The 60,948-nt window shown below is 45.0% G+C and overlaps 2 protein-coding genes and 1 pseudogene across 7 annotated transcripts; 1 reads left to right on the top strand and 2 right to left on the bottom strand.

Moving 5' to 3' along the window:
* Positions 1 to 419: 419 nt before the first annotated feature.
* On the bottom strand, positions 420 to 2,818 carry LOC123954367 (annotated as a pseudogene).
* Positions 2,416 to 45,817, top strand: RNF10 (ring finger protein 10). Of its 4 annotated transcripts, none has more exons than XM_046024762.1 (17): positions 2,416 to 3,037; positions 16,437 to 16,633; positions 23,972 to 24,171; positions 25,657 to 25,747; positions 28,670 to 28,854; positions 28,935 to 29,071; positions 33,282 to 33,442; positions 35,088 to 35,213; positions 35,448 to 35,709; positions 35,923 to 36,056; positions 37,427 to 37,544; positions 37,778 to 37,879; positions 39,331 to 39,486; positions 41,498 to 41,598; positions 44,601 to 44,658; positions 44,755 to 44,913; positions 45,532 to 45,817. In XM_046024762.1, exons 1-17 carry the CDS (start codon positions 2,881 to 2,883, stop codon positions 45,603 to 45,605), a joined length of 2,418 nt encoding a protein of 805 aa, XP_045880718.1. In that variant the 5' UTR covers positions 2,416 to 2,880; the 3' UTR covers positions 45,606 to 45,817. The 4 variants fall into 4 exon arrangements, with proteins under 4 accessions (XP_045880718.1, XP_045880717.1, XP_045880716.1 ...); XM_046024761.1 differs by having other exon boundaries at positions 45,529 to 45,817; XM_046024760.1 differs by having other exon boundaries at positions 35,433 to 35,709.
* A 1,580-nt stretch (positions 45,818 to 47,397) lies between these two features.
* POP5 (POP5 homolog, ribonuclease P/MRP subunit) lies at positions 47,398 to 50,539 on the bottom strand. Of its 3 annotated transcripts, XM_046024766.1 has the most exons (6): positions 50,473 to 50,539; positions 50,241 to 50,383; positions 49,998 to 50,117; positions 48,489 to 48,638; positions 48,225 to 48,308; positions 47,398 to 48,123 (listed from the first exon to the last, which is right to left on the bottom strand). In XM_046024766.1, exons 1-6 carry the CDS (start codon positions 50,490 to 50,492, stop codon positions 48,011 to 48,013), a joined length of 630 nt encoding a protein of 209 aa, XP_045880722.1. In that variant the 5' UTR covers positions 50,493 to 50,539; the 3' UTR covers positions 47,398 to 48,010. The 3 variants fall into 3 exon arrangements, with proteins under 3 accessions (XP_045880722.1, XP_045880721.1, XP_045880719.1); XM_046024763.1 differs by lacking the exon at positions 49,998 to 50,117 and having other exon boundaries at positions 47,404 to 48,123; positions 50,473 to 50,538; XM_046024765.1 differs by lacking the exons at positions 48,225 to 48,308; positions 49,998 to 50,117 and having other exon boundaries at positions 47,401 to 48,123; positions 50,473 to 50,538.
* Positions 50,540 to 60,948: the final 10,409 nt, after the last annotated feature.

The raw sequence follows: 60,948 nt of genomic DNA, 5'->3' as shown, positions 1-60,948 counted from the left end.
CGTATCTAATTTTCCTTATTCCAGTTAAGACTGTTAATTTCAAGAAACTGACTTATATATACATTACTTATTAATGTTTTGTATTGCATGCGATGATGGATAAGGAGCTGAAAAGGACTCAATTAGGGGAATTCTAGGATTTTGTCTATTTATTTATTCATATATAACTGCTGAAATTCCACTCATCCTTCTTCTATGCTCAGTTCAAGTGACACCTCTCTGGGAAGCCCTCCTCTAGCCTCCCACCCCCAACTGTTTGTATACCTCTCCTTGGAGCTTTTGCTATAGTCAGCATTTTGTGTCAATTTTATTATAGCTCTTGTTATCATCTTCCCTTGTAGTTTCTCTTCCCTACTCTCTCCCTCCCTCCCTCCTTTCCTTTCTTTTGGGTGCATGATATGTTATCTAGTCAGTTTTGTTTACAAGTGAAACTCTGGGAATTCAAAATTAACATCCTTGCTAGTGAGCTTGTTATACACAGCAGGAAGTTTTACCCTTGCGTTCCACATTGTTCCGCTATGTTTTATCCAAATGAACTTTTGTGAGCTGGCTGCCATCCAGTTTCACATGGATTCTCTTGCCCATAATTTTACTTGGGAAGACTAAGCCCTTCAGGATTGTTTATTTACTTATTTATTTAAAAAGATTTTTAAATTTATTTGACAGACAGAGATCACAAGTAGGCAGAGAGGCAGGCAGAGAGAGAGGGGGAAAGCAGGCTCCCAGCCGAGCAGAGAGCCCGACGTGGGGCTCGATCCCAGGACTCTGGGATCATGACCCAAGCTGAAGGCAGAGGCCCCAACGCACTGAGCCACCCAGGCGCCCCAGCCCTCCAGGATTGTATCATGCACAGCTGTGAGACTTGAACACTTGCCTTTTTTTTTTTTTTTTTTACAGCTTTTTTGAGTTGGCTCAGGCAACTCTGGGCAATAAAGACTTCGCACTTCCCTAAACTTTTTCTCCAGTTTATGAAATATCTGGACTTGGGTTTTCTGGAAAGATTTCAATTGAGGAATGGAAACAAAAATTATAGTAGGTTTCTGATCACCAACTTAAGTTTCCTTGTCTGTTGTTATATTCAACTCCCTTAGCTGGGCCTTGAGTTTTGAGTTCATTTGCAGCTGAAGGAGAGCTTAGGAGATGCTAGACTCTTCTGTAGCCGTTGGGCTTCGTGATATTTTGGCTCAAACGGAACATGGCCTTCTCTCTTTGGTGAGCACTGGCCTAACCACTCTAGTTTCTTATTTGCTTAATTCACTTACGAAACAATGAGTTTATTAAAGGCCTCAATCTGAATATATTTTTGGGTTTCCTTGTGCTCAGCGCAGTGGCTGGCATATAATAGGTTTCTAAGGAGCTGCGGTTAGTCTGAAAAATTACTTGTTCTTCTCTTTAACAGTGTGTGTATGTGATCCTACAAATCTCAAACTGCTATGGTTGAAAGCAGTTTTGATAATTTTAGAAATTTAGAAATTAATTATTTTCTAAAGTACAGATGGCTGTGATAAGATTTTCTAAGTTTCAGTGTCCATATTTGTAAAATGGAGAACTGCTTATCTCATAGGTGGTTGAGATTACCACTTATTCTCTATGTGATGGTGGGTAACTGATCTAAGCTTTTGGAACCAGTTTCCTTGTCCTTAAATTTGAGTTAATGTGAGGATTAAGTGTGGTAATCCATATAACCCACACTGCAATGCCTGCTAATGATAAGCACTCAATGATAATCCTATTAACGATGAAATGAAATATTAACAATGACATATATTTTTTTTTCTTGAGAGAGAGAGAGAGAGCACGTGCAAGTGGGGAGGGGAGGAGCAGAGTGACAGGGAGACAGAGAATCTTAAGCAGGCTCTGCAAGCCTCGAGCCTGAGGTGGGGCTCCACCACACAACCCTGAAATCATGATGTGCGGCGAAACCGAGTCAGTTGCTAAACCCACGGAGCTACCCAGGTGCCCTGACAATGGCTTATATTAATCAATGACTTATTAACAATGAAATGAAGTGCTGTATGACGAAGTGCTGTAAAGTTATATTAAATGTAGGGTTTTGTCATTATTTTTACCCTTATTGGGAGATAAAATAAGAGCCATAAATAACTTGATATTGATACTAGAATAAGAACTATTAATTAACCGAATAAAAAAATTCCACAGGCATTCCAATGTTTGGATTCGTTATTAGTACTGGTGCATATTATATTATTATGACTGGTGCATATTGTATTATTATGCACATTAGCATACTCGTAATAAAACCTAAACTACAAGTTCCATCATCCTTTCAAAGGCTGGGCCGGGGGGCGGGGAACTGGGCCCAGAATAACTGGGCCCGGATGTAGATAGAAAACTACGTTTCCCAGAGGGCGTCACGCCCACATCGCCACTATATATATAGTTCATCCGGGTTCTTCGAGATGCTGTTTGGCGACTCGTCGCCATTCCCGGAGCACCTCGGCCTCGGCCTAGAGGCTAGCGTCGGTCGCTGTGTCGGAGACACACGTCCCCGACACCAAGACAGCCAGCCCTCTCCCCTGCCCCGCGGCGGGAGAGCGTGTCCGGCCGGCCGGCGGGGCTCGAGCACCTTCCCTCGCCTCCCCTTCCCCCGCAGCCTCCGCCCCGCCAGGCCCGGCCCGGACCTCCGAGCCCCGGCCTCCTCCTTCTTCTCTGTCACCACTGCCGCCGCTGGGCTCGACAGCCCCGCCCGCCGCTTCTCTTCACAGTTTGAGAAGCCGAGGAAGGAAACAGGGAAAAATGTCGCCATGAAGGCCGAGAACCGCTGCCGCCGCCGACCCCCGCCGGCCCTGAACGCCATGAGCCTGGGTCCCCGCCGCGCCCGCTCCGCTCCGACCGCCGCCGCCGCCGAGGCCCCCGTTGATGCCGCAGAGCTCCCCCAACGCCGCCGCCACCGCTTCCGACATGGACAAGAACAGCGGCTCCAGCAGCTCCTCCGCCTCTTCGGGCAGCAGCAAAGGGCAACAGCCGCCCCGCTCCGCCTCGGCGGGGCCGGCCGGCGAGTCTAAACCCAAGAGCGGTAAGGGCGGTGGGAGGGAGGGGGGGCGACTGCCCCTGCGGCTTGGGAGGATCCTCGCTCTGGTGTTTGCTGGGTTACCCAGGGACAGCCCACTTTCTATTACTGTTTCCTACCTTTCTCCCCTTTTCCGTGGTTCCAATTAAAACTTACTGGGCACTGTACAGCGTCGTTTACGTGAATCCTTGCATTAACCTTGCATTAATACACGAAACAGATTGGTGAAGTAGGTGCCATTCTTATCCCCATTTTGCGGATGAGGACACTGAGGTTCAGAAAAGGTAAGGTCACCCAGCCAGTATGTGCCTCACGGCGGGCCTTAACACCTGGTTGTCTGACTCACCAGTCCAAGCTCCTAAACCACCAAGTTGTTCTACCCTTAAATGTTGAATTAGCATTGGATGGCATTCAAGTTTAAACAGTGGAGGGTGGGGCCCAAGGACTTTTCAAACTCAAATTTCATATTTAATAACCCGGTTTCAGATGCATCTCTCTGTTGACCAGGACTCGTCCTCAGATGGCTTTGTTCACTGTGAAGTAGTGGTTAAGAGCATGGGCTCTGTTTCAGTCTTTTTAGATCTGCCAGACCTTGAGCTTCCAAGTTTCCTTTTCTGTAAATGTGGAGATAATTAGAGTTAAATAAATTAGCTTAGGGAGCAAGTGAACTAAGAGCTTATAAGAATACCTGACACCTATTATTCACTAAATACACATCATGCCTATTTCGCTGTGTAGGTGAGAGGCCTTTTACAGGGAAGATTTTGTCATTTTTGTAGTTATGCTTCTCAGTATTATGACCATCGTGGTGATGATAGCTACCATTTATTGAGGGCTTACCATGTGCCAGGGAGTGGGGTAGGTTTATACCTATGTTATTTATACTACAGTTATTAACCTGTCCAGTATGGTGGAATTGTTCATTTTTTTTTCTTAATTTTGTTTTATTTATTTATTTGGCAGAGAGAGATCACAAGTAGACAGAGAGGCAGGCAGAGAGGGGAAAGCAGGCTCCCTGCTGAGCAGTGAGATCATGACCTGAGCTGAAGGCAGAGGCTTAACCCACTGAGCTACCCCGGTGCCCCGGAATTGTTCATTTCTAAAGAGGGAAAAAGCCAAGAGGCCAGGAGTTTAGGTGTTTGCAGAGTCTGGAATCGAATGTTCTTCATCTTACTTCAAAGCCTGTGTACAAATCTCTGCTATTTTGTGCTGTGATTATATCAGCAGGAGTAGAAAGATGTTTTCAGTGGAAGTGGAGATATGTGGCAGACAGAAGATTTGAAGTCTCCAAATGTGGAGGTCCAGTTTAAAATTTTTTAAGATTTAAAAACTATAAGGCTGAAACGCAAAGAGAAAAAACAGCTGTAAGGCTGACTTGAGTTCAGAATTGATCTATTGGATATAGCAAACTTGTTTACATGGTACACTGAGTACTTCTAGAAACGGATTGTGGAATTCCAGGTGGAGTCCAGTTGTCTTATTGTAAGAGAATGCTTTAAATATCTAAGCAGGGATTAGTGTGGACTTTCAGGCAGTATTATGGAGATTAATTTGGGGGCTTTGCACACGTGTAGCTCTATCACAGATCCCTCTAGAGATAGAGGGTAGCCGGCCCTCTTGGCCAAAACTGCTGGTTTTGTGTGGTCTGAGTATTTCTCAGTGTGGTTGATAAATAACTGCTTTTGCACCCTATTCCCAGATGTAAAGATAAAGATAGTGATTTTCTAGCTATCTGGATTGTCAACTAATTTTTCTGGGCTTTCAGTAAATGCCTTGAGTTTATTCTCTAGTGAGGCAGTAGTGAAAGTGTGTGACAATCCAAACAAGAAAACTGAAGTATTTTAAAGCATTTTACTTATTTTGTCCCTGACTTTGTATATATTGATTAGAACTAACTCTGATTACCCAAGAGGTTGATAGAGACTTCTTTTATAGTTTGACCAGAAAATACTTGTCAGGGTTAATGTTTCAGATTGAATAGAATACTTGTTGTTCGGTTCATTCGGACTAAAGTGATTTTTTTTATGACAAATACTGTAAAACGCTCTTAAAACACTTGTTCACCTTCTTAATTTAAAGCTTCTGAGGAAGGAAGTAAAAACTTCTGTAAAAGATTTTTTGCTAAGTTGTATAAAATACAGTGTGCCCTCTGGTAGCGTTAGGTTTTGTTTAGCATGTTAGAAAACTTGTGCATGTTTGCCATTGCCAGTGCCTACTTTCCTGGCTACCTTAGCAAATAGGTAGGATAGGCTTGTAGCTAAATACAGCGCTGATCAGCCATAATCCACTGCATGCATTTAGGAACAGACCAAAGGCAGAATAAGTCGGTATTAAAAATGGCTTAGGAAACGCTGGATATTAGCTAACTTCTAAGGTTGAACTGAAGAATAGCATAAGCTCCATTAAGAACATTATAGCTAAGACCACGGCAGACATCATTCAGGACCTGTTACACAGTGATTCTAGGGAGTTGCTCTAACAGAACGGTATATAGGTCCCAGTTCAGCATGACTCCATAAGAGGTTTCTAGAGTATTGCAGAAGCTGACCCAACACTTCATGTATTCGGTTCTGCTGGAAACTGTTGAAAGGACCTCTTGAGTTTCAGAGTACTGAGTTGAAGAAAGAAAGGGGAAGTAAGGTGAAAATACATAACTTGCCTTCTTTTGTCAAAGTAACAAGAATAAGGATTGTTCAGATTTTAAATATTTAATTCCCATTTCCCCTCTCCTTTCCCTACTTGAGGTGAAAAAAACCCTGTCTGTTCTATTTTCTAAACTGCATGACAGAAATGGTTATTTGCTTCCTAGTTACATGTTTAATACACTTGAGTCTTTGTTCCTGCAGTTGGCTTAAGTTCATGCACGCCGGAAATAGGTAAATTCGGCTCCTGGGATTTACTTGATCTTTTCTGCCAGAGTGGCATACCGCAGTTTCTTTGCTTTGGCTAATTGCTTCAAACATTCACATAACATTTCTTTTCTTAGGTATATTCCTACAGCTTTGTTCCAGTAGTTCTAAGATATAATTCTAAGAACACTTAACAGTGAATAGCCTAGGAATATGGCCCAGAGGAGAAAGGTGGTTTAGGGTTTGGGGAAAGTCATTTAGAAGGAGCAAAGAAAGTAAAAAGAGGCAGGAGAGGTTAGGCAGTTTATGGACAAACAATAGACCCTGGCCCAGAACCAGGCTCTTGCCCCATTCCCCTGGGTGGGGGATGATACTACCATGGAGGTTAAGGGAAGGTCAGGTATTATGAAGCAGTTATTTTGAGGTTGGTGATACGAAGCACTATCCAGACATACTTCCTCTTATTCCCGTACCAGGAGCCAGATTACTAGTGGTAATCTGCCTTGAAGAATGCTTCTGGGCTGTAAATGGACCTGGAGATTTTTGATGGCTTTGAAAATTGAGGCGACTTGAGCCTTTAATAAAAACCACTTAGAGAAGTCATAAGAATTTCCGTGACTTTTGGCTGCAGTCCTTGGTTTATATGGCTCTGTTGGAAGTCTAGGGGTGCTTTTGACAAGAATGATTTAGATATATTAATAATAGTAGTCTTCCAAATAATAATGGCAACTTTGTGCTAACCACTGTGGTAGGCATTTTACAGAAGTTTTCCCTTAATCTGCATGACATTATGAGGAGGTGGGGTAGATGATAAGCCTCGGATCATGGACAAGAAAACTGAGGCTTTAGAGGCGGGTGAGAGTGATTTGTTCAAGTGTTTTTTTTTTTTTTTTTTAAGAGAGGGAGAAATGGGGAGGGCTGAGGGGAGGGGCAGAGGGAGAGATAATTTTTTTTTTTTTAAGATTTTATTTATTTGAGAGAGAGACAGTGAGAGAGAGCATGAGAGAGAGAGAAGGTTAGAGGGAGAAGCAGACTCTCCATGGATCTGGGAGCCTGATGTGAGACTTGATCCCAGGACTCTGGGATCATGACCTGAGCCAAAGGCAGTTGCTTAACCAACTGAGCCATCCAGGCACCTGAGGGTTTTTGTTTTTTTTAATCCACCCATACTTCCTTCCTTCTTTTTAAAAAGAATTTATTTTATTTTTTTTTTTTAAAGATTTTATTTATTCATTTGACAGAGAGAGATCACAAGTAGGCAGAGAGGCAGGCAGAGAGAGAGGAGGAAGCAGGCTCCCTGCGGAGCAGAGAGCCCGATGCGGGGCTCGATCCCAGGACCCTGAGATCATGACCTGAGCCGAAGGCAGCGGCTTAATCCACTGAGCCACCCAGGCGCCCAAGAATTTCTTTATTTGACAGACAAAGGGAGAGAGGGAACAGAAACGGGGGAGTGGGAGAAGGAGAAGCAGGCGTCCCGCTGAGCAGGGAGCCCGATGTGGGGGCTTGATCCCATAATCCTGGGATCATGACCTTAGCCAAAGGCAGACACTTAATGACTGAGCCACCCAGGCACCCTGAGAGAAAATCTTTAGCAGGCTCTATGCCCAGTGTGGAGCCCAACATGGGGCTCGATCACACCCCTGAGATCATGACTTGAGCTGAAATCAGGAGTCAGATGTTTCACCTACTGACCAATGCAGGTGCCTCTCAAGTGAATTCTTAGGAGGTCCTAGGCAGGGGCACCCAGGTGGCTCAGTCGGGTTAAGTGTCTGCCTTTGGCTCAGGTATGATCCCAGGGTCCCGAACAGGGAGCCAGGTTTTCCCTTGCACTTTGCTGCTCCCCCTGCTTATGCTCTCTCTCTGTCTCTGTCAGATAAATAAATAAAATCTTAAAAAAAAAAAAAAAAAGTCCGGGCGCCTGGGTGGCTCAGTGGGTTAAGCCGCTGCCTTCGGCTCGGGCCATGATTTCGGGGTCCTGGGATCGAGTCCCGCATCGGGCTCTCTGCTCAGCAGGGAGCCTGCTTCCCTCTCTCTCTCTCTGCCTGCCTCTCTACTTGTGATCTCTCTCTGTCAAATAAATAAAATCTTTAAAAAAAAAAAAGTCCTAGGCAATATTTATAAATTGCCCTTTGTATGCAGGAACTTGGCACTTGTCATTCTTTTTCTTTTTTAACATAAGAAATGGTTTATTATTTATTTTTTAAATTTTTAAATTTTATTAACATATAATATTTGCTTCAGGGTTACAGGTCTGTGAGTCATCAATCTTACACAATTCACAGCACTCACCGTAACACATATCCTCCCCAATGTCCATCACCCAACCACCCTGTCCCTTCCCTCTCCTCCCACCCCCTAGCAACCCTCAGTTTGTTGGCATGTGTCTTTTTTTTTTTTTAAAGATTTTATTTATTTATTTGACAGATCACAAGCAGGCAGAGAGGCAGGCAGAGAGAGATTGGGGAAGCAGGCTCCCTGCTGAGCAGAGAACCCGATTCAGGGCTCAATCCAAGGACCCTGAGACCATGACCTGAGCCGAAGGCAGAGGCTTAACCCCCTGAGCCACCCGGGTGCCCTGGCACGTGTCATTTTTGATACCACTTCTCTTTCATAAAGAATTACTAATTTCAGCTGGATTCAATTTGTTGTCAGTTGTTTCTGTAGTAAGGCCATATGTTGCCCCTCCGGAGATGCTTGTCAACTACTCTGAGTGATGGGTAAGCAACTTGCTTGTGATTACAGCATGAATCAGCAGCAGAAACTTCCTGGCTGGTTTTCTGACCTCTAGGTTGTGCCACCTGTTAGAACTAGAGCTAGAAATATTGATGATGCCAAATTATTTAACTGTGGAAAAATTTTTGGCCTTTAATTTGGCAATGGAGGGAAAGACTGAGATGTGTTATTTGGTAGAGACCTTTCTGTTAGGGAGATGTGGAAGAACTGAGACATGGATTAAGGTTTCAAGTCTCTTGTTGACTCTGTGATTCTGAGTTCTGGATTTGAGTCATTTAACCAATGGTCTTGTCCATTTTGGAATGTGTCTTTTTTTTTTTTTTTTTTAAAGATTTTATTTATTTATTTGACAGAGATCACAAGTAGGCAGAGAGGCAGGCAGAGAGAGAGAGGAGGAAGTAGGCTGTCTGCAGAGCAGAGAGCCCGATGCGGGGCTCGATCCCAGAACCTTGGGATCATGACCTGAGCCGAAGGCAGCGGCTTTAACCCACTGAGCCACCCAGGCGCCCCATTGGAATGTGTCTTTTTTTTTTTTTTTTTTTTTATTAAAAGATTTTATTTACTTATTTGACAGAGAGAGATCACAAGTAGGCAGAGAGGCAGGCAGAGAGAGTGAGAGGGAAGCAGGCTCCCTGCCGAGCAGAGACCCCGATGCGGGACTCGATCCCAGGACCCTGAGATCATGACCCGAGCCGAAGGCAGCGGCTTAAACCACTGAGCCACCCAGGCGCCCCTGGAATGTGTCTTGATAGTCGTCCTCTGTAGTTCTCAGCTCTGGCTTGTGCATCAGAATTTCTCGAGGCTCTTTTTTATTTTATTTTATTATTATTTTTTTAATAGGGATGTGTGGAGCTCTTCCCTAGGGATTTTTTTTTTTTTAAGATTTTATTTATTTATTTGACAGAGAGAGGCACAGCAAGAGAGGGAACAGAAGTAGGGGGAATGGGAGAAGGAGAAGCAGGCTTCCCTGCTCCCAGGACCCTGGTATCACAACCTGAGCCGAAAGCAGACACTCAACAACTGAGCCACCCAGGCGCCCCTCTTTCTGATTTTTTAGGTCTGGATTGGGTCCTTGGGCCCTGGCATCCAGTTATAAAAGTCTCTGCGAGTGAGTCTTCTGTGTAGCCAGGACTGAGAACCACCACTTGGAAATTTAAAACTTATAGTGGAACATGTTTCTGCGAGGAACTTGACTTTTTCCAAAGTCTGAAGCAGATCATCTTTATTGCTGTCTCCTTTCATGGAAAAGAGGACAGATTCTACCCCCCACGTTATTCATATGTATGTCCTGACAAGTTGTCTATGAGACATCCCAAAAACCGTACTCCGAATTTTATCTCTGGGTCACAGGCCTGACTGTACCTTCAGTCTTTGGCTGCCTGTTGCCTGGGTCTAGAGATAAGAGCCAGACTCTCACTTCAGTTATCTAACTTCATACTTTTAGGCAAGTGGAAGACAAGATGATGGTGTTTGTTTGAGCAATTAAAGTCGTGATCCGTATGTGGTCATTTTGTAATCTTGTTTTAGAAATGAGCAGTTCCCTGTCCATCAGAGAGCAGTTCTGTAAAAGTGATGAAACTGTTTCCTTGCCTGTGTGGTAATAAGTGAAGAAATAAAAATAGAACTTTCTTGTTCAAATGTAGAATCTGGCTTTACCTAAATCTGTGTAACTAGTAGGTGCTTGTATTGAAAGTATTAGGGTCAAATGGGGTATCATCTGAAACAGTCTTCGGTAATGAGGTTTGGGAAATCCATGTTTTCTGTACCTGTTTGTTTTCATAAGCCCTCATTTGTTCTCATAGTAAAGTTAGCTTGGACCCTATTCCTCTGAATTTTCTATTTATTTGAGAAATCTTATTATCAACTCCACAAGTAAGAACATTTGCGAGAGATCTAAAGCTTCACTTTCTGTTACCAGTGATGCTGTGTTGGTCAGTAACTGTGGCTGACTGAAGTGGTAGGTTAAAGTGTAGTTCTTAAGTTCAGGTTAAACTCTGGTCAATTTCCCTACCTGGGATTGAAAGGTGATTGGTAGGAGTAAACCTAGCCTGGCAGAGTTTCTGTGACCATCTTCTCTCTGTCTGCATTGCTGCCGTCTCCTGTGACTGTTCGCTGGACTCCCAGGTTGTGATTTGGTCAGGTTTGGAGAGGATGGCATACCTCTCATTTAAGCCATGCTGGTGACAAGGTAAGTGTGAAGTGGTTGATTTAAAAATTCAGACTCTGATTATATCAGCTTGTGCTTCCTTTTCTTTTCTTTCTTTCTTTTTTTTTCTTTTAAAGTTTTTTTTTTTTTTAAGATTTTATTCATTTATCTGACAGAGAGAGATCACAAGTAGTCAGAGAGGCAGGCAGAGAGAGAGGAAGGGAAGCAGGCTCCCCGCTGAGCAGAGAGGCCGATGCGGGGCTCGATCCCAGGACCCTGAGATCATGACCTGAGCTGAAGGCAGAGGCTTTAACCCGCTGAGCCACCCAGGCGCCCCTAAAGATTTTCTTTTATTTGACGGAGAGAGAGATCATAAGTAGGCAGAGCGGCGGGGGAGGGGAGCAGCCTCCGTGTTGAGCAGGGAGCCTGATGCGGGGCTCGATCCCAGGACCCTGAGATCGTGACCTGAGCCAAAGGCAGAGGCTTAACCCACTGAGCCACCCAGGCAGCCCCTCCTTTTCTTTTTTTGAGGGTATCTTCACCTTGGATTTATTAGTCTGCTATAAAATAAGTTGGTCATCTTACCTAGAAATAATTTTTTCTAGGTACTTAGTAGTTTTCAAAATTACCCAAACAATAAGTATACAGAACTTTTTGTATACTTAAGTCAGAATCTTAGAGGGTGAGGCCTGAGCATAGGGATCCCCTAAAAGCTTATCTGGGTGTTTCCTTCAAACTGGCAGGATTGGAAACCACTTGATTAGGTAAAAGTGAAGCTGCATTTCCCGACGTTAACTCTCTTAACAGCCTGCACTTTGCCTTTCCAGATCTGTTTCTTTTTAAAAAAGATTTTATTTATTTATAAATAAATATAGAGAGGCCTCACAGGTAGGCAGAGAGGCAGGCGGAGAGAAAGAGGGGGAAGCAGGTTCCCCGCCAAGCAGAGAGCCCGATGCGGGGCTCAATCCCAGGACCCTGAGATCATGACCCAAGCCAGAGGCAGAGGCTCAGCCCACTGAGACACCCAGGCGCCCCTCTTTTTTCTTTTTTTTTAAGATTTTATTTATTTATTTGACAGAAAGAGAGCACTCAGGCATGGTGAGCGGCAGGGAGAGGGAGAAGCAGGCTCCCTGCTGGGCAGGGAGCTCGATGCGGGACTTGATCCCAGGACCCCAGGATCATGACCTGAGGCAAGGGCAGCCGCTTAACTGAGTGAGCCACCCAGGTGCCCCTCCAGACCTGTTTCTAGATGTGTATTTGTATATATACAAACACACACAGATAAATATGTGCCCTTAGAAAAAATTTTTTAAATTAAGGTTTTACTTCTAATTCCAGTATAGTTAACATATATTAATTTCAGGTGTACAATATAGTGTTTCAGTAGTTGTATCTATTACTCAGTGCTTATCATGATAAATGTACTCTTTAATCCCCTTCACCTAGTTCACCCCCCCCCCCAACTTTCCCCCTGGTACATCAGTTTGTTCGCCTTAGTTAAGAGTGTTTCTTGGTGTGGGGCGCCTGGGTGGCTCAGTGGGTTAAAGCCTCTGCTTTCGGCTCGGGTCATGGTCCTAGGGTCCTGGGATCGAGCCCCTCATCAGGCTCTCTGCTCAGCAGGGAGCCTGCTTCCTCCTCCTCTCTGCCTGCCTCTCTGCCTACTTGTGATCTCTATCTATCAAATAAATAAATAAAAAATCTTTAAAAAAAAAAAAAAAAGAGTGTTTCTTGGTGTGTATGTCTCCCTCTATTTTTCTACGAATCATACACACACACACACACACACTTTTTTTTTTTTAAAGATTTTATTTATTTATTTGACAGACAGAGGTCAGAAGCAGGCAGAGAGAGAGGGGGGAAGCAGGCTCCCTGCAGAGCCGAGAGCCCTATGTGGGGCTCGATCCCAGGATCCTGGGATCATGACCTGAGCTGAAGGCAGAGGCTATAACCCACTGAGCCACCCAGGCACCCCAATATGTTCTTCTCTTTTTTTTTTAAGATTTTTAAAAAATTTATTTGACACAGAGAGCACAAGCAGGGGGAGCAGAAAAGGGAGAGGGAGAAGTGCCCTTGAATTACATATTTTAAACATAACAGGATTAAACTATATTTGGGGAGAGAAACTTTGTAGTTTCTGAGTCTCATGGTGGAATCCTCTTGACTTTTTAAACCACCACCTCCTTAAAGTTTGAGAGTAAGCCTAATGGATTTCTTCATTAAAAGTCCCCCAACTTCCATTCTAAGTTTCTGCTGAAATGAAAGCCATTACATTAGTATGCAGGCTTGATTTGGTCAGATCTCCATGTTGAAATAAGATATGCAGTGAATATAGACAAATCTAAGACAGGAGGGAAATCTTTTTTTTTTTTTTTTTTAAGATTTTATTTATTTATTTGACAGAAATCACAAGTAGGCAGAGAGACAGAGAGAAAGGAGGAAGCAGGCTCTCTGCGGAGCAGAGAGCCCGATGCGGGGCTCGATCCCAGAACCCTGGGATCATGACCTGAGCCGAAAGCAGAGGCTTTAACCCACTGAGCCACCCAGGCACCCCGGGAAATCTTTTTAAAATCAATTTTATTCTGAAGGCACCTGGATGGCTTAGTTAGCCAAGCGTCTGCCTTCAGCCCAGGTCATGATCCCAGGGTCCTGGGATCGAGTGCTACATCTCTGCTCACTGGGGAGTCTGCTTCTTCCTCTCCCTCTGTGCGCCCCCTCATTTGTTCTCTCTCATGTTCTCTCTCAAAACCTTTAAAAAAATAAATTTTACTCTGAGATTAAAAAAAAAAGACAACATGGGATGGGCAAAGGGAGAAGAAAGATGAAGTAGTCTTTTTTTGTCCAAAGACTAATTTGGGGACCTCTTCTACCTTTAATTATTTAGGTTTATATTGTCCTTAGATAGGTTTCATTTTCCCCTTTTTTTTTTTGCTGGTAAACTTTGGCACATGTTAAATGTGTCTTGTCAGGATTCTTCTTTCAATTGGGAACAAACCAACCTATGCAGTTTGACTCCCAAGTAGAAAATATGGGGCAAAGAATAAAAACAAGTGTTCTTTTTTTTTTGTTAAGATTTTATTTATTTATTTATTTGACACACAGAGAGATCACAAGTAGGCAGAGCAGCGGGGGTGGGGGGGGTGGGGGGAAGCAGACTCCCTGCTGAGCAGAAAGCCCAATGTGATGTGATGCGGGGCTCAATCCCAGGACCCTGAGATCATGACCTGAGCCGAAGTCAGGGGCTTAATCTGAGCCACCCAGGCGCCCCCAAAACAAGTGTTCTTTTTTTTTTTTTTTTTTAAATATTTTATTTATTTGACAGAGAGAAATCACAACTAGGCAGAGAGGCAGGCAGAGAGAGAGGAGGAAGCAGGCTCCCTGCGGAGCAGAGAGCCCGATGTGGGGCTCGATCCCAGGACCCTGGGATCATGACCCGAGCCCAAGGCAGAGGCTTTAACCCACTGAGCCACCCAGGTGCCCCAACAAGTGTTCTTTATACAAAATAGAAATGGTCAACATATTGAAAAAGTATTTGTTGCTACTTGTCAGAGAAAATAAAATTTAAAACAAGAATTTTGACCCTTCAGTTTAACAAAGTTTATTCAACTCAGCTTTGTCAATAATGTAGTGACCTAGACTTTTCTGTTACAGTGTTGTTAAAATGTAAATAAATAGGTACAGTGGTTTTAGAAAGAAACTTGGGATGCATAAAAAGCTTTAATGATCATACTTAATATGCTGATTTCATTTTGAGAATTTGACATGATCGTACACACAGCCTTCTATATAAAGACGCTCCCAATGCTAACTACCTAACTAGAAACCACCTAAATATATAGCAGTAGGAGATTGATTATATTCTATTATAAGCATATGGTAGACAGTGCAGCCATTAATTATTCTTTGAAGACTAGAGATGCATGAAAATGCTCATGGAGTAATAGAAGACAGTGTATTTTGTATGTCTGTCATTTTGTGTGAGACGTGGCAAGTGTATGAAGTGGAGAGTGAAAGGAAATTATGCACTGTGTGTAAGTTGGTATTCTATGGATGGGGCAAATTTAAATTATTCTTCTAGATTTCAAAATTGAACATATGTTCTTACGACTGGAGGAAAACAAGAAATATATTTAAAAAATTTTTTTTCTCAGATTTTATGTAAGGGGGAAGAGAGAGTGAGCCAGGGGGAGGGCAAAGAGAGAAGGAGAGAGAATCTTAAGCAGACGCCATATGGAGCTGCAGGGGTCAGTCTGACAACCCTGAGATCATGACCTGAGTGGAAACCAAGAGTCGGATGCTTGACTGAACCACCCAGGCGCTCCAAGAAATGTTTTTTAAAAGTATATGACTCATGCTGATCTAGTATGTTTTTAGAACTTAACTACTTTTGTTTTGTTAATTTAATGGCTTCTCAGTTTGATGTCTAGTGTATGTGTAAATATTGTTTTGCTTTTATGCCTTTTGAATGTACCTGCTAGAGCCTAGGCCAAGCCTTTGCACTATAGAATCTAGCTATGTTGTAGTAATTTAAGGAGAATAATGTCTTCTATCCTGCTTCCAGATAAAATACTTTTCCCTAATAGATATAGGCTGACCCCTTTTTCGTTTTCTTTTTTTTTTTTTTAATTAAAAAAATTTTTTTTAAAAGTAGGGTGTATGGCCAAAGTGGTGCTCCCAAACTTAAGACCCCGAAATCAAGAGTTGCATGCCCTGCCGACTGAGCCAGCCCGAGTGCCCCAGCTGTTCACTTTTTTTTTTTAAAGATTTTATTTATTTATTTATTTGACAGCGAGAGAGAGAGATCACAAGTAGGCAGAGAGAGAGAGGGAAGCAGGCTCCCTGCCCAGCAGAGAGCCCGATGTGGGACTCGATCCCAGGACCCTGAGATCATGACCTGAGCCAAGGCAGCGGCTTAACCCACTGAGCCACCCAGGCGCCCAGCTGTTGACTTTTTAATCACTTCATCTAAGTGGACTTTTGTAAGGGCAGTGGTTAAACCCTGTAAAAAAGAGAGATATTGTGAACTAAAAATCTCTGTGGTTTCATTTGCATTTGTATCCCTCCTAAAGGAGGGACCCTTCAGGCTTTGGCATTAAAAAAAAAAAGTTGGGACACCTGGGTGGCTCCGTGGGTTGAGCATCTGCCTTCTGCTGGGGTTGTGATCCTGGGGTCCTGGGATGGAGCCCCTGCATTGGGCTCCTTGCTCAGTGGGCAGTCCGCTTCTGCTTCTCCCTGTCCCCCTGCTCATCCTTCCTCACGCATTTTCTCTCTCTCTCTCTCTCTCACTTGCTCACTCTCTCAAATAAATAAGTAAACACAATCTGTAACAAAAATAAAGAGCCAAAGTAACCACCTTATTGTGAGTTGTCTTGCCCAAAGCTCTGGTCCAAACCAAGATTTCTTATTAGAGGTTGTGGAAGGGTCTATTTACCTTTATTTTTATTTTTAAAGATTTTATTTTCCTAAAACCCTGAGATCAAGAGTCCCAGGCTCTTCTGACTGAGCCAGCCAGGTATCCCTGTTAGTTTATTTTTAAAAGATTTTTTTTTAGGTAGAGTCTACCTGATGGGGATCCTTGAACCTACAACCTCAAGATAAAGCATCACATGCTCTTCCAACTGATCCTCCAGGAGCCCTGTGTATCATTTCTTAACTAATTCTTTGCATTTCTTGCTTTCAGATGGAAAGAACTCAAGTGGATCCAAGCGTTTTAATCGCAAACGTGAACCTTCCTATCCCAAAAATGAAAATTTTAGCAACCAGTCCCGTCGCTCCAATTCACAGAAAAGCAAAACTTTTAACAAGATGCCTCCACAGAGGGGCGGCGGCAGCAGCAAAGTCTTTAGCTCTTCTTTTAATGGTGGAAGACGAGATGAGGTATGGAATTTAAGAAGGGCCTTTCTAAAATAAGAAGCATGAGCTCTGATTCCGCCCCCTCCCCCAGGTTTATCAGTAGTTGGAGAGGAGAGAAACATGAAAAAGTAAATAACCAAAGCAGTCTTGAATAGTTGAGGATTAACTAGGTTTGGAACTTTGCCTCCTTTTTTCTCTTGAAAGTTACGGAAATTTCCTTGGTGGAAGAAGACATCATTATCCTGGATTGTGAGAAATTACAGCAAATTTGGGGTACCTTACTTTGTATAGTCCTTCTGTCATCACTCCTGAATTAGAGGTACCTCTTAAATATTTAGGTAATAAAGTGACCTCAGTTAATTAATGACATGTGCCCTGTAGTATCTAGCAGAATGCACAATGCTATATCCTTAGTCCCAGGTACTCTGATTTTAGGAGTTTCTTAGGTATCCTTTTGTAAGTCCATAAAGACTTCCTTACAAGGGAGTTAATTGTAGCATTGTTGGTAGTTAGAAAATCTAGGAAATGACCTTAATTAGGAAGGGACTGGTTAAATTGTCTTCCTGTTTGAATGTTCCATATTATGTAACCATTATAGAGTAAGACACATTTAATGTATTTATAGAAGAATTCATTCATTCACCAAGAATTTAGTTTTCTTCTGCTGTGTATCAGATACTGTTCAGTTTGGAATACAATACCGAGTGGAATATTGTCCCCTAGGAGCTTATATTCTAGTTCAGGGAGATAATAAATGATTATACACTTGAACCTTGAAAAACACAGGTATGGACTGCATGTGTCCACTTATGTGGATTTTTTAAAATTATAATACAGTACTGTAAATGTGTTTTGATTTCCTCTCCTTTTTTAAGATTTTATTTATTGAGAGAGTGTATGAGTAGGTAGAGGGGCAGAGGGAGAGAGAATCTCATGCAGACTCCACTCTGAGCGTGGGGCTTGATCCTACAACCCTGAGATCATGAGCTGAGCTGAAATCAAGAGTTGGATGCTTAACCGACTGAGCCATCCAGGTGTCCTTGTTTTGATTTTCTTTGTTTCTTTGTTTCTTTTCTTTTTTTTTTTTTAAAGATTTTATTTATTTGACAGCGATCACAAGTAGGCAGAGAGGCAGGCGGTAGGCGGTGGGGGGGGGAAACAGGCTTCCTGCCGAGCAGAGAGCATGATGCTGGACTCGATCCCAGGAACCGAGGATCATGACCGGAGCTGAAGGCAGACGCTTTAACCCACTGAGCCACCCAGGCACCCCTTGTTTTGATTTTCTTAATGACATTTCTTTTTCTCTAGCTTTATTTTAAAAATACAATGTATAATACCTATGATATATAAAACATGCGTTGAGTGTTTGTTATTGGTAAGGCTTCCAGTCAACAGTAGTTTATTAGCAGTTAAATTTTGGGGGGGAGTCAAAGTCATACTTGGGTTTTTTTTGTTTTTTTTTTAAAGATTTTATTTATTTATTTGACAGAGAGAGATCACAAGTAGATAGAGAGGCAGGCAAAGAGAGAGAGAGAGGGAAGCAGGCTCCCTGCTGAGCAGAGAGCCCGATGCGGGACTCGATCCCAGGACCCTGAGATCATGACCTGAGTGTAAGGCAGCGGCTTAACCCACTGAGCCACCCAGGCGCCCTCATACATGGGTTTTTGATTGTGCAGGCGGTCGGTGCTCCTAATGCCTGCATTGTTGAGGGGTCATCTGTATAATCTGAAGGTAAGAGCTTACTGAATTGAGTAAAAGTAGACTGAGAGAGTTAGGATAGAGAATAATAAAGAATACAGTTTTATTTATTTATTTTTTATTTATTTATTTTTTAAAGATTTTATTTATTTATTTGACAGAGAGAGAGAGAGAGAGATCACAAGTAGGCAGAGAGGCAGGCAGAGAGAGAGGGGGAATCAGGCTCCCTGCTGAGCAGAGAGCCCGATGTGGGGCTCGATCCCAGGACCCTGAGATCATCACCTGAGCTGAAGGCAGAGGCTTAACCCACTGAGCCACCCAGGCGCCCCCAGAGTTTACTTATTTGAGGGTGCCTAGGTGGCTCAGTTGTTGGGCATCTGCCTTTGGCTCAAGTCAAGATCCCGGAGTCCTGGGATTGAGCCCTGCTCAGCAGGGAGCCTGCTTCCTCTCTCTCCTTCTCCCCCTGCTTGTGTTGCCTTTCTCGCTGTCTCTCTCTGTCAAATAAATAAAATTTTTAAAAAAAGAAAAAGATTTTACTTATTTGAGAGAGCATGCATGAGTGTGTGGGGCTGGGAGAGGGAGAGGCAGACTCCCCCCTCGAGCGGGGAGCCTGATGTGGGGCTCTATCTCAGGACCCTGGGATCATGACCTGAACCGAAGGCACAGGGTTAACTAACTGAGCCACCCAGGCTCCCCAAGGGTATGGTTTTAGAGGGTGCCTAAGGAAAGCTGCTCTCAGGAGGTGAAGTTTGAGTAGAGCCATAGAGCCTGAATGAGCATGGGGCACGCCATACAGTTTTGTGGAAGAGTGCCTTAGCCAGAAGGAATAACAAGTGCACAAGCAGTGAGGGATCAGAGGTGGTAATGTTTCTGGCTTGTTTGAGGTAAAACAAGTAGGCTTCCCTGGGAGGAGGAGGAGTAGGGAATGAAGCTAAAGAATGGGAAGGAGGGGTCAGATCATGTGGGGCCTTGCAGGACTTTGCCTTGTGTTCAGAGAGATGGGAAGCCATCAGGGGTTTACGAAGAGAAGTGCTGTAATCTGACTTGGAATTTTAAAGGGGAGTGTGGAACCAAGGAGGTTAGTTAGGCTGTTAAGATTCTGGTTGAGAGTGATGGAAACTTAGAAGCAGCGATAGTTGGTGAGAGGTATGCCCTTTGGGCTAATGTTTGAAGGTAGAGCCAACATGACTTTTTTAATATGTTAGATATGGGGTCTGAGCAGAGTAAAAAATGAATGTTTTTGGCAGGAGTTCAGTTCAGATACCATATGCTGAAGTGTGGAAGATTTCCAGAGAGGTACAGGGTTTGGGGGTGGTGGGGTGGGAAGGGGAGTTGAGATAAAGAACTTCGTTTTGGAAATATATTTATGTGAAGAGGTTTACTGGATTTCTTTCTTCTTTTTTTTTTTTAACATTTTATTTATTTGACAGTGATCACAAGTAGGTAGAGAGGCAGGCAGGGGTGGGGGGGAAGCAGGCTCCCTGCTGAGCAGAAAGCCAGATGCAGGGCTTGACCCCAGGACCCAGAGATCATGACCTGAACTGAAGGCAGAGGCTTAACCTACTGAGCCACCCAGGCGCCCCGGTTTACTGGATTTCTAAGTAGAGATAGGCAGTTAATGGGATCTGGACTTGAAGAGACCCAGGCTAGAGCTAGGTGTCTGTGTGCATTTGGTGTTTGCAGCTGTGGAACTAAGTGAGATCATTAAGGAATGAGTGCTGCAGAAAGGGAAGAGATTTAAGGACTGAGGCTTGAGTCAGGATCATGAGGCATCAGCAAAAAGGGAGGAAGAGAACTGGAAGCCATTTGGAGAAAGTAGTTACTTTTGCCCTGTGCGGATAGGCAGAAAATGGGGACTGAAAGTGGACCAGTAGATTTCATAAATAGGAAGGTAAGTTGGTTGACTAGTAGATTTGATAATAGGAAGATAGGTTGTTGGCCTTGAGCTGCTTTGGTGGAGTGGTAAGGATAAAAACCTGATTGGCATAGATTTAGAGAAAATGAAAGATAGACAGGAAGGAATAGCAAGTTTAGACAGTACTTTCTGGTGACTTAGCTCTAAAGGGGAGCAGAGAGATGAGGAAGTAGCTTGAGGGAGTGTGAAGTTGAGAGGTTTTAAAGTTAGAGAAATTACAGCATATCTCTGGTAATGGGATTGTCCTGTGAGGGGGGAACACGATGCAGAGAAAAGGGGGAGAATTGCTGTAACAGTGTCCTTGAGTCCTTGAGGAGTTGGGATCTTGTGTACAAGTGGCTTAGATAGGAGCTTTGCCTGTTCATGCTCAGTACACAGGAGGAGGACAGAGTACCTGGTAGGAGGATGTAGGAATTCTTTTTTGATTATTCTTACTATCTTGGTGAAATACGGAAGATGAGCTGAGAGAGGAGCCTTGGAAGCCTTGAGGAACGGAATTGTCTGGGTGACTAGGGAATTAAGTGGGTACAGAACTGTCATTTGATTGTGGTAGTATTGCCAGGCAGCCTAAGGGCCTACTTCAGTGAGACTGGTTGGTGTGGTGTGGTTGTGTTCTTGTGTATAACTCTCTGGTGCTGGTATGGAAATACATAGGCAGAGTTGGATTAATCGGGAAGGTTTTGCCAGGTGAGTACAGATGACAAAGAGAAGGGGTAATGGACCATAGGATCTACTCCAAGTAAGGAAACAAAATTGTAGGGGTGGGTCGGATCACTGGTTTGGAGATCCCAGTGGGGCTGAAGAATTGTGCATTCAGGCCTGAAGGGAACAGGCTAGGAAAGGAGGGAGTTGCTGCTTGGATGTTGGAAGAGATGTGATTGTTATCCTTAATGGTCTAGATGTAGAGCAGTGCTGTCCAGTAGAAATGCAGGCCATATATATAATTGAAACTTTTCTAGTTGCCACATTAAAAAAGTAAAGAAATGATAAAATTAATTTTTATGTTTTTACCCAGTATGGCTAAAATGGTATTTCATGTGTGGCACTGGCTAGTAGTGGTTGCTGTGTAGAATGGCACAGATCTAGATGGTATGTCCTTGGGAACTGGGTGCCTGAGGTAGAGTGGAGGGCAAGCTAATTGGAGGAGGTGAGGGTCAAGGAACTGGGAAGTCAGTGTTTTGGAAGGATAATTTATTAGGAATTGTGATGGGCAGCATTGGAGAGGGTGGCAGTGGGCCAACTAGGATAACAAGGTGATGATAGAAGGTTGAAGGTGTGGAGGATTTTGCTCAGTGAGCACAAGCTCTTATGTAGGGTTGGGGCATTGGGGGTAGAAGACTGATGAGAGGATAGAGGAGCCACATGGAAACGAGCATCCAGGAGATGAGAGACAACAGATGACTAGAAGAGTGGGAACTCCCTGTGGTGAGTTACATAAACAGTGGGAGGTGTTGTCTCCCCGGATCTTTTTTTTTTTTTCAAGATTTATTTATTTGACAGATAGAGATTACAAGTAGGCAGAGAGGCAGGCAGAGAGAGAGAGAGAGAGGAGGAAGCAGGCTCCCAGCCAAGCAGAGAGCCCGATGTGGGGCTCGATCCCAGGACCCCGGGATCATGACCTGAGCCGAAGGCAGAGGCTTTAACCCGCTGAGCCACCCAGGCGCCCCTCCCCGGATCTTTTGTTGAGACGAAAGGAAATGGTTTATGGTTTGCCACTTAATTATAAGGGTCCTGTACTATGGTTTATATGCATTGGGTATCTCAGGCCATATTGGTTGCCTCTGCAGTGTAAGTTGTTTTTCACCATATCCCTTTCTGTACTCTTTAGATTTTCTTTTTTTATGATTTTATTTATTTAGACAGCGAGCATGAGCAGGGGGAAGAGGAGAGGGAGAGGGAGAGAGAGTCTCAAGCAGACTCTGTGCCGAATGTGGAGCCTGAGTGGGGCTCCATCTCACAACCCTGAGATCATAACCTGAGCCAAAATCAGGAGTTGGATGCTTAACTGACTGAGCCACCTGGGCACGCCTGTATTCTTCATGACGTGTGGGTGTGGGTGCTGTTTACTAATCTCTAAATTTGACTAAGTAACAAACCCCTTAAATTTGCATTTCCTTTGACCTAGTAATTCCTACTAAACATTCAGAAGAAATAATTGTATGTGGCCAAATATTTGTGCACGAAGATCTATCCAAAAATGGGTTTATCATAACATTATTTTGTTACAGAGGAGAAGCTATGAACAGTGCGTCCTATGTGGGGCATTATAGTATACATATATGATGTAGTGGTATATAGCCGTTTAAAGTGACTGTATGCTAATATGACTGATGTGGCAAAGTGTTTTTAACATCAGATGAGATACTGGGATTAGGAAATGGACTAGCTGGGGCGTAAGGGTGGCTCTGTCGTCAAGTGTCTGCCTTTGGCTGAGGTCATGATCCCAAGGGTCCTGGGATCGAGCCCCACATCGGGCTCCCTGCTCAGTGGGAAGCCTGCTTCTCCCTCTCCCACTCCCCCTGCTTGTGTTTCCTCTCTCGCTGTGTCTGTCTCTGTCAATAAATAAATAAAATCTTAAAAAAAAAAAAAGAAGAAAGAAAGAAATGCACTAGCTGACTTATAACAGGTATCTTCCATTTCAATTTGGGAATGTTAAGAGAGCCAAAAAAATGGGCACCTGGATGGTTCAATTGACTAAGTGTCTTTCTGCAGCTCAGGTCATGATCCCAGGGCTCCTTGCTCAGTGGGGACCCTGCGTCTCCCTCTCCCTTTGTCTACTGCTTCTGCTCCTGTTCTCACTTGCTCTCTGTTAAAAAAATAAATGAAACTTTAAAAAAAATTTATCTTCTTTTTTTTATTTATCTTCTTTAAAAAAAAAAAAAGATTTTATTTATTTATTTGAGAGAAAAAGAGCACAAGTAGGTAGAGCGGCAGGCAGAGGGAGAGGGAGAAGCAGGCTCTTTGCTGAGCAGGGAGCCCGATAAGGGACTCGAGCCCAGAACCCTGGGATCATGACCTGAGCCAGAGGCAGCCGCTTAACCGACTGAGCCATCCAGGTGCCCAATAAAGAAAATCTTAAAAAACAAAAACAAACTGAAAAAGCCCAACATGATTTCTTGCATCTTTGTGTGCAGTGGTATTTCTCCCATGTGGTTTCTTGCCACTTTCTAAACTGCTTCTGAATCTGCTGATGGGGTTTATTTCTGGACACAGAGGTAGTCTGCCTATATGTTCTAATTCCGTCAGTTTTAATTAACAACGAATAGCAATGTGTGTCTTAGGAGGTCTCTGGCAGGATCCTGAAGCCCATGGCAGTTAGCAGCTGCCTGTGAGCTGCCTCCAGAGTATAGTTCCACAGACTCGCTTTTGCCAGAAACAAACCAAAGAACAGGTAGCTAGTAAGAGTGAAGGTGTAGGAGTCCTATGGGACTGTCAGAAGATTAATCCAGTAAATAAATCTTTGTGTTTCAAGAGAGCTAGAGGAGTTCTGTTGGGTTTTGTCACTTAATGGTTAATTGCCTTTTCACAGGGCAGGCTGTAAGTAATTGCACGTTAAAGGCTCTGGTCCCCCTCTTCACTCCCACCCACATTTTGGCGGACTTTTTGTATTATTCTCTCCTAGGAAGATTGTTTACTTTAAGCCTGTGTTTCATTTAGTTAGCATCTTAAGCCATGTAGAAGGAGGGATTGTGCTAGTTTCTGTTGTAAGTCAGTAATAATCTGAAATACTTGATTCATTCTTGTTCTAGGTAGCAGAGGCTCAAAGGGCAGAGTTTAGCCCTGCCCAGTTCTCTGGTCCGAAGAAGATCAATTTGAACCACTTGTTGAATTTCACTTTTGAACCCCGTGGCCAGGCAGGTCACTTTGAAGGCGGTGGACATGGCAGCTGGGGAAAAAGGAACAAGTGGGGGCATAAGCCTTTTAACAAGGAACTCTTTTTACAGGCCAAGTGAGTATGTCAACTCTTAGGAGGAGAGTGAAGTTGAGCCTCTGGGCAGTTGCTGGAGCTGAGAAGCAGCTTTTATTTTATTTCTTTAGAAGCAGCTTCTTTTATGTTATTTCATGTAAAAATTTATTTATTTATTTGAGAGAGAGAGAGAGCACGAGCAGGGTGAGGGGCAGAGGGAGAAGCAGACCTCCCTTCTGAGCAGGGAGTCTGACACAGGGCTCTATCCCAGAGCCCTGGGATCATGACCTGAGCCAAAGGCAGATGCTCAACTGATTCATCTGCCCAGGTGCCCCAGCAGAAGCTTCTTTTAAATTGCTGTGGGGCGCCTGTGTGGCTCAGTGGTTTAAGCTGCTGCCTTCGGCTCAGGTCATGATCTCAGGGTCCTGGGATCGAGTCCCACATCGGGCTCTCTGCTTGGCGGGGAGCCTGCTTCCCTCTCACTCTCTCTGCCTGCCTCTCTGCCTGTGATCTCTGTCATAAATAAAAAAATAAAAAATAAAAATCTTTAAAAAAATAAAAATCTTTAAATTGCTGTGGGAGAGAGGTAGGAAAGGATTTGATTTGGTTCTTTTTCTCCTCTCTCTTTCTTTTTGAGCGGGGTGGCAAGTGTTGAAAAACAACTTTTCAAGTGGTTGTTATTGGTGCTTAAAAGAATATATTACTTAAATACATTAAAAATGCTAAAATTAAAGAATGCTTTACTGTCATGATGTGGTAGAAGTTTTCTTTTGAATTGGACCCAGATTTAAATTTTATTTTGGTAATTTATACAGAATTTTATTTTGGTAATTATTTACCATATTATTTACCATATTATTACATTATTTACATAATTACAAATTACATTATTTACCATATTATTACAATATAAATTTGGTAATTTATTAGGTAATTTGTTTAGCCACTTTTGAGACTCTGCTTCCTCCTATAAAGGAGGAAATGAAAGACAGGTTGGAGTGTTTGGCATATATTTGCTCAAATACTGATTGCCTTTTGTTTCCTTTTGTGTGTCATTAGTTAATAATGTAAGATTTGACCTTGGATCTAGACTCAAGTAACTGGTTAGTACTTTATATAAATTGGTTATCAAATGATTGAGTGAGGATAGGCTTTCTACCGCCTTGAAGATTAGCTGTGTGCCGGGGTTTCTCACAGGGCGGAAGGAAATCTGGCTTCCTGCTGATTGATGGAGCCATAGTCTGGGTTAATTTTAGCCCAAGGGAGGCCTACAGCAGCTTGGCTGGGCCTGAGAGCAGAAGAAACAGAGTTCATGGATTTAGACTCCTTCCTACTTGCCAAGCTCTGGATTCCCGCCAGAGCCAGGGCTAAAAACTGAGGCTGAACTCGTAGTTCTGTGCTTCACAAACCATGGCTGCTAATGGCCTGTATTTGATTACTAAGTGAAGGAAGTAATGACTTTTTGGTGATGGCATGTCGGTGGATTCTGACAGTCTGCCTTTTCCTTGTCTTTTTCCCTATTTCCAGCTGCCAATTTGTAGTGTCTGAAGACCAAGACTACACAGTTCATTTTGCTGATCCTGATACCTTAGTCAACTGGGACTTTGTGGAACAAGTGGTAAGTAGCTCAGCTAAGCGGGGGAGAGAACTAAAGAAATGGACCGTGGTGACACAGCAGCTGTTGGCTGGTGTCACTGTTGATTGGTTTTTCTGCGTGGCCGCACTGTAGACGTTCCCCAGAGATCAGTCCTGGGTTTCTTCTGGAGTTCCTTTTGTGCACTCCTATTGGCTGGCCTGCAGGATTGGGAAATTGGAGGACTCTCATCTAAAAGGCATATAAAAGCAGTGCTATCTACAACCTGTCCTGGGAAGAAGTAACCAGAGGAATAGATGAAGAACTCTGGTTACCCTCCTGACCTAGAATGGGCTCATGGATATGGCTTCACTGGTAGCCATTTGTAGTAATCTGTATTCAGTAAGGCCTCAGTCTTGTGGCGGGTGAATGGCCACTAGCTGCCCTGCTGTCGAAGCCACTGCTGCATTTTGTTTTCTTTTTCTTTTTTTTTTTTTTTTAAATATTTTATTTATGTATTTGACAGAGAGGTCACAAGTAGACAGGCAGGCAGAGAGAGAGGGAGAAACAGGCTCCTCACTGAGCAGAGAGCCCGATGCGGGGCTCGATCCCAGGACCCTGAGATCATGACCCGAGCCGAAGGTAGAGGCTTAAACCACCGAGCCACCCAGGCGCCCCTGCATTTTGTTTTCTTTCGAAGTTGGGAGCTCTGGGTATTCTCTTGCTGCTCTTAGCTTATAGAGATATAGAATATTTTTCAAAACTAAAGGCCTCAAAGCCTGGCTTCCCATTAAGTATGAAAATTCATAAAATCATCAGAGAATGACGAGTCCTATGAAGCCTAAGTTTTATATTTATTGATTAAAAAAAAAAGAGAGGCATATAAAGTGAAAATCTCATTGACTTCTCTGTTGGAAAATTACTCGTACCTTACTTCTTGATCTTTTGTATGCCTTTGTGTATGTGTATATATCTTTTTTTTATAAATGGGATCATAGGGGTGCCCGGGTGGCTCAGTTAAGTGTTTGCCTTTGGCTCAGGTCATGATCCCAGGATCCTGGGATTGAGTCTGACATGGGGCTCCCTGCTCAGTGGGGAGCCTGCCTCTCCCTCTTCCCCCTGCTTGTGTTCTCTCTCATACTCTCTCTCTCTAATAAATAAGTAAATAAAATCTTTTTTTTTTCCTTAAGATTTTATTTATTTATCTGACAGAGATCACAAGTAGGCAGAGAGAGGAGGAAGCAGGCTCCCTGTGGAGCAGAGAGCCCGATGCAGGGCTCGATCCCAGGACCCTGGGATCATGACCCGAGCCGAAGGCAGAGGCTCTAACCCACTGAGCCATCCAGGTGCCCCTAAATAAAATCTTTGAAAGAAAGTGGAATCATATATTGATTTCTGTCACTTTTTCCCTTTGTGGAACCCCTAAAATACTTGTGTAATTATTGTGTGTGTGTGTGTGTGTGTGTGTGTGTATACATATATTTTTTTTTAAGATTTGCTTACTGGGGCGCCTGGGTGGCTCAGTGGGTTAAAGCCTCTGCCTTTGGCTCAGGTCATAGTCCCAGGATTCTGGGATCGAGTCCTGCATCGGGTTCTATGCTCAATGGGGAGCCTGCTTCCTCCTCTCTCTCTCTCTCTCTCTCTCTCTGCCTGCCTCTCCACCTACTTGAGATCTCTGTCAAATAAATAAATTAATTAAAAAAAAAAAGATTCTACTGTGAGAAAGCTTGCACACATGTGTGCACATGGCAGGGAGTGGATGGGGAGAAGGAGACAAACAGACTCAGTGCTGAGTGGGGACCCTAATATAGGACTTGATCCCAGAATACTGAAATATAACCTGAGTTGAAATCAAGAGTGGGGTGCTTATGGGGTGGCTCAGTTGATTAAGTGACTGCTTTGGGTTGGGTCATGATCCTGGAGTCCTGGGATCGAGTCCTACATTAGGCTGCCTGCTCAGTGGGGTCTGCTCTTGACTCTGACCTTCCCCTGCCATGTGCTTTCTCTTTTTCATTCTCTCTTTCAAATAAATAAATACAGTCTTGGGGAAAAAAAAAAAAGTGGGATGCATAACTGACTGAACCACCCAGGTACCCCTTGTTGTTATATTAAACCATTATGGATTCCCTAATGATATAAAGTGTTATTATATACCGACTTTATTTATATTTATATTCATATATATGTATCTGCATTTTTTTAATTTAATTTTATTTTTTTTTAAAGATTTTATTTATTTATTTGACAGACACAGATCACAAGTAGGCAGAGAGGCAGGCAGAGAGAGAGAGGGAAGCAGGCTCCCTGCCGAGCAGAGAGCCCGATGCGGGACTTGATCCCAGGACCCCGAGATCATGACCTGAGCCGAAGGCAGCGGCTTAACCCACTGAGCCACCCAGGCGCCCCACGTATCTGCATTTTTAAAAAAAGATTTTACTTATTTATTTGACAGAGAGAGAGATCACAAGTAGGCAGAGAGGCAGGCAGAGAGAGAGGGGGAAGCAGATTTCCTGCTGAGCAGAGAGCCTGATGTGAGGCTCGATACCAGAACCCTGAGATCATGACCTGAGTCTAAGGCAGAGGCTTAACCAACACTGAACCACCCAGGCGCCCCTGTATCTGCATTTTTTAACACTTTTGTGAAGATGTGTTGAGTAGAGATGTATAGAGCTGTGATGGGAGAGGAGAGAGAATTTTATTTTTTTTTTAAGATTTTATTTATTTATTTGACAGAAGTAGAGATCATAAGTAGGCAGAGAGGCAGGCAGAGAGAGAGGGGGAAGCAGGCTACCCACTGAGCAGAGAGCCCGATTTGGGGCTCGATCCCAGGACCTGAGATCATGACCTGAGCCGAAGGCAGTGGCTTAAACCACTGAGCCACCCAGGCGCCCCGGAGAGAAAGATTTTAACTTTGACAGCCCCATGTCAGTTTGAAAGCAGTGTAACTTGTGCGTTATTTTGTTTCAGCGTATTTGTAGCCATGAAGTGCCATCTTGCCCAATATGCCTGTATCCACCTACTGCAGCCAAGATAACCCGTTGTGGACACATCTTCTGCTGGGCATGCATTCTGCACTACCTTTCCCTGAGTGAGAAGACCTGGAGTAAATGTCCCATCTGTTACAGTTCTGTGCATAAGAAGGATCTCAAGAGGTGAGATGGAGACATTTAATAGATTAGATTCCCCATCTGCTGACTCCTTGCTCTTTTCTATCTAAATGTCCATGTTACAGTGTTGTTGCCACAGAGTCACGACAGTATGTTGTTGGTGATACCATTACAATGCAGCTGATGAAGAGGGAGAAAGGGGTGTTGTTGGCTTTGCCCAAATCCAAATGGATGAATGTAGACCATCCTATTCATCTAGGAGGTGAGTTCTGCTAATTTAGGGGGCAAATAATTTTGGGTACATTCTTTAAGGCTATTGAGTGTATCTTTCTATTAGAGTATATCTTTCTATTAGAAATTGAGCCTTTGGGGGACGCCTGGGTGGCTCAGTGGGTTAAAGCCTCTGCCTTCCGCTCAGGTCATGGTCCCAGGGTCCTGGGATCAAGCCCCGCATCAGGCTCTCTGCTCCGCATAGAGCCTGCTTCCGCCTCTCTCTCTGCCTACTTGTAAGATCTGTCTGTCAAATAAATAAATAAAATAAAATAAAAAAATAAAGAAATTGAGCCTTTGGGCAGGTCATTTCTAGCATTTCCACATCAGTTTTAGGATTCTGGTAACTTAGAGGAGAGTTTGCAGAGTGGCTTAACTCTCTGCAAGTTTTAAGTATGGTTCAGTTATATATATATATATATATATATATATATATATATATATATTTTTTTTTTTTTTTTTAAGATTTATTCATTTATTTGAGAGAGCAGGAGAGAGCATGAGGAGAAGCAGGCTGTCCACTGAGCAGGGAGCCCAATGCGGGCCTTAGTCCTGGGACTCCAGGATCATGACCTGATCCGAAGGCAGCTGCTTAACTGACTAAGCCAACCAAAGGCCCTCAGTTTTTCATTTCGTTGAAATAGTGGCTGGTCTTGAGGATTCCACAGTCAGCAGTCTGAGCACCTGTTGTCCAGGAACTCAGTAGTCTAGTAGAAGAAACATATGGTAGCCAAGCAATTAGAATATAGAATGTGAGAAGTACTCACGGTGGGGAACGTGCACAGGGTTTTATGTCCTGTATTCCATACAGAAATGAGTATTGATTGAAGTGGCATTTCGGTTTCTGGGCAAAAGATACTTCTCAATAAATAGTATTGAAACAGTTGACTCTCGTGGAAAAAAAAAATTAGATCCCTGTCTCATACCATTCATAAAAATCAACTCCTCATGGATTAAGTAATTGAATTTTAGAAAAAATATGGGACAGTATCTTTATAAATCTTCAGGTAGGGATGGATTTTTGAACCAGGATAAAACTGTAGATGTTAAAAAAGAAAAGCTAAATAAATGTGATTTTATAAGAATGAAATCTGACAAGATTCCTTAAAGTCAACTGATGATAAACTAAGGGAAGATTTACACATTTTTAAATTAATTAACTAATTAAAGATTTTATTTGTCAGCGAGGCAGAGCAAGTATTCTATGAATTAGATTAACAAGCTGGGCTAAGCATGTGCAAAGCATTTTCCAGAAAGAGATACTGGAATCCTTCCCAAGAATTATAAGAGATTCAATTTTGTTAAGAGTTATGTAAATCAAAATGGCTATCAGATTGACACACACGAAAAAGAGAAAAAAACATTGGGAACACCAGATTTCGCGGGGGTGAAGGAAAATGAGTTCTTGGTGGTCTTTTGAGGGGAGATGTTTGATAGTATATAAAGTATGCACAGGGAATGTGGCTGGCTCTGCTGGAGGAACGTGGCTCACAATTGTGAATTTGAACCCCACGTGGGGTGTAGAGATTACTTAAATAAATTAAAAAAAAAAAACCACAAAACCCATAACCCGTGATTCAGCATTTATACTTAAATATCATAAGGAAATTAATTGCACCAAGGAGCATGTATAAGGATTTTTTGTTACAATGTAATAATATAACTTGACAATAAGCTAAATGTTCCATAAGGAATTTACTCAAAGTAGAGTGTATTATTCTATGGAATACAATACAGAAGGTAAAAATTAGATCTCTGGGGCGCCTGGGTGGCTCAGTGGGTTAAAGCCTCTGCCTTCGGCTCAGGTCATGGTCCCAGGGTCCTGGGATTGAGCCCCGCATCGGGCTCTCTGCTCAGCAGGGAGCCTGCTTCCCTCTCTCTCTTTCTGCCCCTCTGCCTACTTGTGATCGCTCTCTGTCAGATAAATGGATGAAATCTTTAAAAAAAAAAAAATTGGATCTCTGTATTAATAATTTGAAAGATTGGGGCACCTGAATGGCTCAGTGGGTTAAGCCTCTGCCTTCGGCTCAGGTCAATATCTCAGGATCCTCGGATCAAGCCCCACATCAGGCTCTCTGCTTAGCAGGGAGCCTGCTTCCCCAACCCCCCCGCCTGCTTCTCTGCCTACTTGTTAACTCTCTCTGTCAGATAAATAAATAAAATATTCTTAAAAAGAGAAATTAAAAAAATAATTTTAAAAAATTAAAAAAATAATTTTAACATACATTGGATGGAAAATGCAGAACAAAGCTTAGAGTTTATCATTTATAGAAAAAGCTTCCTTTCTTTTTTTTTTTTTTTTTAAGATTATTTATTTATTTATTTGACAGAGAGAGATCACAAGTAGACAGAGAGGCAGGCAGAGAGAGAGAGGGAAGCAGGCTCCCTGCTAAGCAGAGAGCCTGATGCGGGACTCGATCCCAGGACCCTGAGATCATGACCTGAGCCGAAAGCAGCGGCTTAACCCACTGAGCCACCCAGGCGCCCAAAAGCTTCCTTTCTTTAAATGAACATGGGCATAAATGTATAGAAGAAGATTTGACGACTACATATTGAAATTTGTAAATGGTTATCTCTGGGTGGGTACTAGGATGGAAGGATGGGGAAATGGTATTTCAAGGGCTTCTCTTTTTTTTTTTTTTAGATTTCATTTATTTATTTGACAGAGAGAGATCACAAGTAGACAGAGAGGCAGGCAGAGAGAGAGAGAGGGAAGCAGGCTCCCTGCTGAGCAGAGAGCCCGATGCGGTGCGGGACTCGATCCCAGGACCCCGAGATCATGACCTGAGCCGAAGGCAGCGGCTTAACCCACTGAGCCACCCAGGCGCCCCAAAGGGCTTCTCAAAAGATAATATTGTCTTAAACTTTTGAAAAAGTACAGAAAATATGGAAGAGGGAAGTTAAGGAAATAAATCCTCCATGATCCTTTTATGCAGAGGTACCCCAAAATTCTAGATTTTTTTTTCTGTGCATGTATACTTCTGCAAGATTAGGATTAAATTTTCTAGTTTGGTGTCTGCATTTTATTCATGTAATGTGAGTATTTCTACATGTCAGTAAATGTCCTCAGAAAACCATTTTTAGGGGCGCCTGGGTGGCTCAGTGGGTTAAGCCGCTGCCTTCGGCTCAGGTCATGATCTCAGGGTCCTGGGATCGAGTCCCGCATCGGGCTCTCTGCTCAGCAGGGAGCCTGCTTCCCTCTCTCTCTCTCTGCCTGCCTCTCTATCTACTTGTGATCTCAAATAAATAAATAAAAAAAAATTAAAAAAAAAAAAAAAAAAAACCAAACCATTTTTATTTAAAAAAATTTTTTTAAAGCTTATTTTTATTTTAAGTAATCTCTGTATCCAACATGGGGCTCAAATGCACGACCTGGAGATGAAAAGTCGTGTGCTCGGGGCGCCTGAGTGGCTCAGTGGGTTAAGCCTCTGCCTTCAGTTCAGGTCATGATCCCAGGGTCCTGGGATTGAGCCCCACATTGGGCTCTCTGCTCAGCAGGGAGCCTGTTTCCTCCTCTCTCTCTCTGCCTGCCTCTCTGCCTACTTGTGATCTCTGTCTGTCAAATAAATAAATCTTAAAAAAAAAAAAAAAAAAAAGTCATGTGCTCTCCCAATTGAGCCAGCCAGGTGCTCCCAGAAAACCATTTTTAATGTTTGCAAAATTCTCTTTAGTGAATATGCCATCATGTCATTAACTAGTTCTGTATTATTAGACATACTGGTTGGTTGTAGTATTTTTGGTATTATGGATGGTGTAATTATTGAATATTGTTTGGCTAAATTTTTAACTGCATTTTTTGTTTTCTTAGATTCCTTATAAAATGGGGTCAGAGGGGGCACCTGGGTGGCTCAGTGGGTTAAGGCCTCTGCCTTCGGCTCAGGTCATGATCCCAGGGTCCTGGGATCGAGCCCCGCATCGGGCTCTCTGCTCCGCGGGGAGCCTGCTTCCTCCTCTCTCTCTGCCTGCCTCTCTGCCTAGTTGTGATTTCTCTCTGTCAAATAAATAAAATATTAAAAAAAAAAATTTAAAATGGGGTCAGAGTTAGAAACCTTGTATTAAGGTCATTATTAAATTGTTTTTAGAAAATTATGCTAAATTACTTCCATCTTTACAACAAAGGTGTGTGTAAGAGTTGCTGTGTAGGCAGGCGGCTGCAAAGCTTTGAATGTTGCATTTTTGTGATCTTGCTGGTTTTCCTGTAGATGACCAGCACAGCCAGTACTCCAAGTTGCTGCTGGCCTCTAAGGAGCAGGTGCTGCACCGGGTAGTTCGGGAGGAGAAGGTAGCTCTAGAGCAGCAGCTGGCAGAGGAGAAGCACACTCCCGAGTCCTGCTTTATTGAGGCAGCTATCCAGGAGCTCAAGGTAAGCCGATGCCCTGGAAACAAGGTAGCGCGGTGGGGATATGTTACCTCAGTCCCACATTTAAGATCATGAACAGGGAAAGGCTAAAAAAGACAGTTTGCTCTGGGATTTGGTGATGGGAGGGAAGGGCTGACCCCTAGTGTTTTTTTTGTGTGTGTTTTTGGGGGGTACCTAGTGTGGTGGTGGTTTTTTTTTAAGCTTTTTTAAAAAAGATTTTATTTATTAGAGAGTATGAGAGGCGAGAGGGTTAGAGGGAGAAGCAGATTCCCCACTGAGCAGGGAGCCTAGTGTGGGACTCATCCTGGGATTCCAGGATCATGACCTGAGCTGAAGGCATTTGCTTAACCAACTGAGCCGCCCAGGTACCCGGTACCTAGTGGTTTGTAAAGTGCTCTCTGGGGCTGAAAGGAAGAAGTTAAAATGATCTTGGAGTTAATTGAGCCACTGAAGTCTCTTTGATTAACTATGTTCTGAGTTAAGCAAGGTAGGCTTTTTTTCCCCCCCGAAAAAAACACTTGGATTTATTTTTAGAGATGTTTTATTTGAGGGACATTTTGAAGAAAGTAGTATGGCCTATGTAGCAGGCCTTAGGAGTGCCTGTTGAGGATTTGGAGCAACAGGAATTCCCGAGATACAGAATTTCCTAAGCTCTGTACCCTTTCATCGGCATCAGAATCCCTGGTTGTTGGGCTCCACCCTGAGAGGTGGAGTCTGTCAAGTCTGGGCTCAGTAGACTTAATAATTTGCATTATCATGAGTTCCAGGGTGTTTTTGATTTTGTTCATCCTCAGACCATATTTTGAGAATTACAGATCTTAATTAGAGCAATGAAAGCCCTTGTTTATTGAGTGATTGGCATGTGACAGGCCCTATGCGATGGTACTGTATTTACATTTATCTCACTTAAGTGTCATTTCCTGGTGTGATAGATACGACTGTCCCCTTTCATGGATGAGGAAATGGAGTCATGGGTTAAGTAAGGTAATTTACTTGAGGACATATAACTAAAAAGAGGTGAAGCTGAAATTCCTGTCTTTCCTGAGTCCTCCTTTAGCAGGGTACTGTGTATTTCATTTAGTTTTTTTCCCCGCTGTAATGCAGAGTACTTGTTCCAATGCATTTCAGAGAAGAAAAGCTATATAAAAGTAGAGCTGTCCAGGTTGAGGTGGGGGTTGGCCAAACCCCTGCCTCTTGGACTGAGGCTTTTGAAGCGTAGCTTGTAAACACAAGAAGACTAGTTCTGTGTTCTTGGATTTTTGTTCAGGAAGCTTTTGTGTAGTGTTGTCAGTGTGACTGCCACAGATTCTAAGCAGAATACCATCCCGTTTGGGTACCAAGTGCTTTTTGCTTCCTGTTCCCTTTGAAGAATGAGGATTTTAAGTACTTGAAATCCAGGCACCCCTGGCAATTATGTTTTAAGACCAAGATTGAAAATAGTCACAATAATCAAAATATATAGGACTAGATGAAAGGAATGGTTTGGAGAAAAAGCCACAGTGGGGATGGGAGCAATGGGAGCACTATTCTCATTGGGTCTTGTTGCCTTTTAATTTACGCTCCTGTTGGGAGAGTCTGTCGTAAGCCCTTGCCAAACGCGGTGTTTCTGGAAACTTCGCTTTCTCTGGTCTTCTCTCTGGCGGTCTAGACTCGGGAAGAAGCTCTGTCAGGATTGACCGAAAGCGGAAGGGAGGTCCCTGGTGTTGTGCCTGCTCTGGAACAACTGGTGCTGATGGCTCCCTTGGCGAAGGAGTCCGTTTTTCAACCCAGGAAGGTTAGTGTGTCCCTGTTAGAGGCTAAAGGCTGCTGTTCTTCAATGCTGCTGTTGAGGTGGCAGGTGCTGGACTTTGTGGGGAGAGCGGGGGCTGTGAGTGTTTCCTGTGTGCTTATTAGTTCTTTACCCAGGGATGTTAAATCAGTGACAGCTAAGGAAAACATCTGGAGAACTTGGTTCTGGTGCCTACCTTGCCACATAAACTTTCTTTTGATATAGAATTTGTCCCAACAGGGTGTGCTAGAGTATCTGTCTGCTTTTGATGAAGAGACCACCGAAGTTTGTTCTCTGGGCTCTCCTCATCCTCTTGCTCTCCCTCTGGTGGAGGAAGAGGAAGCAGTGTCTGAACCAGAGCCTGAGGCCTGTGATGACTCAGAGTTAGCAGATGACAGTCTGGGAGAGGGGACCATTTGTACTGAGTCCAGCCAGCAGGAACCCATCACCAAGCCAGGCTTTCCACATCTGAGCAGCTCTCCTTGTTACTACTTTTATCAAGGTGAGTGTCCCTGAGAGGAGGGCTGGGTTGCCATGGAGAGGTCTCAGCGAGATGACCTGTCCTCTTAGCAGAAGAAGGTATTGCTGCTAGTTGTGGGTGCTTGGGTCTGTTGTGTCTTTGGCTTTGGGGAGGGAGAGGCAGGCCTAGCTGTGTGGGGGGCCCTCTCTTGAGGACCCGCCAAGATTGCTGTGTGAGAGAGCCGCTTGTCTTTAGCGGAGGACGGGCAGCACATGTTCCTGCATCCCGTGAATGTGCGCTGCCTTGTGAGGGAGTACGGCAGCCTGGAGCAGAGCCCGGAGAAGATCTCAGCGGTAGTGGTGGAGATTGCCGGCTACTCCATGTCCGAGGTAAGGTCCTGCCTGCCCCGAGGGGCACGGTTTTGGGGTGCCATCAGAATGATCTCTTTGACATGGGCCTAGCCAGCCCATGCACCCAATGCTTCAAGGATTGTAGCTTTTGTATTTAAGTCTATTTTTGTCACTGATGATTGTCCCTGCAAAGTTTTTAGAAATTAAATGGTGCTCCCTTGCCATGTTGGGTTTCTGGTAGTCACTACCGCTCTCTGCTTAACAGGTTCATTTATTGTGGTTTGGGAATATAGAGTCTCTCACTTTCATTCAAGATGAGTTTGTTTTTATCTTTTTCCTTTTGGCTTGGGAAAAATGTCCAAGGAATTGAAAAGTTCTTGGAAGCTCTACATTAGGTTATACAAGCTTGAAACACATTTTTTAAAGATTTTTAAAAAATTTTTATTTATTTGACAGAGATCACAAGTAGGCAGAGAGGTGGGTAGAGAGAGAGAGAGAGGAGGAAGCAGGCTCCCCGCTGAGCAGAGAGCCTGATGCAGGGCTCGATCCCAGGACCTTGGGATCATGACCTGAGCCGAAGGCAGAGGCTTTAACCCACTGAGCCACCCAGGTGCCCCTTGAAAGACATTTTGGCTCAGCAGACACCTGTTAATTATTGTCTGATAGTTTACATATGTGTTTTTACCCTTTGAGAGTTACCCCTGTGTTGATCACAAATTTGTTACAAGCCTCAAAATAAGAGACTCATTGAGTATCATAAACTTTCCATCAAACATGCAGAAAATGGGGTCCTGGGATCAAGCCTCGCATCGGGCTCTCTGCTCAGCGGGGAGCCTGCTTCCCCCTCTCTCTGCCTGCCTCTCTGCCTACTTGCGATCTCTGTCTGTCAAATAAGTAAATAAAAATCTTAAAAAAAAATGCAGAAAATGAAAAGAAAAATTAATGGCCTTCATTTTTTTACTATTTCAGGCCAAGCTTTATTAGTAGGGAAATCTGCTTTATTTGCTTTCCCAGTTACCATTAATTCTGTCCATGGATCCTAGGTTTTTTGCCATCAAATACTCTTTAACTCCCCTTGTTCTCCCCACCCCCCAGCTTAGTTGTGGACCCCAGAAAATCAGAAATAGCTGATCAGCTTTAGATTATTTATTACCACGCTCAGTTTATTCATTTGCGGCACAAACCTAACAACTGCTTTTGATTGCTCATTTTACCTTACCGAATGTTGACTGACAGTTTCTGTTTGGCTTTGCCAAATGGTAATAACTTGAGTACTGCTCTTTGAGCCCCGGTGCTGTGTGTGAGTGAGTGTGTGTGTGAGTGTGTGTATTGTTGGCTGTCTGGGGTGGGAATCTGTGCTCTGAGTCTGACTCGCTGTCAGGTGAGTTTTGGTCCCTTTTGCATGGTAGGACGTTCGGCAGCGCCATCGATATCTTTCTCACCTGCCGCTCACCTGTGAGTTCAGCATCTGTGAATTGGCTCTGCAGCCTCCTGTGGTCTCTAAGGAAACCCTAGAGATATTTTCAGGTAAGAATGCACCCACTCTGCTTCTCTTCAGAGTGGAGTTCAGGGGTTCTTCTGACTGGAAACAGCAGGGTGGGAGGAATTAAGGAGCTCCATCATGAGCCTCCATACCTCCAGGCTGCATCCGTTCATCCAGTTGGCTGTCTCCTTATGTGGCCTTAGCTACCAGTCACCTGGGAGGAGTTAATGGCCAGGTTTTCTTCGGTCTACCTCCTCACCATCTGACCAACCCACAGATGACATTGAGAAGAGGAAGCGTCAGCGCCAGAAGAAAGCTCGGGAGGAACGTCGCCGGGAGCGCAGGATTGAGATGGAGGAGAACAAGAAACAGGGCAAGTGTAAGTTCAGGAGCTCCCATGATTGACTAGTACAGCTGTGCATCATCAGAGAGAGACTCAGTGCTTGGGCCCAGGACCAAGACTGCTTGGTTCATATCTTAGTCCTGCCACATGTTTTCAGCTCTTAAATGTGAATCATGAGCGTACCTCCTTCATAGGCTTATTTGAGAATTAAGTGGGTTAATTCAAGTCAAATCTCATAGCTCTTAATAAGGGATGAGATTAAATTCATCCTTGGCATAGTGGGTGAAAAAATATGTTCTGGGAAGAGAATTGGAAATCGGAATTTGGTGGATAATTGTCTCCTGTGCACTCTAGATGGAACATTAATCCCACCTTTGTATTAAAGGGACATCTATGCCTAGCTTAGCATATCTCCCACGGGGGTCCGATAGAGTAGAAACCTTGACAAAAACTAGGAAGTACATGCAGGAGGTTAGATTTTCATACCAGTAAGTGCAGAGCCTTTTGATCTGCCGCTCCAACGTAAGCTTCATTGAACGCAGGAGAGTAGTGTGACATGAGGGCCTGCTTATCCTCCAGGAAGCAAAGAACTGAGTCCTCAGCTTGGGAAAGGACTTCACTGTTTTTGACTACATATACAGTATGGTAAATACACATTTTACTTCTTTGAGGCACCTGGGTGGCTCGGTTAAGTGTCTGCCTTCAGCTCAGTTCATGATCTTGGGGTCCTGGGATCGAGTCCCACTTCGAGCTCCCTGCTTGGTGGGGAGTCTGCTTCTCCCTCTCCCTCTGCCTCTCTCCCCTGCTCATGTTCTCTCTGTCTCCAATTAATAAATTAAAAAAATCTTAAATTTTTTTTTTACTTTTACTTTTACTTTTTTTACTTCTTGAACTAGGATAACACTGGGGTTCCAGTGTTACATAGCTGTTTGGCACATTTCCCAAATGTTTGAAAAACTGGTGTTTCAGGAATGAGCTTTTTCTGTTTTGCTTTTTTTTATTATGGAAATATTCAAAGACAAGTACATAGAATAATATAGTTAAGCTGCATGTCTATCACCTGGCTTCAGATAGGAATAGTAAGAACAAAGATTTTATTTATTTATTTATTTTTATTTAAAAATTTTAAAGATTTACTTATTTCAGTCAGGAGTACATGCACGGGAAAGTGGGGTTGGGGGAGAGGAAGGGGGAGATAGAAGGGGCAGGGCAGAGGGAGAGAATCCCCAAGCAGACTCTCCTATGAGGGGAGAGCCCACAGGGGGTCTTGATCTCAGGACCCACGAGATTAAGACCTGAGCTAAAATCAAGAGTCGGACGGTTAAGCCACTGAACCACCCAGGTGCCCCAAAATTTGGGTTTTAAAGCTGTTTACATCCTTTTTTTAAAAAAGATCCTTGGGGGATTCATACTGACTGTCCTCAGCTGTTGGAAAAGATTTGAGGAATATTCTAAATGGGTCTACCATTCTCCTCTTTTCTTTGCAGATCCAGAAGTCCACATTCCCCTAGAGAATCTACAGCAGTTTCCTGCCTTCAATTCCTATGCCTGCACCTCCGATTCTGCTTTGGGTCCCACCAGCACCGAGGGCCATGGTGCCCTCTCCCTTTCTCCTCTTAGCAGAAGTCCAGGTTCCCAAGCAGGTAAATGAGTTGGGGTTTAAAGAATGAAGCTGGCCATCAGCCACAGACCTTAAAGCAAAGTCCTGGTATCTGAATGTACAACTCTGACCTACTCAGCATGGTGGGATCTTTAGGTGACTAACATTACTTTGGGTAGTTAATATATTCCTGAGATATGTCAGATTTTTGCCATTTGATTCACCTTTCCTATTGGCTGTACTGACTGCTTTGTACCCTGCTGTCTTCTAAAAATCTCAAAACCTCAAGGTAATTCATAGGGCGGGACAGTTAAACTTAGATTCTTCCCTGTGACCCAGCTGTTTTATTTCTAGTTTGGTATATGTGCTGCTGAAGCGAGCACTTACTTCTAGTTTGTACCTGTGATATAATCCCCTTGTATGCTTAAGCATCTTTGTACATGTATCTGTTGTAGCATTGGTTATAATGGGGGGAGAGGGGAAGCCTATGAAGTCTGCTGGTAAGGTAATGGCTGATTGTAGAGCATTTATACTGTGAAATACTTTATACCTATTGATGAGGGGAGTAGCCGTCTTCAGGAACTTATGCGTGGACCTTTACGATAAAAGGATCGTCGAATAAGATGAAATATGATACCACTTGTGGGTTTTACTCTTTTTTTTTTTTTTTTTTTTGGTTTTACTTATTTTGTTAAGTAGGCTCCATGCCTCATGTGGGGTTTGAACTCATGACCCTGAGATATAGTTGTATACTCCTCCAGCTGAGCTAACCAGGCACCCCACATTTGGGGATTTTAAAAAAAGAACATAAAAACAGCATTTTGTTATGGGTTTATATTTCTGAACGTGTAGAAAAATAGAGATGATTATATAATCAAACTGGTAATGGTGTTTTACTCTAGGGAGTGAGGTCAGTATTTAGAGGTTGTTCTGAGGCTTTCTGCCTTTTAGAAATACTTTTTTAGAGAATGTATTAATGTATTACCAAGTTAAACATTGAAAAGTTAATGATAATTTTGTTTTAAAGAGCTATCTTTTCTGATCATCCTCCTGGATGGTAGTTTTTGATAATTAAAATTTATTTCTTGCCAGCCATTTTAATAAAATGTCCAAAGCAAAATATTTAAAGCTCTTGGTGACCCTCTTGTGATCATTTGCCTGTCACTTTGCAGATTAGAAGCGTGAGGCTAAGGCAGGGGCTTAGTGACAGGAACGTGACAGAAACCTGTATTATGACCATTACATTCTTTAGTTTAAGAAGAGAGCTGCTATACAGAGGACTATGGCAGAACATCGACTACATTATCTGTGATACAAAAATTGTGTTTGTGTATGTGCTTTCATCATACTAGCCTTTCTGAGGAATGGGCTTTAATGTCCTGAGGAAGAGCAGTTGGATGGTGCTAGGAATGAGCATATTGAATAGCCCTGACTGACTGCAGAAGGGTCTGCTCCCGGAGAGTGACTAGGCCCTTCCCTCCCAGCAGTGATCAGGACAGTGGGTAGATCTGTGGGAATTGCTCACCTCTAGGTAAATAAGGATGGAGAAGACTATTATCTAGGGCTTATCAAGGAAAAACTTGAATCTTCATACTGGATTTTGTTCATGTATGTGTATTTTGGATTCTAACTGAATATTCCCAGGTCAGAGACATCTGGCTGGACCATAAAGACTGACCTGATTACATTTTATCTTTTCCTTGGAACTTTTTCATTCACATAAAACTAGTCCATAACAGTCCCCAATACCTAGTAGGCCTGGAGGGTCAGCTGCTTTGGAAAGGGTTTTTCTTAGTGTGGGAACAGATTCTGTCATGCTTCTAGTATTACTGTGAGTTCTCAGCTTTTTTCTCCCTGGATTACTAGTGTGAATAGTGGGGACATGTTCTTGACTTTATAAGAACATGGCAGAGTGGAAATTGGATCAGGTTCGCTTTTAGAGGTGGGGCTGGTAATTATCCAGACCTGATTCAGGGTTCATCTTTTCTCTCTTGTTAAGAATAGACTAGCTCTGGAACTTAACTTACATAATCAGGTCTCTGGTTTCCTTTCAGACTTTTTGCTGACCCCTCTGTCACCTACTGCCAGTCAGGGCAGTCCTTCATTCTGCGTTGGGAGTCTGGAAGAAGACTCTCCCTTCCCTTCCTTTGCCCAGGTAAATCTTTTGCTTGTAAAACAGCCCAAGGATATCTAACATGAACTCTGCTGCTTGTTCTTTCTGGAAATCTTTCCGTTGGAGGAGGAGACTTACAGGCTAATGTTGCATGGATGGTAGTAGTCATGGAAAACTTTTTTCAGAGGAAATCTGTTGGATTTAGTCTCAGATGTTACTGTATAGACTTACCAAGAAAAGAGACCAAGAGTAGCTGAGGGAGAATCAGAGCTTCAGTTATTTAACAAATCATTAGATACTTGGGTAAGTATACAGGGTAAGCCCTGTTGTAGGGGCTGGGGAGACATCAATCAATTTTAGCTGGTCCCTAGTTCTAGGACCTTGGATTTAGGTAGTGTGTATCTGTAACATATAGTAAACCATTCCTCCTTCACTTTGGAAAGGGAGAGGTTGTGGTTATCCTATAACTAGCCAGACCAGCTTTCTTAGGCAGGTGGGTTAGAGGAATGCTAGGCTAGTGACACGTGTTGTCAGATCTTTTCCTTCCCCCCCCCAGTAATTGAAGTATTTTTATTTTATGTACAACGAGTTAACATTAAGATAGGTCTCTTAGAGGACCCATTCAAGAAAGTTCACTGAATCCAATTTACTGAAGCCTGTATCCTTCCTGTACTGATGGAAACACTGGTGGCACATACTTGAGGCCCTGCTTCTGCATCTCAGTCCGTGTGGGTTTGAGCAGACACAGCTTGAGCAGACACAGTTTGAGATAACTAAATTAAGATGGATGGACTGCTTGCCAAGCCACCCCCATTAGAAGTTAGTATTTACTTTTTTGGGGCTAGTTAGGAATCATTAGCTTAACAGTTCTTTAGAGCAGGTGATAATGGATGTTTGTCACAACAAATGGCAGTGCATGTTGAGAAATAAGCAGGAATTGGACTTTGGTAAGGAGAGTCCTGAAGTCAAGGAGAAGAAATAATGGAGTAATCCCAAACATTAACTGGTAGGCTTCAGAAGTGATAATTATGCAAGTGGCTCCCAGGAGTTATGTCAAATGCTTGAGTTTGTTTTTTTTTAGTTTAGGACTAAACTAAACTAGTTTTTTAGTTTTTTTAGTTTAGTTTTTTTTAAAACTAGGTTTTATTGCCTTTGCTTTTTTTCAGAATTAAATGGTGAACAACTTCAAACTTGAATGGGTTGAAGGAATAGCATAGGAAAAGCATGAACGCTTTTACCTTTTACCTTTATCTGTGTTCACCAATTGTTAGCATTTTGCTGTATTTGCTTTCTCTTAACTGTTTTACTATGTTGAAAATAAGTTACAGACCTCATGAATGACCGTTTACCACCAGATTTAAGTGGCCCACAAATGACATTCTTCTGTATAAGCACAGTTGTCATGACCACATCAAAGAAATTCAGCTAACTGAGTATCTCATGGAGCATGTCTCAAGGGTCTTGTATTGTTTTCAGTCACGTCCAAAGATTGCTCATTGCATGTATTTGTCAAGTCTCTTTAGTGTCCTTTGATCTATAACAGTTTCTGTAGCCTCTCTTGTTTTCTTCCTATGGCATGGATATTTTTGAAGCATCCAGACCAGCTGTTGTATATAGAGTCCTAGAGTTTGGATTTGTTGGTTTCTTTTTTCATAAGTAGGTTCAGGTTAAACATTTAAACATTTCTGGAAAGAATAAAACATAGGTGGTAGGTATTTTAATGACCTTTTAAGAGTAAGATGATTCAGATGTCTTACTATTTGGACTCCAAACTCCCAGTGACCAAGAGAAAAGATCATCAAAGTGGTACATGATAAAGGTTATTCAGTGAAATCAACCTCTGCCAGCCCAACTCCATTTGAATAATACTGTACCTCACTTTGGGACACATACTTTAGGACAAGCATTCCTATTTGAATTTTGTGGGGCTTGTCTCCTGGTATTTTTCCAGGAATAAAATTCCCCTTGGTTTGGGCACCTGGGTGGCTCAGTGGGTTAAGCCTTTGCCTTCTGCTCAGGTCATGATCTCAGGGTCCTGGGATCGAGGCCCGCATTAAGCTCTTATGACCTCTGTCAAATAAATAAATAAAATCTTTTTTTTTTTTTTAAAGATTCTATTTTTATTTATTTGACAGACAGAGATCACAAGTAGGCAGAGCAGCAGGCAGAGAGAGAGGAGGAAGCAGGCTCCCCGCTGAGCAGAGAGCCTGATGCGGGGCTCCATCCCAGGACCCTGAGATCATGACCTGAGCCAAAGGCAGAGGTTTTAACTACTGAGCCACCCAGGTGCCCCATAAATAAATAAAATCTTAAAAAAAAACCAACAACACAAAATTCCCCCTGCTTTAAGCATAGCATGTGTCACAGATGGGACTCACCCTGGTCCTTGATAATTAAGAAGCTGGCCTTGGCCAAACAAGATGAAAGAGTTCCTCATTCAGGGTCAGGAGAGATTGTTCTGATTTTACTGTACATGGAGGCTGGATCTAAAATTTTATAATTAAGGAGCTGTTGGAAAAGCAAAGACTGAAGGGTAATTAAGGCTGTTGGGGCAGTTGTAGGATAAAGTTAAATTTATTAAACTGGTTTTCTTGGACTTTAGTAACTGGAATTCGATAGCCAGGTGGTTCATTTTGAAATTGGAGGTTACTACTCACTGCTTATTCCAGGAGGTTTATGTTTTTAGGAGTCCCAAGAAGAGCGGGAAAACCTACCAGAACAAGAGAATCACAAAAAAGTCAGGATTGTCAGCTTGAGAGTCTGAGTAAGAACCTTTTGTGCTGTCATGCACTACTCTTCAACCTTTGTCTAAGGAATAAAACAGGCTTTGGTCTTCCACCTTGGGAATTTCACTGCTAGTTCTACTGGTCAGGATATAGAGAACATGACCAAAATAGTGTGTTGAGGAAAGTACCTGGAAAATCCTTTTTTCCCAAAGGTGATAATTCTTTGACCTTCTAGCTAGTTAGTGTTGAGACATAAGTCTGGGAGAGAAATTGGACTGGTTACTTAAATTCTTTTCTCTCCTCTTTCCATCTTGGCAGATGCTGAGGGTTGGAAAAGCAAAAGCAGATGTGTGGCCCAAAACTGCTCCAAAAAAAGGTGAGAATGACCTTCTGGTGGAGGGGGATTTGGTCCCTTTCAGAAAGTCAGAGTCTCTAGAGTTGTCTCGAAAATTCTAACACTGGTATTTTATAGATGAAAACAGCTTAGTTCCTCCTGCTCCTGTGGACAGCGATGGGGAGAGTGATAACTCAGACCGTGTTCCTGTGCCCAGTTTCCAAAACTCTTTCAGCCAAGCTATTGAAGCAGCCTTCATGAAACTGGACACACCAGCTTCTTCAGATCCCCTCTCTGGTAAAGGCAGAGAAATGTGTGCTCGGTACAGGGCTGTCATTCCCACCTGGACCTAGCGGTGGACATCACTAATTAGGCGTTTTCCTCTGAGCCTGTAGGGTTCCATGCTAGTGTCTGCTAACAGTCCCTTCGGTATGTCAGATAGGACCTTTTCGCCACCCCACATTAATTCTTGAGGCCTGGATGTGAAATTCTGAGAAGCTCTTTATTTTTTCCCTTCTAAGACATAGTGGAGAGATTTTAGAATCCTGTGTGGTAGAGGGTGGCTAATAGATGGAGAAGTCAGGCTTGAAGGCCATACCACTCTGGCTATTCAGTGAGACAAGAACATTAGCATTTAGGGTGTGTCTTCTCTGTGCTTAGCATTGTGCTCATTTTATTCTCCCGACAACTATATTAAATGGGTAGAACTATCACAGGTAGAACAGATGAAGAAATGGGTCTAGGGACAGAAAGGGACTTGCCCAAATATCTGCAGCATGCAGGGACTGGTTTCTGGATCCAGGCAGTCCTCACCCTAGAACCTTAGCTGCCCCTCTGGACTCTCAGGAGTGAAAACTGGCTGGGGGCAAGGGGATAACATTCAAAGCTAAGCTCTTTCTTGTTTCCATTTAGAAGACAAAGGAGGAAAGAAAAGAAAAAAACAGAAACAAAAGCTCCTGTTCAGCACCTCAGTCATCCATACCAAGTGACACTACTGGCCTGGTTACCTTCTCCATCTGCTTTTCTTTCTTCTGTGCTTTGGTTTTGCTGCTGTAATTTTTAAGTATTTGAGTTTGAACAGATTAGCTCTGGGGGGAGGGGGTTTCCACAGCGTGAGGGGGAACCAAGAAAATTTTAAATACAGTGTATTTTCCAGCTTCCCGTCTTTACACCAAAATAAAGTATTGACACTCTGAAGAGATCTCTTCCTGCCAAGATTTTTAGTTTGTTACCAGAGTTATTCTTTTGGACATATGTATAATTAGTTTTTCTCAACCCAGGTAAGTTTGAGTCCCTTCACCATCTGTTGGAGCAGCCCACACCCCACTGCTCTGCTGACACGTCAGGGCATCATGGTTTCAACACACCACTCAGCATGTCTTTGAAAAATAGAGCCTTTCCTGTCTAGTTTTCCTCTTGTTAAAGAAACAGAGGATGGGAATAAAATGGATTTAGGACACCCAGCTTGAACTGCAGTTTTTCTTCTAAGAAATGGCCAGGATGCGGTTGCTTACCTATGTGCTAGAGAGTGTTTACAATCTGTATGTGGCTCATTTGGCAAGGAAAGCTGTAATTGTCACTAAAGCAGCCCTGGAACCTGCCCACTGTTAGATGAAGCTTATTTTGAGTGGCAGCGGCCTGAGTTGTGGGAGCAGAGGAATCGGGCACAGCTGGAGGCAGAGCGGAACGGGTCTGAACGCAGTGGTGGTGCCCGGTGCTCCCTGTTGTCTAGAGCAGTCTGTGCCCTGGTTGGAGTGGGATTCGAGGGATGTGAATTATTTTGCTGCTTAATAAAGTGACCTCTAGGTATAATAGAATGTGAAGGCAAATAGTTGCAATAAATCACCTGCACAAGCAATGTGAGCTTTCTGGTTTTTTAAAGTTCATTACAGGTTAGCTAGACACACAACAGCTCCTGTGAGCTTGAGCACTCTGGTGTCACGGGGCAGTGTCTTTCCTAGTGTCAGGACTAAGGGGTTCTTGAGTTGGGCTTAGCTTTACCTGTCATTCTTAAAGAGGTTCATAAATCCCGGGACAGGAACCGCCCTGGGTGCCTGCGCGTGTTTCAGCCCTGAAAATAAGGGGACATGTTGAAGCAAACATTACCAATCTTTCTGTTAAATGTGTAAGGGACTTTGAATAACAGCTGTTTTATTATACAAGATAACAGATCCTAGAAATGTCATTGGTAAGTAGTGGATCCAAACCCTCCTAACCTCTGTGAGTGTGGTAGTGTTACTCGGTTTCAGGTGGCCTGGCAGGGGTGAGACAACAGGGAAGGGCGAACTGCAGAAAACTACTAGAAGTTGGCAGCTGCTGCTTGGCTTTGTAATGTCAGGCAAGGCCAGGTTTTGTCACACACACACACACACACACACCCGCCTGCACCCCCCCCCCCCCCGACAGAAAAGTGCAAGAACCATGTTTGTTATCCTGTTACCTGATGAAGGACTGGTAAGGAATCTGGTATTTTTAAGGCCAGTTCGGGTCAGTATGGAAACCAGCTATAGATTTGTGCAAGTTTAGTTGCCATGTCTCACTAATAATACTTTTACTCTAACCTGGACTGCTTAGGGCTCATCCTAGGGATGGGGGCACAAGACCTCAAGTGGGAGGCTATACATCTAGCATCACGGGGAGCCAGTCTTCCCACTGAGGTGGGATAGAGTGGGAAGGAGACCTCCCAGCCAAAGTGGAACTTTTTTTTTAAAGATTTTATTTATTTATTTGACAGAGATCACAACTAGGCAGAGAGGCAGGCAGAGAGAGAGGAGGAAGCAGGCTCCCCGCTGAGCAGAGATGCGGGGCTCGAGCTCAGGACGCTGGGATCATGACCTGAGCCGAAGGCAGAGGCTTTAACCCACTGAGCCACCCAGGCGCCCCCAAAGTGGAACTTCTTAAGTATACTAAATGCTGCTATAGAAGTGACTGTATTTTTTAAATTTTATTTGAAACAGCAGGAGATGGGGAGAGGGAGAGAGGGAAGAGAGAGAATCCGAAGAGAATTCTATGCTGAGCACAAAGCCCAACTTGGGGCTCAGTCCCACAATCGTGAGATCATGACCTGAGCCAAAACCAAGAGTCGGGTGCTTAACCGACTGAGCCACCCAGGTGCCCTGCCGAGTACATTTATTAAACCTGCGCAGGCAGGCAGTTAGACAGAGATGTCTGTAACTGCTGGCAGTTCACCACCTGCAGGACTACTTAACCCGGCAGCGCTAGGTAAAGGTGACTTCAGTTTAAGTGAACAAGTCCTCTCCTTTGAGCTGATACCTTGGCCTCTGGTGAGCAGTCATCCAGTTTGGCAAAATTGTAGCAGATGCTGCTGCCTCCCAGAATGTCCTGTTCCAACAACTGGGCCCTGAATCTTGGGCCCAGCACAGCCTGCAGAGGTTCACTCCATTGCTTCAGCAGCCTCCTCATCACCACTCTCCGAAAACTCCTCATCTGACCTCTCCTCTAGTAAACAGCTTCTGGCGACAGACTTCTGGATAGCTTGCCGTTCTCCTGGAAAGGCAGGCAGAGCAGGGATGGAAGAGGTCTTTGGGAGTCACCTCTTTTCAGCCAGGCTAGTCACTGCTCAGTGGGCACTGACTAACGTTGCTTACCTTCGTCAGTGCAGTTCTGCAATAAGATCAACAGCTGTCTCCTGTTGTAATGAATCAGGAACTTCTGACATGTTCTAATTGTACCTGGCACATGAAAAATCTCTGGTCAACAGCTCATGAAAGGTGTCTGCCTCAAAGACTTTCTGAGCTGGGTGAAAGCCACCTGTTCTTGGCAGGAGAGCAGGAAGACTCAACTGCCTGTCAAGACTGAACCCTGGACCTGTGACTATGGAAAACCAGCGGCCACACCACATGCACCCCTACCTCCCACGTGTAAGGTGTTGAGGAAACACGGGTAACGGTGTCCTTTGTTCTCCAAGTATGTGATGAAAGGAAGAGCTGAGCACACGAGGTGGTAGAATTCCTTCCGGCATCGAAGGAGCACTACTCCAGTATAGGCATTGAGGTATCGCACTACAGCAGGGGAAAAAAAAAACATTTTGGGAACTCTGGATTCATTTAAAATCTTAGAGTAACTGAGCTTCTACTATGTGCCAGGCAGTGGCACTTGGGATGCATCAGTGAGTAAAAAACAAATTTCTGAAGGAAAAAAAACCTTAGGACAGACCTTTATTTATGGAAAAGGGATAAACCACACCAGGGCTTTGCACACCAATCAAAAAAGTCTCTTCTAATTCACTGATTAGCTGATAAGTGGGGCTGGGACTGGCAGAGATCCATCTTCCTTGGGGGAAAGCTTGGCTAAAAAAGTTTGTTGTTTTTTTTTTTTTTTTAAAGATTTTATTTATCTGACAGATCACAAGTAGGCAGAGAGGCAGGCAGAGAGAGAGGGGGAAGCAGACTCCCGGCCGAGCAGAGAGCCCGATGCGGGGCCCGATCCCAGGACCTGAGATCACGACCTGAGCCGAAGGCAGAGGCCCAACCCGCAGCACACGCAGGGGGAATGGCAGGGAGAGGGAGAAACGAGGTTTCTTGAGCAGGGAACCTGATGGGGGCTTGATCCCAGGACTGTGGGATCAAGATGTGAGCCAAAGGCAGATGCTTAGGTGACTGAGCCACCCAGGTGCCCCCTGAAAAACAGGTTCTATTGCTACTGGATTCTGTAGGTCTTGAAGAGGTTGCGAATGACCCAATGAACTGGGCCTATGTGCATGAATTCTCCGGTATTCAATTTTAAGCAAAAGTTAAAACATAATGAATTTAAATATTAAATAGCGTGGATGGGGAGTTTGGGTGGCACAGTCGGTTAAGCCTCCGCCTTCAGCTCAGGTCTTTATACCAGGATCCTGGGAGCCTGCTTCTCCCACTCCTCCCTGCTCCTGCGCGCTCTCGCTATTTGTCTCCAGTAAATATCTTTAAAATCGTAAAATTAAAACACTTAAAGCAGCGTCCTTGTCAGAAGAATCCCCTCCCTCATTTACATACGATGGTGGGTTCTGTATTTCACCTGCTGTATTAAGGGTTTTTTTTTTTTTTTAAGATTTTATTTATTTATTTGACAGAGATCACAAGTAGGCAGAGAGGCAGGCAGAGAGAGAGAGGAGGAAACAGGCTCCCCGCAGAGCAGAGAGCCTGACGCGGGGCTCGATCCCAGGACCCTGGGATCATGACCTGAGCCGAAGGCAGAGGCTTTAACCCACTGAGCCACCCAGGTGCCCCAAGGGTTTTTTTTTTTTTTTTTAAAGCTAATTTTGATAATTTCCCCCCCATGGGATGTCAATGTAACCAAGTAACTTAACTCGGAACTATACAACTTCTCCCCCATGTAATTCATTATCTTGCTCAATCAATCACCATCACCAGAATACACACGTGAAATTGATAAAGCCGATTCTTTCCCAAAGTGCCACTGCCTCCTGCTTTTAGCTCTCCGCCTAACCTCGGACTCACGCAGACTCGGGCTCAGGCTCCGAGTGGTCTCAAGAGGACATACTGTACAGTGAGGACTGTGGATCGGGTTTGGAAGCTCTGCCTTCTCCCGTACCCTTTCTCCCTCTTCCGGCCCCTGTTCCCTCCCAATCCCGCAGTTCGCCTAGTTCCCCAGCACTCTCGTACCCGCGAAGCCGATGGAGCAGGCGGCTGCGCCGAAAGTCCCGTGCACGCGGGCGATCGTGTCCCGTATGAGGCCGCCCAGCACCCGGTCCTCCAGACTCAGGCGGCAACGGGGGTCATCAGACACCACCTCGCACAGTAGGTACCTGCGGCGGGTAGCAGAAAAGTCGGCGCGCGGCCAAGGCCGCGGGGGAACCGGTAAGGGAGCAGATGTTGGGCAGGCAGGGGCCCTTACCTGTGTTTAAACCGCACCATGGCTGCCTCCGCGCGCTGAGGCCCAACTCCCAAACCGGATATCTGCGATTTGCTGGTGGCCAATGGGAAATTACCCTCCTCAGTCTTGCAACCAGTCAGAGAGGAAGCAGGGTAAGAAGGCGGGGCTAGAGGGTTGGGAGGCCGAACCCCGTGCCCTTCTCCCTTAAACCCTACCTCCCTCTACGTTTGTAGAGCGCATGCGTCCTGCTGACTGCCCGGCTGAGTTAGGTGTTTGGGAGTGGGGTTCCGCGATCTAGGGGCGTGTGGTTGCGATGGGTGTTTCTGCAGCATGCCGGCGTTTGCAGTTCTTTGCAGGTGCAATCCGCTGCATTTGGGGCTCTCGGGATATTTACTCTCTATTACCTTGCCGTCAAGTTGTGTATGTATGCACTTATATTCGCTCCCTAAGCTAGACGGCGGAACTTTTGAGGGCGAGACCCTGCATTCACACGCCCGGGATTGACACGGGAAGTCAGGCCCTTAGTTTCAGGTTGGAGATCGGTTTAATTTTTTCGTACAGCTAAATATATTATTACTATTTGGGTCTTTCAACAATCTTATGGAAACCGGAGTATTGCCTCGGCTTTTGGCAAAAACAATCCTGATTGTTATATTTTACTTTTTTTTAATACTTTTTAAAAAAGATTTAATTCATTTATTTGACAGAGAGAGATCACAAGTAGACAGAGAGGCAGGCAGAGAGAGAGAGAGGGAAGCAGGCTCCCTGCTGAGCAGAGAGCCCGATATGGGACTCGATCCCAGGACCCTGAGATCATGATCTGAGCCGAAGGCAGCGGCTTAACACCAGAGCCACCCAGGCGCCCGGACATATTTTTTTTTTTTTTTTTTTTTTTTTACATAGAAAAGTACAAAGAAGGAAATAAAAATAATCTCAACACGGAGAGAAACTAATTTATCATGTAGTGTATTTACTTCCTTTTCTTTCCCCTTGTGCCATAGGGCCTCAGAGTGAGGTCTAGGGACCGCTGGGTTTTCTGAGATTCTTTCCAGGTGTCCCTAATGTCAAATAACTTCCATAATAATACTAAGATGTTATTTGCCTTTTTCATTTTCTCAGAGTGGACAGTTTTCCAGAGACTATGTGACATGTGCTGACATTATCACTGATGGCTGATGGGATTTTGTATTGTGTTCTAAACACTTAGTTTTGTTATATTTACTTGGAATCTTTGCATTTCTCAGTTTTAATATCCATGATAAGTATCAATATATCCTATAAAAACAAAAGCTCTTTGGGATCCTCAATAATTTAAGCACATAAAAGGGTGCTGAGATAAAAATCTTAGAACTGCTGCCCTGTGTTAATTTACATTTTTCTTTTTTTTCTTATTAAGAATAGGATCAAACTGCTTAGCGCTTTTTTCGCTTGGGTATCTTCTTTTTCCTTCAACTGAATTATTGAGGTGTACTATGCATAAAGTACATATTAAGTGTACTCAGTGAATTTTTACATATGTGTAGACTCTTGTAACTACCACCCAGATTAAGAGGGAGCATTTCCACACTCAAGAAAGTTCCTTGCTCTCTTCCCAGTCAAAACCTTCCTAGAAGTGGCCTCTGTTTTGATCTCTTTCAAGATAAGATCAGCTTTGCTTGTTCTTGAACTTTATTTTAAGATACATTTTTAAAAATATGTTATCTATTTGACAGAGAGAGAAACATCAAGAGAGAGAACACAAGCAGGGGGTGTGGGAGAGGGAGAAGCAGGCTTCCAGTGGAGCTGAGAGCCTTACGCGGGGCTCGATCCCAAGACCCTTAAATCATGACCTGAGCACAAGGCAGATGTTTAATGACGGAGCCACACAGGTACCCCTTAAAGATTTTAAGATATTATTTTTTAAAAATTATCTGAGAAAGGGCGCCTGGGTGGCTCAGTGGGTTAAGCCGCTGCCTTCGGCTCAGGTCATGATCTCAGGGTCCTGGGATCGAGTCCCGCATCGGGCTCTCTGCTCAGCAGCAAGCCTGCTTCCCTCTCTCTCTGCCTGCCTCCCTGTCTACTTGTGATCTCTCTCTGTCAAATAAGTAAATAAAAAATCTTAAAAAAAATTATCTGAGAAAGACAGCGGGAGAGAGCACAAGCAGGGAGGAGAGGGAGAGGAAGAAGCAGATTACCCACTGAGCAGGGAGCCCTGTTTGGGGCTGGGCTCCATCCTAGAACTCTGGAATCATGACCTGAGCTGAAGGCAGCCCCTGAACTAACTGAGCCACCCAGGCACCCCTGTTTTTGAACTTTTTATAAAAATCCAACTGTATGTTTCTGTGTGTGTGTATGTGTGGGTCTCCTTTTACTCATAATAACGCTGTAAGATTCATTCTTTTGATTGCGTTTTCATGCCAACCAATCTGCGATGTTATTTTTCAGCTGCACAGTATTGAACTGTTTGGATATAACACTGCTAAACTGGTCAGTGTGCCCATGATAGAAATTCAGATTAGTTCCAGATTTTTTGTTATACTCAGCACGCAGGTGCACAGCTTTGTAACTTGATATTTTTTTTCCCCAAGATTTTATCCATTTATTTGACAGAGAGGTCACAAGTAGGCAGAGGCAGGCAGAGAGAGAGAGGGGGAAGCAGGCTCCCCGCTGAGCAGAGAGCCCGATGGGGCAGATCCCAGGACCCTGAGACCATGACCCCAGCGGAAGGCAGAGGCCTAACCCACTGTGCCACCCAGGTGCCCCTGTAACTTGATCTTTTTCTTTTTTTTTAATTTATTTAACAGAGAGAAATCACAACTAGGCAGAGAGGCAGGCAGAGAGAGAGGAGGAAGCAGGCTCCCTGTGGAGCAGAGAGCCCGATGTGGGGCTCGATCCCAGGACCCTGGGATCATGACCTGAGCCGAAGGGAGAGGCTTTAACCCACTGAGCCACCCAGGTGCCCCTAACTTGATCTTTATATCCATCCCTACTTGTGGAAGTGTGGAATTGGCTGGCCCTGTGAGGTCCATGAAGGGAGGCCAAATATTTGCAAAATCTGGAATGAATCCTCAATTTCCCCATCTCTCAGCTCTTTGCCACGTTAAAGAAGGGATGCTGAGGAAGGAAGGGGAGAAGGGGAGGCGGGGTAGCGGGGTGGCGGGAGGGCAGTGGCCCTGCTGAGAGTGTGTCTACGCTTTCCTCTCATCCCCAAACCACTTAACCAAAACGGTCTCGCCAGTGTCCCCCTTTGGCCAGCAGGGGGCGTCAGAGGCCCGTTGTGCGCAGAGAAGAGCCCGAGCCTCAGAGCACCCCTTCCTCCGCCTCGCGTCCCTAAAATAACAACACTTCCTAGCTTTCAAGTCACTTAATCCCAACACCGCGCCCATTTTATTGGTGTAGTTGGGCCTCCGACCAATGTCACATCCAGTAAGGAGCTGGATTAGAATTCGAACCCAGGGCCGTCCGACTCGGGTCCTTACTGCCGCCAGCGCGGCTGCTGCCTTGTGCACGGTTTTGCCTGCCCCTTCTCTGTTTCCCAGCCACTTGCCGCCGAAGAGGTTAATTCACGTCCCCAGACCTGAGTTTCCTCGGCTGTGCAACAGGAGGACGGCGGCTCCGCGCTCACGAGTGAATAGGGGATAAACGAGATAGCGGGGGCGACACGCCCGGCTCGAGGAGCGCAGAGTACACGCCGCTTGTGTGAATGATCTGCTCCTCCCTCCCGCCCCGCACCCCGCCCCGGGCGTAGCCCCGGGAGCAAACGCACGGGGCCCGGCTCCCCCGCGGGCCGCACGGGGGGTCCAGACACCCGCGGTGGCCCAGCGGCCCGGGCGGCGGCGTGGGCGGCGCAGCCAGCTCCCCGCGGTAATTAGCCCATGCAGGCTCCGGCTCCGCCAGCCGCTAATTACACGTCTCCTAATGAGGCCGGCGGCTGTTTGCAATCACCCGGGTCCCCGCCGCGCGGCGCGGGAGGCCGCGGGGGAACCGGCCGTGGAGGCGTGGACGCGCTGGGCGGCGACGCGTCTGTGCCTCGGCGGTGCGGGTCCCCGGGATGCGGCCGGGAGGCGGGGCGCTGCCCCGCGGTCGCTCCTCCAACCTCTCCCACGGCTCCCGTGTTGTCCACACCTTACAGTGAGGAAGGCGGCTGAGGCTCGAACTCACAGGCACAAAGGGATAGGCTAATCGTGATCTGACCCCGAACCGGGGCACGTCCCTGATTCAGCTTCTTCCTGGATGGGTGGGGTACTTGCCGCTCTTACTCCTGAGACTTCTCTGAAAGGGTCCATCCCAGACCGGATCAAGGAGGGGAAGGTGGGGCTGCTTGGAACTTCTTCCATCCCTCTCTCGCGCGCGAGAGTTCCCATCTGCCCTTTGGGATCAGACACAAAATGGAATACTAGCTTGGGCAAGGCCTTTAAAACTGACTTGGAAGCCTAAGTCACACATCCCATTTTCCAGACTGGGACATCTGGAATGTTCCCTAGGACGTGGTTGGGGCCACAGCTAAATCGCTCTCTTCAGAGGGGTCTGGGAGCTACCATCGTGTACCTTGTCCCCAGGCCTTTCTCGGGGCCCGGGGGGTGGGGGGGGGCAGTAGCTGTCCTAATTCTTCATCTGTATCTTCAGGGCTTCCATGTATTAGGCTCTGTGTGCTGGGCACTGTGTGAGCACTTCGTGTTTGACTTCGCTCAGGACAACCCCTGGAGGGTAGGTCCCATTCTTCGGTGAGGTCTGGGAGCAAATGACTTGCCCAAGGTCACACAGTAATTTCGGCAGACAAAAGACCTTTTCTGTCTTCCGCCCACACCTGTGCTCTTAACCCCTTGCTCTCTACCTAGGTTTGGGACCTAGAAGGATGTTGGGAGAAGGCGAACCCGACTATTGGGGTTTCATTCTGAGTTGACCTGGGCATCCACGGGTCCCTACCGGGGTGTGGACGCTGCCATGGTGGATGGTGGTAAAGGCAAATGGGATCGCTTCAACATTTTGTGAAGCAGCTGCTGCTCATTAGGGGCTCCTGCCGCTCTAATCCAATCAACCAATTCCCTGTAAAACCTTTATGGGAACAATCTGTATAAAATTCAACTCCATCTGCTTGGCCTGGAGCTTAGGGAGCTGCTGCGTCCTTCAGGTTTGGGCGGGGGAGGGGGGCAGACATGGCCCTCTCTGGGCCTCAGAGACAGAACACTGCATCGCACTCCTCCCTCGTCCAACCTCACTGCCTTGTGGACCTCCTTCCCCCTGCCCTGCCTGCTGCCAGGGTTCACTCATCCAAAAATTAATTGAAATTACAAGGGCACTAGGGTTTGACCCAGCAATTTCTCCGCCAGGAATTTATCCCACGGAGATTCTTGCACTTGTGCCAAATGACAGGGGAGCGAGGATGAGTCTTGCAGTGTTGTTTCTGAGAGCACCCGGCCATCTCGATGTCTGTCGGAAAGGATCCGCTGTATGTGTGTCTTTATCGGACAGCCGTGTGCCAGAGAATGTTCTAAACACTTTACATGGATTGACTCATTTAACCCTCGCAGCTACCTTTACATGAGATATTTTAATTTCAGTAACTCATTGACAGGTGAGGACACGGAGGTCCAGAGGGAACCAGTAACTGGATCAAGCTTCACATAGAGAGTAAGCAGCCGTACCTGGCAGCCCAGATTCTAAATCCCTATGCGAATATAACTTCTCTGTCTTCGTGTGCATGGGGAATTTCCAAAGTGACCCAAAAGCAACTGACGGAAGTTGCCTCTGGGGAGAAGAATTGAAGGTGTGCAGTAGGAGGGGAGCTCCCTTTTTCTGGGTCCCCTTTTGTACCATATTGTTTTACCAGGTGCATGTGTTAGTTTCATGATTTAAAGGAGTCTCTGAGTCCCCAAAGCGTGTTCTTGCTAACCCTTACCTCGACCCTGGGAGTGGGTAGTATCATCCGCATTTGGTAGGCGAGGAGGTCGAACTCGCTGCATGGGCTGGCCAGCTGCGTGATGGGAATGACGGGGTGGGGGGTGTTGACTCTCAAGCCAGTGCTCATTCCCCTAATTTATATTAGCCCCCTGGGCTTGCAAGTTTCAGAGGGAAGAAAAGCAATGTTCAGAGTGTTAAAAGCATGGACTCTGGGGCCAGCTTGCCTGTGCTCAAGTCCCGACTCAGCCACTCACCATCTGTGTGACCTTGAGCGAGTCATTCACCCTCTCTGAACCTCAGAGACCTTTTCCTTTCTGTGAGGATTAAATGACTTACCTCCATGTCAAGTGCTTGGAACAGGGCCTGTCTCATCACAAGCTCTCAAGAAATGTGAGGTATTTTTATATCATTGCCCCGAACAGTCTTCCACGGTTTCAAACTCAGAGCCGTCCTCCTTGCCGCTGGTGTGTCCAGCTGTGGCTGCTCTAGTCCTTTCCGGAAAGGGCAAGGCCCAGCCACCCCGTGCTCCAGCCTCTAGCGGAAGCCCTTGGGAGTTGGTTCTCCCGGATTATCCCCTCGTGGTGGCTGCGATCAGAACTGATCACTTGCCACCAAGAGCCGGAGGAAGGGGCAGAGCCGCAGGGCCGGTGTGGCCCAGGTCCAGGGTGAGGCGGCGACGGGCGGCCTCCTCGCTCGGGATGTTCCCAGCGCCTTCCCACCACTTATGCTTGGAGGGAGAAAGGCCTCGAAATAGCTGTTGCTTCCCCAGCACGGCGCTAGGCCAGGGACAGGAATAGACATCTGGGGGTGGCCGCCTCAGCTTTCCTCAGGGGCCCTGGGGAGGGGGACAGGAACAAGCAGAGGCCAGACTCCTCCCCATGTGGGGAGATAGCCCAGGGGTCAGTCTGCAGAGACCTCCTGCGACAGTCCAGCCCAGGGAAAGTATGGCCTTGGCCGGGGCGGGCTGGTCAGCAGGCCCCCAGCCTCGGCCAGACAGTGGCTGGAGCCTGGATCCTCGGGCCAATAGGAAGTGGCCTTCCCCACTGGCTCCTACAGTTCTTTCTTGGCAGGTGTGGAAACTGAGGCCCAGAGAGAGATTCACGTGCTTGAGACCACAAAGCTGCTTGGAAGGTTTGAGAGGTGTTGGGAGGCAGTCTGGGTGGTGGCGGGAGGGTGAAACGGCTCAGACTGTCTGGGTCCAAATCGAGCCTCCGTTCCTGAAGCCCTGCATGCCCTTGGGCCTCAGTTCTCATTCCATATAAAATGCACGTCATGAGAGTGCCCCCTCCTTTAGTGGTCGCGAAGACTGAACGAGTTCGTATTTGTGTACTGTAGTGATTGCTGTTTTATCTCCAGATCCCTTCCTTATTCAATCCTAAGGCATTGGCTGAATGCCTGCCATGTGCCAGGCACAGTGCTGGGCCCCGATACTGCAGTTCAGCATGTGGAAGAAGAGACCAGCTGCCGTTTCAGGGAGCCTCCCATGTGCCAGTTACCGTGCTGAGTGTTTTTACCCATATCGTCTTGTCAGTACATCTCTGTGAGGAGCCATTATCATGCTCTATGTCATGGATGAGGGGAATTTGCTCAGAGAGTTGAAGTCACTTCTTCAGGGTCACACAGCCAGGAGGTAGCCGTCAGGATTTGAAACCCGAGCTGCCCGCCTGCATAGCTCATTCAGAGAGCCACTGCATGTCACTGTCTCTTTCCTGGGGAGACATATGAGTCAGACAAGTTGTTCCCATTGGCACAGTCAGGCGTTGGGCGCACGCGGGAGGGCTCTGCTCTCTGAGCCTTGATGATCATTACCCAGGCCCCAACACAGTCCTGTATGAGACGTGAGGTGGTCCCCAGCCTGCACTTCCTAATTCCCCTGGGTTTCCTTGGGTACTTGCTATGTGCCAGGCCTGTATTAGGCTCTGAGAACACAAAGACAACTTTGTCCTTGCCCTGAAATTGCTCACCGTGCGGTGAAAGACAGGTTGTTAAAATGTCACCAGCAATTCGGAGGCAGCTACTCCCATGAGGGTTAGAAAGGGGACAAGGTATGCTGAGGCGGTGTCTAACTCAGTCTGGGAGATCAGGGAAGGCTTCCTGGAGGTGGTGAGGTCTGAGCTGAGGCCCAGAGGCAAAAGAGAGCCCAAAGAAGAGAAGGGGAGTAGTAGGAAAGAGTATTCTAGATAGAAGGACAGCTGTGGTAGTGCTGGGTTATAGGAAATCTGAGTGGTAGGGGCTGGAGGTGTGGGTGAAGGGCGCCGGGACTGCACAGATGGATGGCTCGGGTCATCTGGGGCCTTGCAGCCCACACTAACGGGCTTGGCTGCTATCTGGAAGGCTAGAAGTTTCCCTCCGGCTTTGGAGGAGGGTGAAGCTCAAGAGACTGAACTGAAGGAGGGGAGCCAGCGAGGAGGCGGCAGCTGCCTGGAGGGAGACGAGAGAGTTGGCCTAGGGTGCTGGGGGTGGGCGTGGAGAGCCATGGGTGGCTTTGTGAAGTTTTTAGACAGAATTGGTTATGTATCGCTGTGTAATAAATCACCCCCAAACTTGGTGGCTTAAAGCAACGACTTATTTTTTTAGGATTCTCTGGGGGTGACGGGGCTGTTCTGTTTCATGTGGTGTCAGCTGGGGGCACTGGGGTGACTGGAGGGCTTGCTGGCTGCCAGCTGGGAGTTCAGCCAGGGCTGTTGGCTGGGGGGGACCTCAGTTCACCTCCACGCAGCCTCTCCAGGGGGCTCGTGCTTCTCACAGAGTAGCAGGTGGCTTCTGAGCCAGGCTTTTTAAGGCCTGGGCTCAAAAGTCTCAGAAACATTACTTCTGCTGCTCCGATTGGTGAAACCCAGCCCTGAGACCAGCCTGATTTCAGGGTTAGGGGAAGCAGCACTCCTTCCTCTCCTCCTCCTCCCCTGCTTTTCTCCTCCTCCTCCTCCTTTTCCTTCCCCTCCTTGTACAGTTTCATGGGACTTAGGGCATTCACAACATTTTGCAACCAACATCTCTCCCTAATTTCAACTGGCTAATCACCTCCTAAGAACACTCTATCCCCGTTATGCCATTACTCCCCATCTCCTGTTCGCAGGTCTCTGGCAACCTGCTTTCTGTCCCTCTGGATTTGCCTTTTCCGGACATTTCCTGCAAAAGGAATCCTGTAAATGAGACCTTTGCGTCTGGCTTCTTTCACCCAGCATCATGTTTCCAAGGTTCATCCAAATTGCATCCATGGGTGCTCATTCCTGTTTATGGCCAAATAAGTTTCCGTTGTATGGATAGACCATAATTCATTTATTCATTCATCTGTTGATAGACATTTGGGTTGTTTCTACCATAATGTGAATCCTGCAGCTGCGAACGTCAGTAAATAAGTATCTGTTTGAGTTTCTGTTTTATGTTCTTTCGGGTATATGCCTAGAAATGGAATTGCTGGGTCATATGGTCGCTCTATGTTGAACTTTTCGAGGAACTACCAAGCTGTTTTCCACAGTGGCTGAACATTTTACATTTCCACTGGTGTGTATGAGGGTTCCTATGTCCCCACATCCTTGCTCACACTTACTGTTTTCTCTTTATTTTATTTAATTATTTTTGATTATTTTTATTAACATATAATGTATTATTGGCCCCAGGGCTACAGGTCTGTGAATCATCAGTCTTACACATTTCACAGCACTCACCATAGCACATACCCGCCCCGGTGTCCATACCCAACTTTATTTTTATTTTTGTTGAAGCCATTCTAGTAGATGTGAGTTAGCGTCTCTTTATGGTTTCGATTTGCATTTGCTTAGTTACCCTTGATGTGCAACATTGTTTTTCATTGTGCTTTTTGGCCTTTTGTATATCTTCTTTGTCCTTCTCTTACTTTGTCTTTGGTTGTTTGTCTTTGGTTGTTGTCTTTTTATGTATTCTGGATACTAAACCCTTCTCAGATACATGATTTGCAAACACTCCCTTCCATTCCATAGGCTGTCTTTTCATTTTTTTTTTTAAGATTTTATTTATTTATTTGAGAGAGAGAGAGAGAGAGAGAGCATGAGCTGGAGGCGGGAGGGGTAGAGGGAGAGGGAGAAGCAGGCTCCCTGCTGAGCAAGGAGTCTGATGTGGGACTCGAAACCAGGACCCTGAAATCACGACCTGAGCTGAAGGCAGTTGCTTAACTGACTGAGCCACCCAGGTGCCCTTGTTTTTTTAAGTAGGCTGCCCACACGGCATGCAGCAGGGCTCTGAGGCTGAACTCACAACCCTGAGCTCAAGACCTAAACTGATATCAAGGGTCAGACACTTAACTCACTGAGCCATCCAGGTGCCCGTCACTTTTTCTTTTAAAGTTTAAGGAAGTTTTAAAATTTAAGTAAGCTTCATGCTCAGTGTGGGGCTTGAACTCATGACGCTAAGGTTGAGAGTCACATTCTCTGCCAACTGAGTCAGCCAGGAGCCCCCTTTGACTTTCTTGATAATGTCTTTTGATGCACACAAATTTTTACTTTTCATCCCATTGATCTATTTTTCTTTTGTTTCTTGTGCTTTTGGTGTCAAATCTGAGAACCCATGGCCAAATCTGAGCTCATGAATATTTACCCTTATGTTTTCTTCTCTTTTGTCATTTTAGCTCTTTCATTTAGG

Source organism: Meles meles, chromosome 12 (assembly GCF_922984935.1).
Source record: "Meles meles chromosome 12, mMelMel3.1 paternal haplotype, whole genome shotgun sequence".
NCBI lineage: Eukaryota > Metazoa > Chordata > Mammalia > Carnivora > Mustelidae > Meles > Meles meles.
This window is presented reverse-complemented; position numbering and strand designations above follow the sequence as displayed.

Bases quoted from the DNA above. Each gene is read 5' to 3' on its own strand.
- RNF10 (XM_046024759.1), top strand. From the start codon at position 2,881: ATGCCGCAGAGCTCCCCCAACGCCGCCGCCACCGCTTCCGACATGGAC. The intron at 35,710-35,922 runs GTGAGTGTCCCT...GCTTGTCTTTAG, and splicing joins TTGTTACTACTTTTATCAAG to CGGAGGACGGGCAGCACATG. The intron at 37,880-39,330 runs GTAAGTTCAGGA...TTTTCTTTGCAG, and splicing joins GAACAAGAAACAGGGCAAGT to ATCCAGAAGTCCACATTCCC.
- POP5 (XM_046024766.1), bottom strand. From the start codon at position 50,492: ATGGTGCGGTTTAAACACAG. The intron at 48,639-49,997 runs GTGTGTATTCTG...CCCCTGCTGTAG, and splicing joins ATCGGCTTTATCAATTTCAC to TGCGATACCTCAATGCCTAT. The intron at 48,309-48,488 runs GTAGGGGTGCAT...TTCATGTGCCAG, and splicing joins CAACACCTTACACGTGGGAG to GTACAATTAGAACATGTCAG.